General features: G+C 36.4%; 3 protein-coding genes and 1 pseudogene across 4 annotated transcripts in view; 1 reads left to right on the forward strand and 3 right to left on the reverse strand.

Annotated features, from left to right (window-relative positions):
• Positions 1-18,590: 18,590 nt before the first annotated feature.
• On the forward strand, positions 18,591-34,606 carry LOC133816283 (uncharacterized; annotated as a pseudogene).
• An 804-nt stretch (positions 34,607-35,410) lies between these two features.
• Positions 35,411-38,169, reverse strand: LOC133814689 (triacylglycerol lipase 2-like). Its single transcript, XM_062247619.1, has 9 exons — positions 37,954-38,169; positions 37,637-37,744; positions 37,174-37,314; positions 36,791-36,901; positions 36,531-36,677; positions 36,394-36,434; positions 36,141-36,220; positions 35,906-36,001; positions 35,411-35,832 (listed from the first exon to the last, which is right to left on the reverse strand). The coding sequence occupies exons 1-9, from the start codon at positions 38,167-38,169 to the stop codon at positions 35,513-35,515; spliced, it is 1,260 nt and encodes a 419-aa protein (XP_062103603.1). The 3' UTR covers positions 35,411-35,512.
• Positions 38,170-39,231: 1,062 nt separating this feature from the next.
• Positions 39,232-44,421, reverse strand: LOC133814690 (triacylglycerol lipase 2-like). Its single transcript, XM_062247620.1, has 10 exons — positions 43,929-44,421; positions 41,413-41,549; positions 41,177-41,284; positions 40,920-41,060; positions 40,695-40,805; positions 40,336-40,482; positions 40,162-40,202; positions 39,887-39,966; positions 39,683-39,778; positions 39,232-39,584 (listed from the first exon to the last, which is right to left on the reverse strand). Exons 1-10 carry the CDS (start codon positions 44,419-44,421, stop codon positions 39,265-39,267), a joined length of 1,674 nt encoding a protein of 557 aa, XP_062103604.1. The 3' UTR covers positions 39,232-39,264.
• Positions 44,422-71,246: 26,825 nt separating this feature from the next.
• LOC133818448 (triacylglycerol lipase 2-like) overlaps positions 71,247-72,089 on the reverse strand; it is a 5,419-nt gene continuing 4,576 nt past the window's right edge. For both annotated transcript variants that reach the window (XM_062251334.1, XM_062251333.1), the window contains 2 exons: positions 71,914-72,009; positions 71,247-71,696 (listed from right to left, as the gene is read on the reverse strand). In XM_062251334.1, the coding sequence (XP_062107318.1) occupies positions 71,380-71,696; positions 71,914-72,009 (413 nt within the window). In that variant the 3' untranslated portion in view covers positions 71,247-71,379. The remainder of the gene's footprint in view (positions 71,697-71,913; positions 72,010-72,089) is intronic.

Consider the following 72,089-nt stretch of genomic DNA (forward strand, 5'->3'; position numbering starts at 1 on the left):
TGGGGTGGTGATTGTACTGATCGCAAATCTACCACTGGTTTTTGTATATTTTTGGGAGATTCTCTTATTTCTTGGAAGAGTAAAAAATAGACTGTTGTCTCTCGATCGTCTACAGAAGCAGAATATCGTGCCATGGCCTCCACTACCGCTGAAATTTTTTGGTTGCGTTGGTTACTTGCTGATATGGGTGTTATTCTCTCAGATCCCACTCTGATGCATTGTGACAATGTTAGTGCTATTCAGATTACTCGCAACTCCGTTTTTCATGAGCGCACGAAACATATTGAGATAGATTGTCATCTTACTCGTCACCACTATCAGAATGGGACCATCACTTTACCATTTGTCACTTCCGCTATGCAGATTGCCGACTTGTTTACGAAGGCTCATACTATTTCTCGTTTTTGTTTCTTAGTTAGCAAACTCTCGATGCTTCCCGCAAATGCATCGTGAGTTTGAGGGGGGATGTTAATAATATAAGTTTTATTATTATGTAAGGGTAGTTTAGTCTTTTAGCCTCTCATTATTTTCGCTATATATTTTGTTGCTCTTGTACTCTTATCATCATCTCTTTTGATATAATGAAAACCTAGCATCCTTTTTTATTCTCTCTAAAATCTCCTTTGTCTATTTTGCAAAATTGTCATAAATATCATATTATAAAATAATATAACATTCCCCCACTAGATTAAATAGTTCACTATTGTAACACTTATTTAATCAATCAACATTTTATTTAAAATATAAAATTTTCCCCACTTGATTAAATAACTCTCTCATATAGAAGTCATTGCATTGGTGCATAAAGTAAAGTGTTATTCAACTTGAACTTTACTGTAGTGTAATTATCACAAAGTTTGTTGAAAATTTAGTTGCACTAAGCATTGAACCAACTTTCCATAATAACAAACTGGTGATAACACACACACCTTTGCTATGTTCAATTGAGACCTCTTTGTCTCGCTTTGCACTGCTAATCACCATGTGCACTTTCCATTCGTGGACGTTCTTGAGAATACTCACAATTCTCATGAGAGGCGGCACCACCCTAGGTCCATATTGATAGTGTTATGATTGGTTAAATACAAATGATTAGTGTTAAAATACAAGCAAGGTATAAACACTTAGTAGAATTCACATAATGAAGATGTGAATTTGAGTTTCAATTGTAGGCCCTTATAAAATGAAAATTTGGGTCCAAAGTGATACATGAGAATATCTAAGGGTTCCCAAAAAGTTTGGTGGCATTTGGAGCATTTTTGGGACCTTTGGAAGTGTCCAAAGTCAGAGAGGGTGGCGATACGTCACCACCCAAGAGGCGAGACATCACCTGAAAGCTAGGGTTTCCAGAAACCCTAGTAGGTGACGCATTGCCTATTGTATTACGTGAAATATCGTAAATGATCTAAATGATGTGTTTTTTCAAGTCTAATTCTATTGGTTAGATATAATGACGACGCCTACTCTATATAAAGGTCAAAAACAGTGATTTGAGAGACTTGATCACTCTCTTCAATCTCTCTCTACCCTCTCTTTCTCTATCTCCAAGAATCTCTAGTTTTCTCCAAGAACTCTCCAAGAAAGTACCTGACTTTGAGAGTTGAAGGCTTGTTCAATCTCAATTCTCATTTCCTCAAGAGAATGCTTCAAGCATCAATGGTGGCTGAGAAATAGAGTATTAGGAAAACATTTTGTAACGTGTATAAGCCTTGATTTGTGTTGGCTGGCTCAAAGGATTGCTTAAAGGTTTTGCTCAAAGTGGTGATCTTGCCTAGGGTTTGAAGCTTCATAAAAGTTGAAGAACACCATTGTTCTACTTAGGTTTGCGTGTTCTTTCTCAATCTTTTTTAAGTCTCTGTCAATCCAAATTTTGTGTAGATTCTATTTCTTGTGGTGGTGTTGTCTCACTCTCCCCCAACATTCTAATGAAAAATAATTTGAGATAGCATATCATGGAAGAATCTAACTCTCTTTCGGCATTGAGATTCATAACTCAAGACTTTGTTAGATTAGATAGATTTGATGGGACTAACTTTGTTTGTTGGCAAGACAAGATCATGTTCTTGCTCACTACTATGAAAGTTTTCTATGCCTTGGATAAATACCTAAAGGCCTTGGAAGAGCTCAAGGAATATGATACACAAGAAGTTGTCAAAGAAAGGAAAAAACGCGAAGAAGATGAGTTGATTTGTAGGGGTCACATCCTCATTACCCTCTCGGATAGGCTATACGATTTCTACACCAACACCAAGACCGCCAAAGAAATTTGGGAGGCCTTGGAAAATAATTACAAAGCAGAAAGAGGAAGGTATTAAGAAATTCCTTATTACTCAATATATGGAATTTAAATTTTATGATGATAAACCCCTTCTCCCTCAAATTCATGAGCTGCAAATTATTGTGAATAAATTGTCTACTCTTAAAATTGTATTGCTGGAACAATTTCTTGTGGGTGCCATTATAGCCAAGTTACCTCCTTCATGGAGAGGCTATTGGAAAAATATTCTCCATAGAAATGAAGAGATTTCTTTGGAGGAAATTATCAAACACTTGAGAATTAGGGAGGAATATCATTCTAGAGATATGAATGAAGAGAAGTCCAATTGAGAGACTTCTAAAGCCAATGTTGTGGCAAGTCCTCCTAACAAGGGCAAAGGAAATGGAAAAAAATAAGGGCAAGGGTTAAAAACCCTTGGGGCCCAAGAAGAATGATGGAAAATTCAAAATTTCCAAGGGACCTTGCTTTGTGTGTGGAAAGAATGGCTACTTTGCTAGGGATTGTAGGTTCAAGAGGAGCCATAACAATGAGGCAAAAGTCAACTCAGCCCAAGAGGAGCTAGTGGCAACACTAAGTGAGGTTAATGCCATTCGTGGAAATGTGAGTGGGTGGTGGTATGATACTTGTGCCACCATTCATGTAACCTATGATAGAGCTCTATTCAAGACCTTTGAATCTTCAAAGGAAGGGCATGAAATCCAAATGGGCAATGAGAAAAAGTTCAAGGTTGAAGGAAAGGGAACCATTGACTTGTTCTTCACATCCAGCAAGAAGGTTCTACTCACTAATGTTTTGTATGTACCGGAAATGACTAGAAACCTTGTGAGTGACAATTTACTTGGCAATCCGGGAATCAAGGTTGTGATAGATTTCGGCAAGCTCATTTTATCTAAAGACAATGTTTTTGTGGGAAAGGGATATGCTTATGATGGCATGTTCAAGCTTGTGATGGCATGTTCTATTGACAATGTGAATAATAAAGTTTCTTCTTCTTGTTATATGATTGACTCAAACTCTATTATTTTGTGGCATGTTAGACTTGCACATATAGGATTTAGCACAATTAAAAGGGCTTTCAAATGTTGATTAATTGATTGTGATAATGTTGAGCATGAAAAATGTGAATTATGTGTTAAATCTAAAATGGTAAAGAAACATTTTCCTAGTGTTGAAAGAAACTCTAAGTTGTTAGATTTGATACATAGTGATTTATGTGAACTTAATGGAATGTTGACTAGAGGAGGAAGTAGATATTTTATTACTTTCATTGATGATTGCTCTAGGTTCACATATGTATATTTGCTTAAAAATAAAGATGAAGCATTTTATGTGTTTAAAGTGTATAAAGCGGAAATTGAAAATCAACTTGAAAGGAAAATTAAAGTACTTTGAAGTGATAGTGGTGGTGAATATTTTTCAAATTAATTTAACTTGTTTTGTGAAGAACATGGAATAAATCATGATTGTACAACCCCATATACTCCACAACAAAATGGTATAGCGAAAAAAAATAGAACACTTATTGAGATGATTAATGCTGTGCTATTACACTCTAAAATGAATTTTAGTTTGCGGGGCGAAGCCTTGCTATCCGCTTGTCATATTTTGAATCGTATTCCCATGAAGAAAAATAATATATCTCCATATGAGTTATGGAAATGAAAGAAACCAAGCATTGGTTCTCTTAAAGTGTGGGGGTGTCTTGCTTATTGCAAGTGCACCGATCCAAAAAGGAGCAAGTTAGGTCCAAGAGCTATAAGATGCGCATTTGTGGGTTATGCTCAAAATAGCAAAACTTATAGATTATTAGACTTTGAGTTTAATGTAATAATTGAATATAGAGAGGTTTAGTTCTTTGAGAACATGTCATGCGATGATAACAAGTTAGAACCAACTCAAACTAGAAAGCATCAAGAGGAGACTCCTAGAATAATTGGTGAGCAACTTCAATTTCCTAGAAGGAGCCAAAGGCTCAAAGATTTGGGATCAAGTGAAAAGTGTTCTCCAATAGAGACACTATACCTTGTTGAAGGTGATAGTGAGGAAGTTACTTGGAAACATCTAATAGTACTTCAAATAGAAGATGTTCCTAAAACCTTCAAGAAAGCAATGTCCTCAAGGGACTCCACTTTTTGGAATGAGGCAATTAATGATGAAATAGATTCAATTATGTCAAACCACACTTGGGAATTGGTTGACCTTCCAAAGGGGTCCAAATCAATTGGGAGCATATGTGTATTTAGAAAGAAATATCATATCAATGGCACCATACAAACCTTCAAGGCTAGGCTAGTAGCCAAAGGATTCAAAGAAAGAGAGGGAATAGATTACTTTGACACATATGCACCAGTAGCAAGAGCTACTTCTATAAGGTTATTGTTTGTCCTATTATCTATTTACAGCCTTTATGTTCACGAAATGGATGTCAAAACAACATTCCTAAATGGGGATCTCGATGAGGAGGTCTATATGGAACAACCATAAGGTTTTGTTCTTCAAGAAAATGAACATAAAGTGTGTGACTTGTCAAATCATTATATGGTTTGAAACAAGCTCCAAAATAATGGAATGAGAAGTTTGATAAAGTCATTATTTCTAATGGATTTAGACACACCAATGCGGACAAGTCCTTATGCTCTAAGACTTGTGGTGACTATGTCATACTTGTGTGTCTATATGTAGATGATATGCTGATTTTGAGTAATGACATGAAATGAATAATGGAAACAAAGAGGTTTCTATATTCTAACTTTGAAATGAAAGACCTTGGAGAGGTGGATACCATTCTAGGTATCAAAGTTAGAAGGAATAGTGGGGGTTTTGTGTTGAGTCAAACCCACTATTTTGAGAAAGTGCTCGACAAATTCAATCATCTCAAAATCAAAGAGGCACATATACCATTTGATTCAAACATGAAGTTTGAAAAGAATGAAGGAAGAGTGATGGCTCAATTGGAGTATGCAAGTGCAATAGGTAGCCTAATGTACGCCGCTCATTGCACAAGAGCGGATATTGCATATGCGGTTAGTAAACTTAGTAGGTTTACTAGCAATCCAAGTAATAAGCATTGGAAAGTTATTGAGAGAATAATTGGTTATCTTAAGGGTACCAAAGAATATAGTCTTCACTATACAAACTTTCCAAAGATACTTGAAGGATATTCCGATGCTAATTGGATATCGGGAATTAGAGATAATCTCTCCACCACCGGTTGGGTGTTTACTCTTGGAGGAGGTGCAATCTCATGGGGCTCCAAGAAGCAAACATGTATATCATACTCAACTATGGAAGCAAAGTTCATAGGTTTAGCGGCAACCAACAAAGAGGCCAAGTGGCTTAGGAATCTCATGATCAATATTCCTTTAACCACGGATATGGTTACACATAACAAGCCAAAAATATACACTGAGATATCTAATAAACTGATGAGAAGGCAAAACACCATAAAGATGAGGCTTGAAAAGGCTCAAAAGAGGTTTCAAAAATAAGAAAGAGACAAACACATATTGTAACGCCCTAACTCCAGGGACCGTTACGGTGTGCCTTGTAAACAGTGCTAAACTCGCTAATCGAGTCATTTGGGCAAAATCGTGTAACTAAGTATGATTAGCGGTTTAGGGGTTAAAATTTTTGGTTAAGATATAACGTTTCATTAGAACGTTTATTATATACATTGGGATCCCAAAAATATAATTTAAAGGTCTATTACAAGAAAATATTTACAACCAGCCGATCTAAGCAGCAAAATAGGGTTTAACCCTAGTTCCTCTTCAAACCTCGGCCGTGGCGGTCGAGCAGCCGCATATGTACACATCGTCACCTAAGCTCTCCAAATCAAGGATGGTCCAGCTTTCTTTTACCTTTACCTGCACCACATAGCACCCGTGAGCGGAAGCCCAGCAAGAAAACTCAATATGCTCATGAACAGTAATAACATGTCATCAAATCATAGGGCACATGCCTAGCAGAAACAGCCCTAGACAAGCAGGCAAACAAATCCACATAATGATGGGTATCCAGGATAAGGAATCCTTCCCTCTTGATTGGATGACTATCAAGTCAATCACAATCAGATAAGTGGTTTATCACTGGTGGTTCCGGTAACCATATCGGGTTGATAGCCCTGAATAAAAGAGTGACAGTGGTACAAGTCACTAAAGTGGGTTCTGTTCCCTTTATAAATAAGTGATCCTTTCACTAGCTTAAACAGGATAGGTGCATGATGATTAGTCACCAACATAACCTTCCTCATGACCCTAGAGTCATAACTATGGAACACTGTTCCCTAGCCATGTGACAAGCAGTTACCTAGGCCTTAGGCCTGACTCTGAGTAACTAGTCCTAGACTAGCCAAGCGCTTATAATTTTCATCGACCTTTGGGTCGGTCCAGCATTAATGCTCCTAGAGCCATTCAATGCTGATATTGATTAGATCTAATCTTCATTCGGCCCTGCGTCCTCGATGCTTATGCCGTTTCTGACTCTCAGGTCAGTAATACGCGACCAATGCCAATCCTGAACAGTTGGTGCCACACACAAGCAAGCAATGCTACCAAACATATATCATATGTCAAATATCCGAATATAGGGCATTCAACATGCTTACTTAACAACTGCTAGCATAATTAGGATCATGCATAAACACAGAGGCTCAAGCTCTGAACAATCTCATATTCAATACTCATAGCATGCCCTAATCACATGTTTCTCGTGCAGCACATGCATCACATTTAATCACTTGACATGCCTCAATCATAACCATGCATGTCACATTTAATCAACCAACATGCATCAAGAATAACCATGCATGTCATATATACACAGGGTGCAGTTTTCTTACCTTTGGTCCAAGCACAGGTTACCAATAAATGCCACAAGCACGATCCCGATTCCAAGCCCCTAGTGATAACCTAGTCACAACCACAAAGGGTGATCCAATGAGTTCAAGTTCTAAAACCAATCTTGGAACCAAAACCAAGCCTCCAAGATATCAAACCCCACCAATCCGGGTAGTAGGAATGATCCCGAGGCCTAAAACCAAGTTCCCGAGGTCAAAATACCCAAACGGGCTCGAAAACCTGCCTGAGCCGCGACCCTAGCACCTTGGGCCGCGACCCCCAGCCATCCCAGGAGCAAGGGCTGCAGCGCCCCACACACAGGGCTGCGGCGCCTAGTAAGGCCAAAAGCCCCCACCAGCTTCTTCGAACTAGGGTTGCGGCGCCCAAGAATAGGGCCGCGGCCCCCAACCCAGAACCAGCCATAACCCTGATTTCAACCTCTTAAAACCTCCCAAAAACATACCTAAACACCTCCAAATCCAAAAATCAAAGTTCCCAAACATCCCCATGATCCAAAACCCATAAAACCCAAGCTTCAAATCTAACAAAAACTCATCAAAACACAGAGTCAAATTCAAGCTTAAAAACTTAAAACTTGAATTACCTCCGATTGAGTTGTTTCCAACTAAATCCTCTAGCTAATAAGCTTCTAATCTTTCCTAGGATCGCTATGCCTCAATCCTCGCTTGATTCTGAGTCCTAGAATTCAAATTACCTTCGAAAATACGATCGGGAGACGAAAAGGGAACTTACAGGGAGAGAGAACGTACATAACGTTCTTTTATTCTTTTAAAAGGTTACTTCAAGCTTAAGTAGCCTCAACCAAATCCTAACGCTTGGGGTCCCGAAAACACTCCCGGGGACAAAATAGTCAAAACCTCCAGAATTTCCCCCTGATCTTACTAACTCCCAATTTATCACCAAATATTTACTCCCATTACCCAATAACACGGTAATGCTCTAAATACCCCTTGACTCACTCCGAGTCAAGAATAAATCCCGTTGTGACTTTCCCACTAACTTATCTCCTAGGATCGTCTTGTGCTGGGTAACCCTAACATAACCAAATAATAATAAAGCACCACACACATATCACATATATGCCAAATATGCCCGAAATGACCAAAATATGAAAATCACCCAATTACTCAGAAATGGGTTCACATGCATATTTAATACACCCAAACATGCATATTATCATTTAATAACATAATAATTCAATTATGACCCTCCCGACCTCCTAATCAAGGTCCTAAAGCTTATTAGGAAATTCGGGGCATTACACATATTAAGTAACGAACTGAACCAAAAAAAAAAGTTCATGAAATAAGCAAGTCTCTCTTGAAAATCTTTCACATAATCCTTGTGATGATATATCTATAATATATATATACTCTATTGAAAATTAAGATGAATTTGGGAGAGAACTTGAAGACTTTGTTGAAAACTAAGGTTAATATGAGAGATAATATAATGATGGAAGAGGCTTTTTTTTATAGAACTCAACTTGTGTTTTTGGCTTGATACAAAATGGTGGGACTACATCTCTATTTATAGGACTCTATGGATCTTCCTAGAAATACAATTGAATTATTAACTAGTAGATTATTCTAGATAATTCTCATCTACTAACTAAAAAAGAAGAGTTCTAGAATACTAAAGACTCAACAACCTCTAGTAAATACATGAACATTCTAGAAACTCTAGTAAATACATGAAGACACTAAAAACTCTAAATTCAAGAAAATTCTAGAAACTAACCATAATAAATCAAGTTTAATATTTCAACACCCTCCCTTAAACTTGATTTGTGACTCCAAGAATGCTTCGTAACATGGCGAACGTTTCTCCCTTGAGTGGCTTGGTGAAGATGTCTGCCGCTTGATCTTGAGACTTCACATACTCCAACCTCACTTCTTTTCTTCCAATGCATTCTTGTATGTAATGATAACGTGTGTCGATGTGCTTGCTTCTTTCGTGAAAGATATAATTCTTTGCTAGTGCAAGTGTTGATTTGCTGTCAACACAAATCTCGATAGGCTCCTCTTGTGGCACATTCAAATCTTTCAGCAAGTTTTTTAGCCAAATAGCATGGCAAACACATGAAGTTGCATCAACATATTCAACTTCACAAGTAGATAGTGTGACAATTGGTTGCTTCTTTGACATCCAAGTAAAAGTAGTGTTTCCCATGAAAAACACAAATCTGTTGGTGCTCTTTCTATCATCCAAGTCTCCACTCCAATCACTATCACTATATCCAGCTATCTCATAAATGTTAGAAGATGAATAGAACAAGCCATAGTTTGTTGTACCTTTAATGTACCGAAGTATTCTCTTTCCAATCTTGAAATGAGTTGTTGTTGGAGCTTCCATATAGCGACTAATGATTCCAACAACATAGAGAATATTCGGCCTCGTACAAGTTAGGTAGCACAAACGTCCAACAAGGCTTTTGTAGAGAGTTGGATCCACATTTTCTCCTTCGTCATGCTTTGAAAACTTGATTCTACATTCCATCGGTGTGCCAATTGGATTAGAGTCATCCATCTTGAACTTCTTAAGCACTTCTCTAGCATAGCCTTCTTGAGTGATGAAAATGCCTTTGTCTTCTTGCTTCACTTCAATGTCGGGGTAATAAGATATTAGCCCAATGTCTGTCATCTTAAACTCTTTTGCCATGTCTTTCTTGAACTCCTCAAACATACTCGGGTTGCTACCTGTAAAGATCAAGTCATCTACATACAAGCATACAATCAAAATATCTTAATTTGTAACTTTGATATAGAGTGCATGCTCTTATGGACACTTTGTAAAATTCTTGTCTTGAAAGTACTTGTCAATTCGTGTATTCGAGGCTCTCGGTGCTTACTTTAGGCCATACAAAGCCTTCTTTAACTTCAATACTTTATCTTCATGTCCTTTTACTTCATAGACCAATGGTGTAGACTTCTTCTTCGAGGAAACCATTCAAGAAAGAAGACTTTACATCCATTTGGTAGATCTTCCATCTATTTTCGGTTGCCAAGGAAATTATTAATCTAACAGTTTCAAGATGAACAACAGGAGCAAATACCTCGTCATAGTCAATGCCTTCTCTTTGACTATAGCCTTTTGCAACCAATCTTGCTTTGTATCTTTCCACATCTCCATTGGCGTTCCTTTTTGCCTTGCACACCCATTTTACTCCAACCGCGTTGTGTCCTTGTGGAAGGGTAGCTAGCTCCCATGTGTTGTTCTTCATGATTAAATTGATTTCTTCATCCATGGCATCTCTCCATTTCTTGCTTTCTGCCGCTTCTTGGTAGCTTAGTGGTTCACAATCACCAAATAGACACATAAGAGAGATGTCGTTTTGGTTTTTAGTTACCTCGTAAAGCTCTTGTAGGCTTCTGAAGTGTGGCATCTTCTCATTCGAACTTTCTCCGGATGAATCTTCATGTGAGCTTCTGGTTGGTGAGATCAGTGGAGTAGTAGGTTCTTGAGGTTCTTCTTCCATCCTTGGTTGTTCCACTTCTTCTTCTTCCTCAAAGTAAGGAAGAAAATCATACTTGTCTTCTTGTGTGTTCCAATCCCACGAATTTTCTTCATCGAAATCTACATCACGACTAATGAGAATCTTTCCGGTAATTGGGTTGTACAACTTGTAGCCTTTGGATCTTGAGTCATAGCCGATGAATACATACTTCTCACTTTTTTCATCAAGCTTGGTTCTTTTCTCATCGAGCACATGAACATAATAAATACTTCCAAAGACTTTGAGGTGAGAAATTCTGGGCTTTCTTCCACTCAATGCTTCTTGAGGTGTCTTCTCATACACACTTCTTGTTGGAGAGCGATTTTCCAAGTAGACTGCATAAGCCACTGCTTCAGCCCAAAACTCGTTGGGCATTCTTTTTCTTTTGAGCTTGCTATGAGCCATGTTGAGTATGGTTCAATTATTCCTCTCTACCACTTTGTTTTGTTGGGGGGGTCTCGACACCGTTAAGGGGAGATGAATTCTATGCTCTTCACAATACTTTTGGAACTCGTTTGATGTGAATTCTCCTCCTCAGTCAGATCTCATGGCCTTAATAGCAAGACCTTTTTCTTTCTCAACAAGAGCTTTGAACTTTCTGAAATTCTCGAATACTTCCAACTTCTCCTTTAAGAAATAAGCCCATATTTTCCTTGAAAAGACATCAATGAAAAGGAGAAAGTATTTACTCTTACTAAAAGAGTTTGGTTTTATTGGTTCACAGACATCAGTATGTACGAGCTCGAGCGGCTTGGTGGCTCTTGAAGATGATTCCTTCAGGAAGCTTTTCTGAGATTGCTTTCCAAGCAAACATCCTTCACAAAGTTGATCTGGTTGGTTGATGCACGGAAGGCCTCTCGCCATCTCCTTCTTGTCCAAGAGTTTGAGCTTGCCAAAATTAAGGTGTCCAAAGCTTAGATGCCAAAGCCATGATGAGTCGTTATAGCAGGCCTTTAGGCATTTTGGAACATCATATTGAATATTCAAGAGGAACATTCTATTCTTTGACATGGGCACTATAACGTCCAAAAATTACCTAATAAAGCTTAGGGCCTTGATTAGGGGGCCAAGATGACAATATATGGAGTTATATGTTTATTTGATATATTTGATTGTGATTATATGAGTTATATGATAATAAAAGTAGTGGTGCATGTTTAGGGGTATTAAATATGCATGTGTGCCCGTTTCTTATTAGAAGGGCAACTTTCGTAATTTGGCTCGTTATGGACATAATTGTATATATATATATGTGCATATATGTGATATATGTGTGAGACCACATTATTATGTGGGTTTATTTGAGTTACTCAGCACGAGACGATCCTAGGGAGCAAGTTAGCGGGAAAGTCACAACGGGATCCAATACCCGACTCAGGGTGAGTCAAGGGGTATTTTGGGTATTTTGCATTTAATTGGGTTATCAGGTAATGGGATTGAATAATTGGGGATATATTTGGAGTTAGTGAGTTTAGAAGGGAATACCGGGGAATTTGACAATTTTGCCCTCGGGGACATTTTTGGTACTTTGAGCCTCGGGATTAGCTTAAGTCACGTAAGCCTTAAGGAAAAAAAAAATAGAACACACAAATACTTCTAGCAGCTCACCAACCGACTCTTTCTCTCTTCCTTTCTCTCTGATTTTTCTCTAAACTCTTCTAAGGGAATTCTTTATGAATTAAAGGGAAATTTGTTGGCTGAAGCTTGAGAGATTGAAGGCTTAATCTTGGGAGTAGATTAGCTACAACTGGGGAGACTTAAACCATAGTTGAGGTAAGCTTTGGACCTTTATTTCCATTGATTTTTAGGCTTAGTTTGGTTGTTCTTGAGCTTTATAGCTCAAAAGTTGATTTGGTATTTTGATGAGTTTTACAACTAGGTTTTTGTTGGGTTTTGCTGCTGGGAAGATGTTAGAACTGTTGTGGTGATTGAATTATGGTTTTGGGGGTGAAATTGGGTTAGTTTGGGTTGAATTTGGCTGTTGGAAAATGAGGAAAATCTGGGTTCTCATGGCTAAGTCACGGTTCTGTTCTTGAGAGGCCGCGACTCAGCTGAACCCAGGGCCCTGGGAGGCCTCTGTCTGGGAGGTGCGCCGCGACCCTCTTGGGCAGGTCGCGGCTCGGCTAGGCAGTTTTGACCTTGGGGAGTTTTAATGACGGGAACCTTTTCCTTAGGGCTCGGGATCGATTCCACTACCCATTTTAGTGGAATTCGAGGCTCGAAGGCTAGGACTCGGTTTGGTAGCCATTATTTGCTCGTTATTGATGGAATCCTATATTATGGTTGTGACTAGGTTATCGCTAGGGGCTCTGAACTAGGATCATGCTCGAGGGTCGTCCTTATTTTACGCTATACTTGGACCTGAGGTAAGAAAACTGCACCCAATACGTGTTATATGTGATTAGGGCTCTGCCCGACTGTTATCAATAATTATGATTAGGGCTTGGGCCCCTGAGAACGTTTATGTTTAAGCTATTGTTTCACATGTTGATTGATCTGACTTGAATATTCTATACCTGCTTAAGTGTTTCATATTTGTTGCATGGATTCTGTGGTTAGGGACTGATGCCCCGTTAAATAGGTATGATTAATATTATGAGTACGGTTACTCGATGGTGTTATGTGATTAACATGCATGCGTACTTGTTTTGTTGGGATATGCCTATTCATATCTGTTTCTATTTTGAAGTTTGAATACCTGGATTAGCACTTGACTTATTAGTCAAGGACGACAAATGCGCGTTGCGCGCTGGTCGAAAGGCTTAGGCCTAAATAAGCAACGTTGTAATGCCCCAAATTTCCTAATAAGGTTTAGGATCTTGATTAGGAGGCCGGGAGGGCCATAATTGATTTATTATGCTATTTAATGATAATATGCATGTTTAGTTGTATTAAATATGCATGTGAACCCATTTGTGATTAATTGGGTGATTTTCATATTTTGGCCATTTCAGGCATTTTTGGCATATATGTGAAATGGGCGTGGTGCTTTGTTACTTTATTTGGTTATGCCAGTGTTACCCAGCACAAGACGATCCTAGGAGGTAAGCTAGTGGGAAAGGCACAATGGGATTTAAGCTTGACTTGGAGTAAGTCAAGGGGTATTTAGAGCATTACCAGGTTATTGGGTGTTGACTGTGTTTTTAGCCAACGACGTGCGAACGTCAAATACGACAAACCTTCAAGAGAATTTAAATCACACAGACGGTTTAAACAGGAAAAGTAAATAACACAAGATATTTTATAGTGGCTCAGCCCCGATTGTCGGTAATAGCCTAATCCACTTAGAGTTGTGATTTATGGATCTGTACTCAAGATCAGATGGACTGAGCCAACTGAGTTTCTTCAGTACCGATTGCAAAAATACAAGAATCCTTTCAAATATCAGCACTTTCCCTCTCTAGAATACTTAGACCCAAATTTTCTCTCTCTAGAATACTCAGACCCAAAAGTCTAGAAAGAAGAAGAAGAAGCAGAAGAAGCCCTTTCTAATCCCATAAGCCCTCTATTTATAGGCTTAGGGTCATACATCTGATATCCCCTAGAATCGGGATATTTTATTATATTTATTACATTTAAATTACAAAAAACATTCAAAATGTAACCAAACCCCCCATTTGTGGGAAGAATGAGAGATTCCCGCGTATCTTGTTGAAGCTGTTTCTGGGAATCTTGACTTAGTCCTCCTCTAGCTAGTTGATCCACCTCCTACTGACCACTCATGCAAGTGCTGGTCGAACATATACTTGTTGGTAGGACAAACATTTGTTGGTCGGACGTGCATGGTGGACATGCACTTATCTCCTCTAACATCCTTGGGGTCTCCTAGGACCACTCTCTTGGGGTCTCCTAGGACCACTTTCTTGATTTCTCCTCGGACCAAAGTCCCTTGGGCTCTCCTCGGAACACATCCTTGGGGTCTCCTAGGACCACTCTCTTGGGGTCTCCTAGGACCACTTTCTTGAGTTCTCCTCGGACCAAAGTCCCTTGGGCTCTCCTCGGACCACATCCTTGGGGTCTCCTAGGATGCACTCTCCTTAGCCTCCTAGGATGCACTCTCCTTAGCTCTCCTAGGATGCATTCTCCTTAGCCTCCTAGGATGCATTCTCCTTAGCTTTCCTCGGACCAAGGTGCACTTGGCTTGGTTATGACATCTTTCAAGCAGTCCAAATTCTTCGTCAGTCTACCGGGTCCCTTTATCACAACTCTGAGGAGTCAATGTATTTATTGACTATTAATGTGTCTTTTACTGACCATGCACTGCCACTTGTCACCATTATTGCCACGTCATTGATCTCCAATTTTTGGTTATAACATTGGGTAATGTGAATTAATATTTGGTGATAAATTGGAGTTTGTAAGATCAGGGGGAAATTCTGGAAGTTTTGACTATAATGTCCCCGGGGGTGTTTTCGGGACCCCGAGCACTAGGTTTTATTGGAAGCTACTTAGCCTTGAAGTAACCTTTTAAGAAAATAAAAAGAACGTTCTGTACGTTCTCTCTCCCTAAAAGTTCCCTTTTCGTTTCCCGATCGCGTTTTCAAAGGTATCTTGAGTTCTAGGACTCGGAATCAAGCGAGGATCGAGGCATAGAAATCCTAAGGAGAATTAGAAGCTTATTAGCTGGAGGATTTAGTTGGAAACAACTCAATCGGAGGTAATTCAAGTTTAAGTTTTAAGTTTTTAAAAGTTTTTAAGCTTGAATTGGATTTTGTGAATCGTTGAGTGTTTAGTTCGTTTGAGCCTCAAGTTTTGGTGGTTTTGGACCATTGGGGAGTTTGGGAACTTTGATTTGATGATTTGGGAATGTTTAGACATATTTTTGGGAGGTTTTAAAAGGTTAAAAACGAAGGAAAATGGCTGCCCCGAAGTTGGGCCACGACCCTGTTCTTGGGCGCCGCGGCCCTGGTTCGATGAAGCTGGTGCAGGAATTTGTTCCTGCTGGGCGCCGCGGCCCTATGCATTGGGCGTCGCGACCCTTGCTTCAGAGTTGGCTGGGGGCCGCGGCTCAGGCAGGCTTTTGAGCCCGTTTGCGTGTTTTAACCCCGGGAACATGGTTTTAGGTCTCGGGATCATTCCTACTACCCGGATTAGTGAGGATTGATGTCTTGGAGGCTAAGTTTTAGTTCAAGGATTGGTTTTAGAACTTGAACTCATTGGATCACCATTTGTGGTTGTGACTAGGGTTTCACTTGAGGCTTGGAATCAGGATCGTGCTTGTGGCTCATTTGTTGGTAACCTGTGCTTGGACCAAAGGTAAGAAAACTACACCCCATGTGTGACATGCATGGCTATTATTGATGCATGTTGGATGTTTAAATGTAAACATTGATAGCATAATGAATGCTTAGCAATCTTGCACATTTGCATATGATTATTATTGAGGCATGCTGGATGGTTAAGTGTGATACATGTGATGCACGAGAAACATGTGTTTAGGGCATGCCATGAATGATGAATATGGGATTGGTCAGAGCTTGAGCCTCTGTGTTTGTGCACGATCATTATTATGCTCGCAAATGTTGGGTAAGCATGCTGAATGTTCTACTCTTGGATAAATGACATGTGATACATATTGATAGCATTTCTTACTTGTGCATGGCTCTGACTAACTAGTCAGAATTGGCAAAGGTGTCAGTATCAACTGTGAAGCTGTGACTCACTAGTCAGGTTCGGCAGTGGTACTGGGCACTGGTCACATTGTGCTGACTCACTAGTCAGGACGGCCTTAGCGTGTTCCATGCAAGCCAACAAAGATTAGATCTAATCGACTTTCTGCATTGGATGACTCAAAGAGCATTAATGCCGGACCGACCTCAAGTTCGATGAATAGTAAAAGCACTTGTCTAGCTAACGGCTAGCCATTTAGAGCCAGGGCCAGTGAGCCCCGTGACTGTTATGTCACATGGCTATGGGCACCGGCCCCACAGTGACGTGCTTGTCAGTCACTCATTTGATAAGAGCCATTGCAGGAAAGCCCAGGTAACAGTGTCGTTACACGACTATGGGCACTAAGGCCATAGTGACTTGTTTGTCATTCACTCAGTATGGTTTACCAGAACCTCAAGTGATATTCACTCATTTGATCAGAGCTATGAGCTCTGTATGATCATTTTGATCATCATATGCATGGCTATGGGCACCGGCCCCGTAGTGACTTGCTTGTTAGTCACTCAGCATGGTTTACCAGAACCTCAAGTGTTGAAACACTCATCTGATTAGGATTGAATTGATAGTCATCCAATCAGAAGGACAGGATTTCTTATCCTGGATACCCCAGCATTGTTTGAATTCATTTGCATGCTTGAATAAAGCTGTGTTTGCTAGGCATGCCAGATATGATTTGATATCATGATATGTCTGTTCATGAGCATATGAGTTTTCTTGCTGGGCTTCGGCTCACGGGTGCTTTGTGGTACAGGTAAAGGCAAAAGGAAGCTGGACCATCCTTGAGTTGGAGAGCTTAGGTAATGACGTGTACATATGCAGCTGCTCGACCAATACTTGGGCGAGGTTTGAAAAAGGAACTAGGGATAAACCCTGTTTTGCCGCTTAGAACGGCCTGTTGTAAATATTTTCTTGTAATAGACTCTGAAATTGTATTTTTGGGATCCCAATGTATACAGTAAATGTTCTAATGAAACGTTATATCTTAACCAAAAATTTTAATCCCTAAACCGCTAATCATACTTAGTTACACGTTTATGGCCAAATGACTCGATTAGCGAGTTTAGCACTGTTTGCAATGTGCACTGTAACGGTCCCTGGAGTTGGGGCGTTACAAACGTCCTATTACATTGGCCGAACCTATGGTCATTGGAAAACCAAAGGTGTTGGGCTAGCTCTATGGATAGTTACTCAGAGCTAAGGGCGAGGGCCCCAGGTGACTCTATGGTCACATAGCTAGGGCATAGGCCCCGAGGTTGGCTCTATGGTCAATTGTTTAGGGCAATGGCCCCAAATTGGTCCAATGACCATTTGTTTGTAACTGAATCACTGTATGTGTAGGTTATTATTTCTAGACATGCTGGATATGTATATGGAAATCTGTATTATCTGTTTATGCACATATAGAGTTTTCTTGCTGAGCCTTGGCTCACGGGTGCTTTGTAGTGCAGGTAAGGGGAAGGGAAATCTTGACCAGCCATGAGTTGGAGAGCTTCGGTGGCGACATGTACATATGCGGCTGCTCGACCACCACGACCGATGATATCTCATAGGAACTAGGGTTGTAGCCTTGTTTTTGTCGCTTAGGTCGGCTGAATGTAATTTTTGATATACCTACACTTCTTTAAGAATTCGGTTGTAATCTTTTGGGATCCCACGAATGTATAAAACTTTTAAAATAAAAGTCAACGGTTCCTTTGACCAAATTTTTAAACCCTAAACGTTGACATTAACCATAGTTACATGTTTTAAGCCAAATGACTTGATTAGCAAGTCTGACACAATTTAAAGTACACAGTGTAATGGTCCTGGATTAGAAGGACATTATAGACACCTTGACAATCAAATTACTTTTATCATCTCTTAAGAAAATGCTTTTTTTCTTTCTTTTAAGTGAATATCATAACCTTTCTCTAGCAATCATCCTAAACTCAAAATATTGTTCTTCATGTTGAGCACAAAGTAAACGTTTGAGATGAATTGATGGTCTCCATTTTTGAAGGGTATGAGAATTTTACCTTGGCCTTCCACGGGTATTTTTGACTCATCTCCAAAATAGACATTTCCTCTTACCACTTCATTGAGCTCCACAAACATTCTTCTTTGTCCACACATGTGATTGCTAGCGCTGGTATCAAGATACCATCTATTTTCTCGGCCTTCATGTAACGACCCAAAATCACTAATAAGGCTTAAGGGCCTTGATTAGCGTGCCTGGAGGGCATAATTGGTTTTATGTGTGATTTAATGATTAAATGCATGATTTTATGGATATGTGAAATGCATGTTTATGAGTATTAGATATGCATGTGGGCCTTGTTTAGCTTATAAGGGCATATTTGTAATTTTGGCTCGTTGAGGGCATAAATGTGAATATATATGTGATATTAGTGCGGGACCACATTATTATGTGGATGTATTTGGATTATTTGGCACGAGGCGATCCTAGTGAGCAATTAGCAAAAATGTCACAATGGGAACGAATACCCGGCTCGGGGGAGCCTAGGGGTATTTTCGGGAATTTAGAAAATATATTGGGGATTTTTAGACATTGGGGAAAAATAATGGGTGATTAATTAGATGATGGGATTTAAGTGGTAAATATTAGGAACACTCGAAGAATTAGCGGGAATTGGGAGCAAATGACTAATATACCCTTAGATTGATTAAAAGGCTTAGTTTTAATTGGGAGGGTAAAATGGTCTTTTGGTTATTAGAGGATATGACCTGATTTATCTTAGAATATAGGAGAAAGCTGTAGAAGTTTTAAAGGAAAAGAAAAGAATCAGAAAGTGCTCATCTCACCCATCTCTCTCTCTCTCACGATTTTCCCTCTCTCACTCTTCCTTGTGGACTTTGAAGCTAAGAATTCAAGAGGAGTCTAGGCTAGGCTTTGGGGCTGTGATCTTTGGAGTAATTGAAGGAGTTCAGCTGGAAATTTAGCTCCCAAGATGAGGTAAGGTCTAAGGTTTTTGAGTTTGCTGAGTTTTTGTTGAGGTTGATATCTGAGTTTGAATTTTGGATGGAAGTTTAAGGACTTAAGCTTGGGAATTGGAGGAATTAAAGCTTGGAAGGGCACTGAAGGCAACCTAGGGTCGGATTCATCCAATTGAGGTAACAATTTCTGGCCTTAATTGTCTTGGGTTTCCTGGTTTTAGTTAGTGTTCTTGAGCTTCCAAGCTCAATTATGATTTCTGTGTTTGATGAGGTTGTTAGCCAAGTTTTGGTGTTATTTGGGTATTCTAGGTGAGCTATAGTGAGTTATGGGTTCAATTTTGAGTTTGGTTGAGGTTTGGGGAGGATTTTTGGAGCTTTGGCTCGAGAGATGCGAAGGGAGAAACCCAGAAAATTTGCATGTTCTGGTTGCAGCGCTGTAACGCTAGGTTGGGAGCGCTACAATGCTAGGTTGCGTTCTTGGGGGGCTGGAGTCTTTGACTCTAGCGCTGTAGCGCCCATCAGGATGCTACTCAGCTTCCAGAACTTGGTTTTTGGGAAATTTTTTTAGGGTTTTTTTATTGGGGGCTCGGGAGACGGTTTCACCACTTCGTTTGGTGGAATTAGAGGTCCCAAGAGCGTGAATTTGGCCCCGGAATTGTCCTTTGGAATTTAAACTCATCGAAGTACCATTTATATTCTGACTAGGTGTACGCTAGGGCTCAGAATAAGATCATGCTCGAGGGTCGTTCGTAGTAACTAAAGCACTCAAAATTAAAGGTAAGAAAACTACACCCTCATGTGATTGTGTGGGACTGAGATTCCCTGTATTTGAATGCATATGTTGTGTGATTGTGATATGCTATGTGAGCATGAAATAAACGGCCTAAGAGTGCTGAAACTGATATTTGCGCACAGGACGCAGCTCGACCATTGGTAGCTGAGGACATCTAAATAATCACTGAGTTTGGCTTAAGCGGGCCGGAGTCAGTGGGTTAAACATGGGCTCGGCCTAAGTGAGCCGAAGACAGTGGGTTAAATAGAGGGTGCGGCCTAAGGGCGTTGACCCTGAATATTGTATGATGAATATTGATATGTTATCATTGTTGTCTATTGTTCATAGTTTGTTTAATATTGAGATGAATGGCTTATGAATAATTGATTGACCTCCCTGATTAGATGACTGTTATGGCATGCTAAATACCTGGTTAACAACTTTATGGATTATTTGATTGTCTGTATTGTTTATGCTCTGCATTATGGTTTTCTTGCTGGGCCTTGGCTCATGGGTGCTACGTGGTGCAGGTAAAGGCAAGGGCAAGGTGGACCAATCTTGAGTTGGAGAGCTCTGGGGCAGAATGCACATAGTCAGCTGCTCGTCCGCCACGACCAAGGGATAATGCAGGGACATGAAAACCTGAAATGCGTATTTTTCCATTAGAGTGGCTTATGGTTGTATATAACTTTGAAATTTTGTAAACTGTCATTTAAAACCCTGTTTTAGGATCCCATGTACTAAACGTTTATTTAAATGAGAAATTTCTGGTTTATGACCAAAATCTTTTAACCCTAACCTGATTATGACTTTAGAATCACGTTTTCAACTATATGACTTGATTAACAAGTCTTGCACATTTATAATCACACTATGTAACGACCTTGGTTATCCAGGGTGTTACACTTCATCTCTGTCTTTGTAAGCTAGTAGCAATGTTCCTTCTTCTCCACCTTTTTCTTCGACGAAATTGACTTCAACCTTGCTTGATCTACACTCAGAGGCATAGTGGCCGAACTTATTGCAATTGTAGCATTTGATGTAGGATTTATCATTCCTTGACGATGAGTTCCCTCTTCCACGTCCTCTTGTTGCTTGTGGATTTTGACTTCTTTCTCCATTATTGAAGTTGTTGAAGCCACCCCTTCCTTCTCTTCCTTGTCCACGGCCACGTCCACGTTCGCTTCCTTGGTCACGTCCTCTTCCTCTTTGATCTCTATTATTGCTGAAATTTTCTTCCTTCAAGTTGAGTTGTAGTAATTGCTCCACAGTCTCCTTTTGCTTCTTTTTCCTCTTTTGTTTCTCCTCATAGGCTTGTAAATAACCCATGAGTTGCTCAACAATCATTGTTTCTAAATCTTTATTTTCTTCAATGCTTGTAGTAATGTATTCAAACTTTGGAGTTTCAGTGTGAAGATTTTTCTCTATAACCTTCACTTCACTAACATCTTCACCATTTCTTCTTAATTGATTGACGATTGCCAATACTCTAGCAAAATAATCAGAAATTGATTCAGATTCTTCCATGAACGAAAGTTCAAACTCACCTCTAAGCGTTTGAAGAAAGATCTTTTTAACTTGCTCCACTCCTTTGTTGCAAGTTTGAAGCTTCTCCCACGCTTCTTTGGCAGTAGTTGCATTTGAGATCTTCTCGAATGCATCTTCATCCATTGCTTGATAGATGAGGTAGAGAGCTTTCTTGTCTCTCTTTCTTGAATACCTCAAGGCTTCCCGTTGAGCTTGAGAAAGAGTAACATATTCTAGCTCCTTATGGCATTTCTCAACAATCTCCTAGACATCTTGAGCTCCTAATAACACCTTCATCTTGATACTCCAATTGTCATAGTTGCTCTTGGTGAGCATTGGAACTTGGAAGGGGACCATTCCTCCACTTGCCATTTTTCTTCAAGAACCTTGCTTAGTGCCACTTTGTTGAAAATTAAGATGAATTTGGGAGAGAACTTGAAGACTTTGTTGAAAACTAAGGTTAATATGGGAGATAATATTATGATGGAAGAGGCTTTTTTATAGAACTCAACTTGTGTTTTTGGCTTGATACAAAATTGTGGGACTACATCTCTATTTATAGGACTCTATGGATGTTTCTAGAAACACAATTAAATTATTAACTAGTAGATTATTCTAGACAATTCTCATCTATTAACTAAGAAAGAGGAGTTCTAGAATACTAAAGACTCAACAACCTCTAGTAAATACATGAACATTCTAGAAACTCTAGTAAATACATGAAGACACTAGAAACTCTAAATTAATGAAATTATAGAAACTAACAATAATAAATCAAGTTTAATATTTCAACATACTCCTCATCAAGTTTTTCTTATATAAAATCTACACATACATGGCTAAAAAACATGGCGGAGAAGAATAGAAGATTGATGAAGCTCATCATACATGTGAGAAAGTTGAAGAGAATTTTCAGAAAATATGAAGGAAAAAATTGCAAAGACGAGGCGGAAAACATAGTTTTATCATCATCACCTCCTCTTCTTGTTTGTTGTGATGAGCTTTTCCTTGAATCAGATAAGAAGAATGGTAAATATACAAAGAGTAATTCTGATGATCCTTTTATGGCTGCTTATATTGTATCCCAGAGACATTTTTCTCTTAGGCCTAATACCTACATTTAAGAGATTAAAAAAGAATAGGGTAAGTTCTTTAATTATGCAATGTTTCTTCTATCTTGAACATGTTCTATTGTAAATGCAAAAGAAGAAGAGAAAAAAGAGGATTTAATGGTATTTGCATTAACTAGCTAAATCATTAATAATTCTATAAATTCACTATATATAAGCTTTGTTTTTGTTGTGAGGAAAAGGAAATTGTAGGTACCCCACATCTTTGAAATTTTGGCCTCATCTTTATAATTTTTTTAGCTTTCTTTTGTTTTTCTGGTCTGTTGTTAGTGTTATATTTCCCAAATTGAACTATGATTTTCGTATCCAATTCCCACCAAAAAAAATAATAATAATGTACTCTATTGGAAAGAACATTAATTCTGTTTTTGTTTTACTAATATAGGGCCCGTTCGGTAACCCTTAAAAAATGATTTTTTATTTTTTAATTAAAAATATGAAAATATGGTTAGGAAACACGTTTGGTAATACAATTTTGTTTTTATTTTTTTTAATTTAAAATCATAATTAATTAAATTTTAAAAACATAATTTTGAAGCTTTTAAAAAAAATTAAAACGTATTTCGACTCTCTCGTCTTCCGCACCTTCGTCAAGTAATGGCTTCTTCTTCACTTTCCTCAATCAACTGAGCCTAGTAATGGCTTCTTCTTCACCTTTCTCAATCAACAGAGCCCAATAATGGCGATTTCTATTAAGGTATGATTTTCTGTCATTTTCAATTTTAGGTCTGTGCCATTGAAAAGTAATGTGTTCGTCGAACCAGAATCGGAGCATGGAGGCTCACGTCCTCCTCAAGAGGCAAGGCTTCGATGTCTGCTCTTACGGCACTGGTGCCCATGTCAAGCTTCCCGGTCCTTCTCTCCGAGAACCCAATGTCTACGATTTTTGAACTCCCTACAAGCAGATGTACGACGATCTTCGTCGCAAAGATCCCGAACTGTAAAGTCTCTTTCTTTGTCTTAATTTCTTTAAATTTTAGGGCTTTTTTTTGTTTATGATTTCTTTTTTCTTGAAATTCTATTCAGCTATAAGCGTAATGGGATTTTGCCTATGCTTAAGAGAAACTTAGTTGTCAAAATGGCATCGCAGCGGTGGCAGAATAACGCTGCTGATGGCTGCTTTGATGTCATTTTCTCGTTTGAGGAAAATGTTTTTGATATGGTCATTGAAGGTGAGTGGGTTTATAGCATATGATGTTTGTTTGAGAATTTTAATACTTTTATTACTTGGGATATTGTTGATTTTCAATTGCCATTGTTATGATTCCAAGTTTCTATGTTGAGTTAGTTTGAGGATAATGTAGAGCTTTAGTTTAGAGTTTAGGCAGTCTAAAATAACTTAGGGGTTCTATGGGGTTAGCCCTTTTCAATCAAGAAGATTATTAACTTTGATTCATAACCTCTTGGTGTGGTTTATAACTTAAAAATCTATGGTGTTGGAGTTTCAACAAGCATAGCAAGTATGCAAAATTTTCTATGCTGAAATTAAGTTCTGTGAACAGACTTGTAACTTACTATTCTCCCCAAGAAAGAAGAAGAGTGGTATGGTATGAAAGTAAAGCCTTTTATAAGCATATGAACTTTCAGAAAGGATAAAGGCTTTTGTAAATTGAGATTACAGCTGGGAACTTAACATATTTGGATTGGAAAAAAGAGAGAATATCAATGAGGAGCTGAATGGATATCAGTATAATACTTTGTAGGATCCCTATGATGGGTGCCATCAAGGGCTGCAAATGAGAACGGGAAAGTGCAAAGTGCAAATGGGTATCCTTGTATTTGTAGTTGTTGACCACGATTTTGGCCAACGACAAATAGACGTTAAAACTACAGTAAACCTTCAAGAGAAAACACGACACTGATAATTTTATAGTGGTTCAGCCCCAATATGTTGGTAATAGCCTAATCCACTTATAGTTGTGATATATAGATCTACACTTAAGATCAGATGAACCTGTGTCAACTGAGTTTCTTAAGTGTAAATGAAGAAAATACAAGATTTCTCCCAGAATACAAATGCTCTCCCAGGAAAATCAGAATTTCGAATCCCCTCAATGATGCCATGAGCTCTTTATTTATAGGCTCGGGATCGTACAAATCAAAATCCCTCATAATTAGGATAATTTAGTTGCTCTATCCAATATTTAATTAATAATCAAATTTAAAATACAACAATATGCGATCTCTTTGGGATAATCTGAGAGATTCCCGTCGTGGGTACGAATAATTCTAGTTGAAGTCGTTACTGAAATTTTGTTGCAGAATCATGATCTGTCTGGTCGGCCAATTCCACTCCCTGAAGTGAGACTGGTCGGCAAAACACCCTTCTGATTAGGCAAAACATTTGATTGACCGGATACACTTGACTCCAAGATGACTGGTTGGCCAAAGCGCTTTACTGGTCAGTCAAAAATTGTAATGCCCCAAAATCCCTAATGTAGTTTAGTGGCTGGATTAGTAGGTCGGGAGGGCCATAATGATTTAATTATGACATTAAATGATTATATGCATGTTTATGTGAATTATATTATAATATGATGTTAAATGCATGCATGTGGGTCCACATTTGATTCTTAGGGTGTTTTGGTAATTTGGCCCGTTGGGGGCATATTTGTGTATTTTGGTGCATAATGTGAGTTATGGATGAGAACCCAGTATTATGGGGATATATTCAAGCTATTCGGCATGAGACGGTCTTATATTGTAAATTAGCTATTTTTTCATAACGGGGCAACACGAGGATCAAAGTCCATTCCCTCGCTTTGGGCAACACCCTATTTGGTGACTTCATCACCGGATGGGGCATGTTGCTTATTGAAACCAAGAATACTTTCTTGGTTGATAACTTCTACCACTTTCTACTGGTCGGCTACAACCATAATGCTTTGTTGGTTGACATCCATCTCCTCTACTTCTTCTCTATCTACACACACAATCATATTATTCTCCTTAGCCCCATTCCGTGCTTTAACTACCGAAGCATTGTAACACTCTCTAGCTTCTATTTGGTCTTCTCGGACACAACCTAGTCCTGCACTGGTTGAGAACTTCATGGAAAGGTGCCATATAGAGACTGCCGCATGCAAGGCCGTGAGTAGTGGTCGAACAATCACCACATTATAAGCTGACGAACAATCGACTATCAAAAACTCTGTCATAACTGTCTCGTGCCTAGGAGCATCTCTTGTTGTGACCGGTAACTTGATTGTTCCGGCCGGTGACAACCCTTCTCCAGTAAATCCATAAATAACTTGAGAGCATGGCTTCAAGTCATTAATGGATAATTTCATCCTTTCAAAAGACGACTTGTAAATAATATTCACAGAACTTCCCGTGTCAACCAGACATCTCTTCACCTTCATGTTCGCTATTTGGACTGTAATGACGAGTGGGTCATTATGAGGATATCTTACATGCCGAGCATCATCTTCAGTAAAAGTGAGAGACTAACTTTCATACTATGGATTCTTTGGAGGTCGCTCCTCTACAGCCATGACCTCAGATGTCGATGCTGCATCCAACTCATGTCGAAGTGTTCGAGCATATCTCTCTCTTGATTTGTTACTATCCCCAGCCAGGTGTGGACCTCCACATATAGTGTCTAAAGTGAAGTCCATAGGCTCGGGTTGTTACTTCCTTCTCCTTGGGTCTTTTCTGCTCGATACTTTTTTAACTTCCCCGACCGGAGGAGAAACTTTATCTCGTCTTTGAGATGGTTGCATTCATTTGTGTCGTGACCATAATCTCCATGGAAACGACAGAATTTATTCATGTCTCTCTTACTCATCTCCTTCCTGATGGGTAGGGGTTTCTGGTAGGGAACCTCTTGATGACTCGCAAGATATATTTTTGCTCGGCTGGCCAAAAGAGTGGTGGAATTGGTGAATCGAGATTCATACTTGGTTGGCTTGTCGGTTGGTCTCGACTTAGCCTTCTTTTCCTCATGGCGGTCAGACCCGTTATTTCCACGTTTCTTTCCACCATTTTGTCCATTCCCACCATTCTTAGGAGGATCAGTTGATCCGCCCGGATTGTTTAGGCCCTTCTCTCCTTTCTCAATCGCGTCATCCAATTTCATATATTTGTCTGCTCGGTCAAGAAATTGTTGGAGTGTTGAAATTGGATTGTGATGTATACTGTCCCACAAAGGACTCCGATAATTTATACCAGAAGATATTGCAACCATCTTCCCCTCATCTTCAACAGCAGTTGCTCGGTTGGCTTCTCTCATGAACCTCTGTATGTAATTCTTGAGAGATTCATCTTTCCCTTGTTTGATATCTGCCAAGTAATTGGCATAAACTGGAGGAGTCCGAGCAGCGCTGAACTTGTTAGAGAATATATGTTATTGCTCAATGGAAATATGGAAAAACCAAAATACAACTCTATGCAAACATACAATGAACACGATAATTGATTAAATAAATATTACAACTCAATTGCTCAAAATACAAGTAAATAGAAAGATGTAGAAGAAGAAGATTACAAACTCAATACTATAATAATACAAGTAAATAAGAAGAACAAAAGAATGAAAACATAAACAAACTCTCACACAACCAAAGTGTAGAGTAGTGGGGATCACCAACTTGAACAAGGTTCAAGACCTTTGTCCAAAAGCTTATTTCCCCCTATTCTCTAAGCACTAAGGGATCTCTCTAGAAATTAGCTCTCTGGAATTATCAAGCCTTTTGGTGTATTTTCCAGCCAAGTGCTTTGTGGATGGAAAATTGTGTCTTACAAGTGAGCATTAGACTCCTATTTATAGAGTTTGAGATATCCTTTGGATTTCAAATCCCACCAATCCCCATGGCTGTTACCAATGTTTAATTGGATTAATATGGAATTACAATTGAGATTTGGAAGTTATTTGGGTTTTTAGAACTGTTCAACACATTTGGAAAAAACTGAAAATTTGGCCTGAAATGCACCTGTGGCCGCGGCCAGGGACATCAGTGGCCGCGGCCACTGCTTTCTGTCCCCCAGGCCGCGGCCACCATCATTCAGTGGCCGTGGCCACAACCCATTTTCAGCACTTGAAAATGTGTTGTTTTTCCAAACGGTTCCAAACCCTCCCAAATGACTTTGTAACTTCCAAAACACATTATTGGGGTTAAAATCATATCTCCAACAGCCATATTTTATAATGGATTTATGAAATCCAATCTCAATTGTGTAACATATAATATACACATTATTGGGTAATATTTGGGAGTTACAAATTTGTAACTGATTTTGTAACTCCAAAATATGTCACATTTGGGCACACACTTGTGTCTAATTTTGTGACTCTCAATAATATGTTACAAGGTGTGACAAATCACATTTTGTCACATTATTTAATCTAACATTATATTATGTGAAATAATATAACATTCCCCCACTAGATTAAATAATCACTTTTGTAACACTTATTTAATCAATCAAACATTATATTAAAATATAATATTCCCCCACTTGATTAAATAATCACTCTCTATAGAAACCTTTGCATTGGTGCATAAAGTAAAATGTCTTTCGACTTGAATTTCACCTTAGTGTAATTATCACAAAGTTTGTTGAAATTTTGGTTGCCGAAGCATTAAGCCACTATCTCTTGATAACAAACTGGTGATAACACACACACCTTTGCTGTGCTCACTTGAGACCTCAATGTCTCGCTTTTGCACTGTTAATGACCATATGCACATTCCATTCATAGACTTTTCTTGAGAATGACTCCCAATTCTCATGAGGGGCGGCACCACCCCTGGGTCGATATAGGTAGAACTCTTACAATATTTTGTTACCCTAAAATACTTGTCTTTTCAAGACTGAGTTCTATTAAAAAACCTTTCGGTTTTAACCCTCATTTTGGTAACACACTAGTACTCATATCTCAGATGGGACAAAATTTGAGTACTACTACTATCCACTTGATTGAATTTTTATTACCTATTGAACCTAATACTAGTTTGGTGGCTAATATTAAGATAGGTTACCATCAACCGTGAATCTCTTTAGGGAGTCTAAGTCCCACCCCTTGAGATGTAGAAATGATTCCATTTGAATCATTTCTTTTCTCATGTATGCATACTTAGAAACTCTCATGATTTTATTCACACTTTTTTGCCAGCCATAGTTTGATTAAAATAGTTACTCCTTTAAAATAGTGATTTTGACTATAGTCAACACCCTCACTATTTTATAGTTTAATATTCAAGATAAACATTTTCCTTGAATATTAATACTAGAAACCTCTTTGTTTCTAAAATTATCCTTTATGTTTTAAATTGATTCCTTCTTGAATCAAAATATTAGAAACAATAACTTTAGACACCAAACATGTCTAGATTTGTTCATTCTATACACATATAGCTAATATGATTTAGAATGTGGAATTCCAAATCACCTATTTGATAGGATGACCAAATTAATCAATTGATTAACAACAAAATAAATTGATTAACTTTGGAGCAACACCCCCACATTTCTCACATAAAGTGAAAATATCACTTTTAAATAGAAATCTCTTCATTTCTATTAAGTCATTTATCCTCCAAGATAAATCTAGACCTATGATTCTCAAAGTTCATCATGAGTCCTCTATGACACATGATAAACTCTCAAGATAAAACATCAATGTTATCTTGATTTATTTACTTGCTAAAGCAAGAAACACTTATTTGAAAGTAACTTTCACTTGGTTGCTTTCTTTTATATATTTCACAAAATAAAATGTGAACACAAATGTAATGTGAAAATTTCTCAAACAAATAATCACAAATTTTCATTTTTAGTTGTCTAAATAATCTGAAAAATCACTTAAACAATTTTTGTGTATTTCTTAAGAGTCTCTTTGAGATTCTTTTGAAAATATCAATTTGACATCCATTGATTTTCTTATCAAAATCAAAATGAAAATGTCAAAGAAAATAAACCCTTATTGATTTATTTAAACACTTTGATTTCTTATGTTTTGTTTAAAATTATCTCATCATTGAGATTAATTTAAACATATCACCATCTTTAACCAAAATGAATAAAGTTCTCTTTTATTCACCATTGGTGTAAGGATTCAAAATTGCTTCTCCAATTTTGTAATGTCTCCTCATTGAGATATTCAATGTTTAAGAATTATTGTCACTAAATAATTCTCAAATATTTTATCTTTTGACCATTCTTTAGACTATAAGTCTATTGAGTCAATATGTCATCCCACAATTTTTGAATCCACTTTGATCCATTTTTCTTGCAATGGCAAGACACAACCATTAGAAGATGTAACCCCCTTAGTTTCATCTTTTCTTATCTCATAAAGTGATATGGTAAACACTTAAATGAGAAATTTCATTTCTCAAATAATTCCTTTTATTTACCAAATAAATGGTAACTTATCACATTGCAATAATATAGGATAAACATATTAACATCTCACAAATGTTTGCATGATTATATTTCAATATAATTTCATATTGTTGTCAACATATATGACTTATATCATACTAATATGGCTCTTTATTGATATGAAAACATGAATTAATAATATCATACACATATGATTTCACATTTCTATTGATTTACAAAATCAATATATTTATACATGTCATACAAAACTCATATAGTTGTCATTCTAATAATTTCCCATTAACACAAAATAAGACAATTCTATGACATGCTAGCATATTACCCAATAATCTACTAGATTATTTACACATTGATCACATATCATAAAACTCAAGACATTAAATTATTTTCTAATCTAACCACTAAAAAACAAAGGAGATTAGAAAACAATGAATCTCATTTATAAACTTTTCTTCTTCTCATTTCTATCACTATATGAAAACCATTAGATCTTCTAAGAAAACCAAAGAAGAACGTTACCTTATCTTACCATCTTTTCAAAGTTGGATCCTCACAAGATCTCTATAGTTTCTCCTTCCATTGAATAGGAAAATAAGCTTTTGATTGTTAGAGAATATATGTTATTGCTCAATGGAAATATGGAAAAACCAAAATACAACTCTATGCAAACATACAATGGACAAGATAATTGATTAAATAAATATTACAACTCAATTGCTCAAAATACAAGTAAATAGAAAGATGTAGAAGAAGAAGATTACAAACTCAATACTATAAAATACAAGTAAATAAGAAGAACAAAAGAATGAAAACATAAACAAACTCTCACACAACCAAAGTGTAGAGTAGTGGGGATCACCAACTTGAACAATGTTCAAGACCTTTGTCCAAAATCTTATTTCCCCCTATTCTCTAAGCACTAAGGGATCTCTCTAGAAATTAGCTCTCTAGAATTATCAAGCCTTTTGGTGTATTTTCTAGCCAAGTGCTTTGTGGATGGAAAATGATGTCTTACAAGTGAGCATTAGACTCTTATTTATAGAGTTTGAGAAACCCTTTGGATTTCAAATCCCACCAATCCCCATGGTTGTTACCAATATTTAATTGGATTAATATGGAATTAAAATTGAGATTTGGGAGTTATTTGGGATTTTAGAACCGTTCAACACATTTGGAAAAAACTGAAAATTTGGCCTGAAATGCACCTGTGGCCGCGGCCAGGGACATCAGTGGCCGCAACCACTGCTTTCTGTCCCCCAGGCCGCGGCCACCATCATTCAGTGGCCGCGGCCACAACCCATTTTCAGCACTTGAAAATGTGTTGTTTTTCCAAACGGTTCCAAATCCTCCCAAATGACTTTGTAACTTCCAAAACACATTATTGGGGTTAAAATCATATCTCCAACAGCCATATTTTATAATGGCTTTATGAAATCCAATCTCAAATGTGTAACATATAATATACACATTATTGGGTAATATTTGGGAGTTACAAATTTGTAACTGATTTTGTAACTCCAAAATATGTCACATTTGGGCACACACATGTGTCCAATTTTGTGACTCTCAATAATATGTTACAAGGTGTGACAAATCACATTTGTGTGACAAATCACATTTTGTCACATTATTTAATCTAACATTATATTATGTGAAATAATATAATAGAACTGTCTACAAAATTCTTTCCTGAAACTCTCCCAAGAGGTAATGGAGTTTGGCTTGAATTTACAATACCACTCTTGGGCAGTATCAGATAACGTAGTGAGGAAAACTCTACAGCAATAATCATCACTCACCCCGAGCAACTCCATTTGGTCTTCAAACTTCCCATCATGCCTTATGGGGTCTGCCTTTTCTGTATATACTGGTAGTACCGATGCTTTATACTTTGCTAGCGGTTGGGCTACTCTGATTCAAGCACAAAACGGACTGCCACTCCTGTGGTCTACCAGATCGATTGCGGAAGGTCGTTTCGACAAACCTTGAACTGTGACCGTCAGCGCATCAAGCTGGGCCTGGATGCCTGGGGCGGACGTTGGGGGCTCAAGGTCTTGACCGCCTGGTTGGGCATTCCTATCTGGCGCACTGTCATCAAGTATTTCTACTTGACTGGCAGGCCGGGTCAGATCTTGCCCTTTGACCAGGACGGTCCTTCTCTTGTCAGTGATGACATCTCTTAAATCCTTCTGAGAAGTGCGTCCTCCTAACCGATCAAACACTATGCTTCGAGTTTTTTCAGAAGGCTTACCGCGCGAGACGTGCTCTCTCCCACTGCACTGCTGGCAGGGATGCAGTGGTGGCCTTCCTATTTGTGCCGGGAAGTCCTTTCCTCCTTGTTGGTCATTGCCGTCTTTTTCCTTTGAGCGGTCGGTGTGATGACTATCAGCCTCATCACGACCATGTCCATCTTTGAACTGTGAAGTTCCTTTACCTCGAGGAGTTTTGGCTTGATCCTGCCTGGGTGGAGTCTTTTTACTGCCCGATCGGTGACTCCTTGATCTAGAAGTTTCTGATCGGTGGCTCCTAGAGGGGGTTCTAGAGTTCCCCCTTTGAGTCGAGGCAGTGCCAGATCAGACCCCATCATTTTCCCGACTAGAGGGGTTACTCCTGCTTCTATTCGGTCCCCGAGAATTAGTTTTTCGACCAGCAAATGTATTCCTTGCTCCCTGGGTAGTTGCTCCTCGTGCTGCAGTTTGGGCATTGGCCTAGGTCAACTGCGTAGCCGCTTCGAGAGCAAGTGCAGCCTTGCAGTGTCGTCTATCGGCCTCCTCCTGTCGTCGCTTGATCTCTTCGCTCCTAGCGTCCATCTCCCGTCTTTGCTGCTCAAATGCAGCCTTCTGTCTGGCCATCTCTTCAGCAAATGACTCCTGCCGAGCGTTGAATTGACCCATCTCCTCTTGGAAGGCCCCCATGACTTCCTAGAGTTGTTCAACCTCTGGAGTAGTCTCCTCGAGTAAGACCTTGGGTTCAGTCTCATGGTCTTGAGGGCCAGGACCTTCTGACCTAGCAGGCTCTTTAGATGTGCCTGCCTTCTTGGAGGCCGCATTGATATTCTTGGGCGCCTTAATGATACGATAATAGTGTGTTTCTTCTCTTCAGGCTCTCAATGAAAGCACCAAAATGTTGACCACAATTTTGGCCAACGACAAATATGCGTCAAAACTACAGTAAACCTTCAAGAGAAAAGACGACACTGATAATTTTATAGTGGTTCAGCCCCAATATGTTGGTAATAGCCTAATCCACTTAGCGTTGTGATATATAGATCTACACTTAAGATCAGATGAACCTGTGTCAACTGAGTTTCTTAAGTGTAAATGAAGAAAATACAAGATATCTCTCAGAATACAAATGCTCTCCCAGGAAAATCAGAATTTCGAATCCCCTCAATGATGCCATGAGCTCTTTATTTATAGGCTCATGATCGTACAAATCAAAATCCCTCATAATCGGGATAATTCAGTTGCTCTAACCAATATTTAATTAATAATCAAATTTAAAATACAACAATATGTGATTTCTTTGGGATATTTGAGAGATTCCCGCCGTAGGTACGAATAATTCTAGCGGAAGTCGTTACTGAAATTTTGTTGCAGAATCATGATCTGTCTGGTCGGCCAACTCCACTCCCTGAAGTGAGTCTGGTCGGCCGAAACACCCTTCTGATTAGGCAAAACATTTGATTGACCGGATACACTTGACTCCAAGATGACTGGTCGGCCAAAGCGCTTTACTGGTCAGTCAAAAATCCTGTCCGGTCGGTCAAGCGCTTTACTGGTCAGTCAAAAATCTTGTCCGGTCGGTCAAGCACTTTACTGGTCAGTCAAAAATCCTGTCCGGTCGGTCATAAATTTCACTTGGTCGGTCAAATCACTTCCAAACCAGATAAATAATTTTTATGACCAGTAATATCGCAACTCTGAATATTAATCTCAAACATTTTGCCTGTCTTGATAACACATTTATTGACTACCATGTATTGCCACTTGTCACTTTTGATCGCCACGTCATCGTATTCAAATTTTGGGGATAACAGTAGTCTTTTTGCTGACTGCCCTTTTGATTTGAATGGTTAAACACTTCTGTCTATAAGATACTTGTGTGGGGATTTTCAAATTCAAAAAAAGTTTATTGTTGGAAGGTAGTTGTCTGGTGGTGCATATATGTTTACTCCAAATGTTTCTATAGAATCTGTCATTGTCGTTCCTTATGATTGTTGTCACTTATTTTTACTTGGAATGTTATCTTTGCTCACAATTTGATCACTGTGCAGATCTTCACACCCGAGAACATGTTCTGATGAAAAGTGTGTTGGTAATCAACTTGGAGGTCAAAGACAACCATGAGGAGGCAGCCATAAGAGCTAGGCTTGCTATGGAGCTATGTCAATAGGTATTTATACTGCTATGCTATGTTTTATAGCATGGTTATTATAAAGTGTTCATCTACATTAGTGATTAATACCCCTTGATTGAATTTTATACATAGATTGAAGCACATGAAATGTGGGAAGATTCCATTGATGGTGTGGTGCTTGCTTTTGAGAAACAACGTCGGTGGAAATTGTTATATACCATCTCCTTCTATTGAAGATTGTAAAATGAGTAAATATTAGTGACTCAAAATTTACACACATTATGATAACATCATTTTCAACCATATAATGTGAAATGTTGTGCTCCCATTTTGAAATAAGAGTAGTGAAAGTTGAGATCTCTAGAAGGTGTGTAATTTTAAAGCAACTTTTGAGTGTTTCTATCATTGCATGTTTTCAGTGGACTTACCACAATATATATCTCTTCTTTAGTATAGACTTTTAGATTAAGTTATCTTTCATTTCTTAATTTGCTTCATCTTTGATTTTCATTATAATGTGACCTTTTGATGGGATCAAAACTCCATTTATCATGATAAACTCTTTTTTCTTCTGAAATGTTAATATCCCTCTTTTTGATTCTTAGTTTTTAATGTGTTATTCAATTGCCATATATATATATATTTATATAATCTTTGAAGTTGGTCCCAGTTGATGCTTAACAGTTCCCTGGTTTTATATTATTAAAAAAGAGAGTAGCAAAACACAAGTTGTGAACAGGGCCCACTCAACAATTTAAAATGTCTTAGGCATATAAAAGCATTTTGAGAACTTAAAAATAATTTTTAAGAGAGAATTATTTTTGAGACCTTATGTCCATACTCATAAAATAAAACAAAATTTTTGCAGCCTTAGATTTGTCCTAATTTGCCAAATGGATGAGATTGGCCTGAATCGAGCACAAGTGATTTTGGAGATAGTATACATATGACTTGGAAATTAAAGAGGTAGCAAATCAGGACTATTAATTAAATATCTAAGTACAAGCTCTCCTAACTTTATTATTGTTTGATGAGATATATGTATATACAATAATATGTCAGTGACTTGAGATGTATGGTTACTATGTATGACTTTGCATAGAATTACTTAATTCATGGGGTTGTAACTACAAAGGTAGCTTAATGGAGAGCAATGAAGGCCGTTACACGATCGAACACAACATGTTTGGTATTGTTAGCCATAACAAAATCCATATGAGCATAATTATCCACAAACTGTACCACCAACTTGTCCTTGTCATGATCTTTAATCTTGTCAAGTAAAACTTTCACATCATTTACATCTGAAAGATAATCATTCTTTCCATAACTCATGAAAAGAGGAAGATCCTTTGGAATTTTACTCAAGTCGTATGCAGGAGGAGTTGGCTGATTATACTGCTTCATGTTTTCGTTAATAATAACATTATCGTACTTTCTTATTGTCCCAGTTCTGATCACTGCATAAAAATAAATAAATACATAATTTTCTTGACATTATTGATTAACTAGTGATGATTTTGAACTACTTACTCTGAGAAAGATGAACCAAAGTCTTCATAGAAGTTGACTGAAGTTGATGACCAATATAACGTTCTACCGTGCGTTTATCGATACAGCAATTTGGGCCTATTTTACAGTGAAATTGGGAAAACAAAAATGATTAATTTATGTAATAAGTAGGGGCGATAGAGAATTTTTTTTTTATTAAAAAGGCCTAATGAAATGAAACAAACTTGAAATTAACATTTGAAAATTAATAATTAACCTGTTAAAGCAGTCTCTAAGGAGGCGCAGTCAATGCCTGGTGTATTACAGACAAATCCCAAAATGGTGGAAACTTCTTTGCTATCAAAGGGTTTTGAAACAAATTATTATTAATTCTAGACATTAATTTATTCATAATTTGGATATTGAGTCGTAGTTTGTACTTTTTTTTTATTCATATAAAAAAACCAAGTAATAATTAAATATAGTTTGTTATTATTAAGTACTTGATTATTGATCTCTCTCCTACTTACCTTGCGGGAACAAACTCATGGAGGCCCAACAAATTCCCTGCCTGTTTTATATTAATAAGAGTTCAAATATACAATTATTATTCTTATAATTATATAAGAAATAATAAATAAGGATAAGTAGGAGAGTTTGGTATTACCTCAGCTAAAAAAAATTCAGTAATAGTTTTTAATAATATGCTGGGGATTTGATTCATATAAGCAATTGGGCTAAGTAAAGTGGCCGATCTCAGCATGTTAATCGGCTTGAAATCTTGGGAAAATGCAGTAAGAGCCATCAAAGTTCCCTGTACCAACATCAATCATATTGTCATTAAAAAATTGATTAAAAATAAATTCATTACCAGAAATAATTAATTGCATACATATATATATATATTTAGAGATTAATAATTAATACCAAGGAATGACCAACATAGTGTAGATTCTGGCCGGTTTGATTGTGCACACCTTCGACAAACGCAGGAAGGTCATAAGCAGCCAATTCAACCCATGTCCAATCCCAGAATTTCTACACAATATACATGTATACTAATTATATGTATTAGCTAGCATCTAAATTAATCTCGCAAAAAGAAAAAAGTCTATATATAGAAAAGAATGTTGTTTAAGGTGTCCAACAGCATGAAATTACACTATTTAATTGATTAATAATATTAAATTAAAACGTGTAACACCAATATTAATATTAATGGATTGCACGGTATATGACATTGTGATACTTGACACCTCTTTCTGCCCCTTAACAATACTCTATGCAAAATGTATAATTAAGTATCGAACCGCATCATTTGGAGAAAGTGATTTGTGGGCCCGACTAGAAGATGTACCACGAGCGTTGGAAAGCCAAACATCATAACCATTATCAGCCATGATGAAGGGCAAACATTGATCTGGGGAACTCACTAACCATAAGGCAGCATCCTGTACATGTAAAAATTTAAAAACATGAATGATTAAACACACATATCTACTATATATAGGAAAATAAATTATAATTTAATTTTTATATACCACAATATACATTGTAATTATAGCAGATATATTACTAATTTTTTATAAATTTTTTTTTGAAAAATGTCCTAATTAAAGTGCATGTTATAATTATTATGTAGGCTGTGATAAAATAATTTTTCAAGATATCGAAAATACAAAATGCTCCACCATTATAATGAAAAGTAATGCCTATATATATACATATTTCATAATACAAAATTGAAAAGCACTAATTAACTAATATTATTACCGAGACAATCCCATGTTGTATTAAAACAGGTGGTTTGTTTGCTTTCTTGCCTGAGCGTCCAGCTGGAATCCTTTGCATCCCAAGAATATAACCATCCTCTGTTGTTACCTACAAATACAATACACACACAATATATAACAATAACTACTTATGTTATTGCTTATTATTATGGCTTTACTAGCTGAGACATGCATATTAATTTGCCAACTTACATTTTTTTTTAATTATTAAATATCTACTCTCCCAATTATAATTTGTAAAATGAATTAGTATATCTTATAATTAATTAATGTAATAAAATGAAATCGGTAGTGAACCTGATAATCTTGGCAAATGTAGCCATGTGGCTCCACCAGAGTTTTGCAGACATCATTATCTTTGGTGGAAGCATGAGGAGGAGATAGCGATGGTGGTGTTGAAAGTAATGTCTTAGCAATTGGATTTTGATGGAATATATCTCTTGTTGCTGCCGTTTCTGATGGAATATTGGATATAAGAGCCACAACAACCACAACAATAACACCACCCACCATTCTTCTCATATTTATTATCTGCAATCTATACAAATAATAATCTCAATATCATTGCCTTGTTCCCATTCATTTAATAATAACCAAAATTATATAACTCTAACATTATTGTATTGTTTGAAGTTGTTACTAGCAAATAACAGCCTTAATTGCTTGCAAGACTTACTCGTTTTTACTTCTTGTCTTGCCTAATTAGAAGAAAAAAAAAAAGAGAAGAATTAGAAATCAATAGCTTTTCTTTTTCATATTCGTAAGAGAGAAATTAATTTATAGCTAATGCCCATTCGATGGCAGATTCTAAAAAAAGAAAAAAGAAAAATCGATCTGTTGAATTTGTTCGTGGTAATAGGATATAAAAAAATGTTACACAACATAATTAACTGACATATAAATAATTTAAAATTAGGATTTTTTTTTCTTTTTCCAAACAACAACTGGAAAAATGTTTATAATAATCCAAGATCCACAATTGAACAGATAATGACTTCCTGAATATAGAATATATCAGTTAAAAGTTTATAAAATTGTTTTAAGGTGTTTGTATATATAATATATAAAAATATATATGTATATAAATTTATACATGCAGTTGGTCCTAGCTACTACAATAATAGTGATTGCATTTTTTTTCTAACTCTTGAATTAAAATCTATAGTTATTTTGCTTATATTTGGATGTAACTACAGATTAATACCATATATACCAAGATTTCAAAAATCATATTACAATAATTAATTATAAATTATTAATTCACCCTCTCTCCTAAAGTATAACTTTTCTTCTTTTTCAGTCTTTCTCTTTCTTTTTCTTTTTCTTTTTACAAATGGAATTTGATCCCCTCCCCCTCCCAAACACTCAACCACTTGATGCTAGGACTTCAGTCTTTCTCTCTTTCAGAAGTCAAATATTTTAAAAATTGAAAAGAAAAAAAATAGTTATTATTTTATTAATTATAATTGGAGTCCATATATAGAATCAATGTACAAGATTTGTGATGCATGTGGTTGAACTCTATCAATTGAAATATATATATATATATATATAATGAATCCACCATGTCTCAAAATGAAGAGCCAATAATCAAGGTATAGCTTATTATTAATGGAGGCCAAAGAAGTCCATTAAAGGGTCATAGACAACTTTGTTAGCATTGACACCCATAACAAAATCTAAATGAGCATAATCTTCTACCAATTGCACCACCAACTTGTCTTGATCATGATCCTTAAGCTTCTCTAGTAAAACGTTCACATCATTTACATCAGAGAGTTGATCTTTTCCTCCATAGCTCAAGAGAAGAGGAATATCATTTGGAATGCTACTCATGTTGTATGATGGAGGAGATGGCTTTCCATATTTCTTCATGTTTTCTACCACATTACCATAGTCATACATTGCTATTGTCCCTTTTCTAATCACTGCATGCCCAAATCAAATATAAAATAAATCTTACACTAAAATCTTCATATATATTTTATTGTTATTATTAAATTAATATTAGAAATGATTTACTTACTTTGAGCAAGATGGATCAAGTTTCTAGTGGCAGTTGGCTGAGGTTCATGTTCAAGAAAAACGTTTATCGTGGAGGTATTGATACAACAATTTGAGCCTGTACTTAATCAAGTTGAAAATACAAGTCAAACAATTAATGTATATATATATATATATGTAAGACATGAATTTGAATGATTAGATGTTCAAAGATTGGAAAATTAACCTGTGAAAGCTGTCAATAGATCTGAGCAGTTAATGCCTGGTTTATTACAGATGTTCTCCACAAGTTTGGAAATTTCTTGGCTGTACGTAGTGTAGTTAGAGATTCAAAACATATTGATTGTCATTCTTCGTCATTTAGATATAATATAAAGAAAAATTATATATCGAATAGTTATACTAGTCAATGTAAATTAAAGGCTAATCTCTGGCAATAATTAGTTAATTATCAAGTACAGATTCGTCATTACTAAGATTTCAAAAATAGAAAACGCATACCCTTTTGGGATAAACTCATGGAGACCCAACCAATAAAGTTGCTGTACTCAAAAAAAGAAAAAGAAAAAGAAAAGAAAGGTGACGAGTGTGGTTCAATTTTAGATGGAGCCAATTTAAATAAAAAGTAAAAAGAGAAAAGAAGGTAGTACTAAAGTATATGAGAGTTTGTATTACTTCGCCTAAAAAGAGATCAGCAGCAGCTTTGGTGAGGATTGAAGGGATTTGATTAAGATAAGCAATTGGACTAAGTAGAGCGGCTGATCTCAGCATGTTGGACACCTTGTAGTCTTGAGAAAAGGCAGCAAAAGCCATCAAAGTTCCCTAATAATAATAATAATAATTACATATTCAATAAAAAAGCCATTATTTCTGTTTCCATCTCGATATATATATATATATATATAAGAATCTTACATAATTATTATTGTTTCAGTAATTTTTACGTTCAAACATAAACAATAATAAATAATAATAGTTAAACATTAGAGTTGTATTTTTATATATGTGAACAAAATAACAGCTAGTTAGATTACCAAAGAATGTCCAACGTAGTGTATGTTCTGGCCTGTGTGATCGTGCACGTATTGGAAAAAAGCAGGAAGGTCATAAGCAGCCAATTGATCCCATGACCAGTTCCAGTAATCCTAATTAATAAATAAAAAAATGATGATGGTGATGATGAGTCTATAATGTGTTTGACATGCCAACAGAAAACGAAAAAAGAGAAAATTAAATAATAATGAACAAGTGATGACCACCGGATCATTAGGAGTAAGTGATTGATGTCCACGGCTAGAAACTGTGCCTCTTGTATTACCCAACCACACATCATATCCATTCTCAGCCAACACGAACGCCAATGACTCCTCTGGGGAATTCAATACCCATGTCACACCATCCTATTAATATATATATATATATAAAAAAACATACCAAAAAAAAAATCAATTCTTTAATACTTTCATATATCTATATATATATATATATATAAGGCCATATTATATAAATATTTTACGCTGAAAATTCCATGTTGCAACAAAACAGGTGGTTTGTCGGCTTTCTTGCCAGATCGCCCAACTGGTATCCTTTGCAATCCAAGAATGTAACCATCCTCTGTGATTACCTACGTACAAACCATCCAAACTAAATTATTAACGTCACTAAAATTACTCACATATATGTATATGTATATATTCATGACTAAAAAACATTTATATATATATATATATATATAAAGTTTAGCGACTTAACTTGATGTTGTTCGCAAGAGTAGCCTTGTGACTCCACCATTGATTTGCAGATATCATCTTGGGAAGGTGATGATGGTGAAATAGCAGTAGGGTTTTCATGGGCTACTGTTGTATACAATTTAGTTCTTGCCTCGATTTCTGATGGAATCAAATAAATAATAAACACAATAATGTGAAGAATGCCTATTACTGAATATGTGGCAGCCATTTGATCTTGATATATATTAATTGGAATGAAATTTGTGTATTGATCCTATAATTATATATATTTATATACATAGTAAGACCGAATACATATACAAACGAATTAGCGTATTAATGAGTTCCAATTGACTCAATTACTACATTCGTGGCTTATACGCTCGTCAGATGTGGAATTAAGTAATTATTATTTTTTATTTGTGGCTTAATCTGTCTCATTTGATTGAATAATATTAAGTAACTATTTACATCTTTTCAAATCAAATTATAAGAAAATTTTGAATTTCTATTGTTATCGAATGAAGGAGTGTATTTGATTGTACGGAATTTGATTATATATGAACTAATGTAAATGGGTAATTTCAGGCAGGCATTTTACAGCTAGCAATTAATTCATATAATATATAATCAGAACAAAGAAATAGAATATAGTATAGATTTGGTGAAACAACCAAGGCCATATTTCCATAACGGGAAAATATATAAGAGAAAGTTTTCTTTTTTCTTCTTTAAGATTTATCTGTTAATTAATATATAAATTTGGAAATTATTTTGTGTGTATCTTAATCGCATGTAATTAATTATATTTTCAAAATATTTCATGCTGAGTTAGTAATAGAATGAGCTTCTCTCTTGACGATTGAATTAACTCGTGCTGCTTGGAAGTATCGCGAGCAAGGATTATTATAAAATTTTGTGTGTCATATCTACTTGTTTTACCTTTCAACGATCTTATATATATATATATATATATATGTTTAAATATATAATACATGTTTTTTTAAACATAGTATTTGTCATTTATGAAATATTGCGAACATAAGATGCCACACAAAAGTGATTATACAATTCTCTTTCGCTAGAATGCTCCGTCATTTCATTACGGAAAAAAGCAATTAATATAATGGAAATTAAAATACACCATAATCTCTTCTCTCCAAAAATAATATTGTACACCGATTTGTGTCCACACTCAAGTTTTTTGATCACCTTCTTTTTAAAGAAGTTATAAAATTGTGTAAGATACAAAAACGCAAATTGACTATGTGTTAAAACTTATTGATTGAACAAAGACTAATATAAGAATTTTGGAGAAATAATTTAAATTTGGATATTTCTGGCAAAATCATCTGTTATTTTGTCAAAGTTACACGTATGCTTCCAATAAAAAAATTTAACGGCAAAACACCCTTATGCCAATGTTTTATTGCAGTCATGCACTTTTGGCAACATTCACATGTTGACTAATTAATTATTTATTTGAAATATATTTTAAAAATAAATTTAATTAAAATTATACATTAATTTTTTTTATAAAAAAAAACATGATTTATTAAAAAATTTAAACATAAACAGAATTAATAAAAAAAACCTAACTTGAGTTCATCTTCCTCAGCCACAAAAAAAAAAAAAATTACAGTTCAAGAAAAAAACTCAAACTCAAAAAATAAAAACCCCATAAATCAATCACTCATTTCCAAATTATCATATTTAAACTGAAAAATCAAATAAAAATCAACTAAATATATCTAAGCCAAACAAAATGTCAAAATTTCAAATTTTAACGCAAAAACTCAAAACCCATGTTGGAAATGAGGATAAATTTCTCAGTTCAAGAACCTCGGATGAATCTCGGTAAACCAGAGATGAATCTAAGAACACAAATCAGTAAGACTAATTATCAAACAATTAGAAAACAAAAAATATGAAAGCATAAATCAACACAAGTATATATACTGGTTTAGCAAGATCAATGTGATCTTGAACCTAATCTAGTTTTAGGAATCACTATCTCTTCTTTATTCAATCAACGAAATGAGTACAAAACTTCAATGGAGCTTCTTGGAACAATCTTGGATCAAACTCTTTAAACACTCAATCACACAGGTGTTTTCCTCTCAATCCTTGAGTAAGCACTTTATCAGCAGTTGTGCTTCTCAATATAGTTCCCCAAACCCAGCTCTCACAACCTTTCTCAATACTCAATCTTGATTTCCACACTTGAGCTCTCTCGTCTAATCTGACTTTTCTGTTGTTTCATCTGTGTAGTACTCTTCACTGTGTTATTCTCTCTTTGTTTTTCTTCTTCTCTATTTTAGTGTCTTCCAACAAGTGAATCCCACATGTCCTTTTATAGACCAAGGACAGAAAGTTAATGAGGTTGTTATGATAGTTGAGAACCAAACAACCTATTAACAGAATTAGTTGGGATTTGGAAAAACTACTCCCACAAATTCCACCTAGATTCTTCAAATCACAACCGAAATAGAATTCCACTTGTAGAGATAGTGATCCTAGAGTTCCAGCATTAGTTACCAAGGTTGAGCAAGTTTAAGCAATGCTTAAACTTGTTCACAGGTAGAACCTTAGTTCTTATATCAGCTGGATTATCCTCAGTACCAATCTTGTCCAAAGATATCACATCTTCCTCTATCTTTTCTCTTATCCAAAACAAGCGAATGTCTATGTGTTTGCTCTTTTCGTGGTATACTGAATTTTTACAGAGGTGAATTGAAGATTGACTATCTGAGTATATATTAGCTTTACCTTTCATCATCTTCAGCTCTTGTAGCATTCCTTGTAACCATATTGCCTCTTTGAATGCTTCGGTGGTGGCCATGAACTCAGCTTCAGTTGTTGATAGTGACACCACTGACTGTAGTTGGGACTTCCAACATATGCAATCTCCATTTGTTGTGAATACATATGAAGTAGTTGAACTCCTTGTATCCTTACTTGCTGCATAGTCTGCATCTGCAAAACCTTCAAGTGTAACTTTCTGATCCATCTGCTTGTATCTCAGTCCCATCTCTGTAGTTCCCTTTAGATATCTAAGTAGCCACTTAAGAGCATTCCAATGCTCTAATCCGGGGTTGGACATAAACCTTCTAAGAATGCTTAGAGCATGTGCTATGTCTGGTCTAGTGCTAACCATGATGTACATTAAACACCCCTAGTGCCATAACATAAGGGACTTTTGCCATTTCCTTTGTCTCCTCGATAGTCTTTGGACTTTGATCTTTTGAAAGTGCAAATTGTCCTCCTAGAGGTACTGAAACACTCTTTGAATCCTGCATGTTGAATCTCTGAAGTACCCTCTGAATATAACTTGCTTGTTTAAGATTCAGAATCCCATCTTTTTTGTTCCTTGTCACTTCTATCCCAAGTATCTTTTGGACTTGACAGAGCTCCTTCATTTCAAATTCATCTTTCAACTTGTCTTTGATGCCTTTTATCACTGTTTTGTCCTTACCCATAATGAGCATATCATCTACATATGGTAAGAGAAAAACTGATGTAGATTGCTCAAGATTTTTGTAGTATAGGCAATGATCAAACTTTGATCTAACAAACCTAATGTCTTGAACATAGGTGTCAAATATCTTATTCCATTGTTGTGGTGACTATTTAATCCCATACAGTGACCTTCTAAGCTTGCACACCATCTCTTTGTTGCTTGATTCCACCTGAAAACCAGGTGGTTGATGCATATAAATGTCCTCCTGTATAAAACCATTTAAGAAGGCAGTCTTGACATCAAGTTGTTCTACTTCTAAATTTTCTTCTGCTGCAAGAGAAAGCATCAATCTTATAGTCTTATACTTTATGTTATATTATTTTATAATATAATGTAATATTATATTATATTATAATATAATGTTTTAGATTAAATAAATGTGACAAAATGTGTCACATATTGTAACATATAATAATGAGTTACAATATTTAGATATATGAGATATATCCAAATAATGTAACATATTTGGTGTTACAAATTTGTAACTTCCAAATATTACCCTTTATTGTGTAAAATTGTTGTTACACAATATTGAGATGAATTTCATAAAGTCATTTGTGATATGGCTGTTAGAGATATGATTTTAACCCCAATAATGTGTTTTGGGAGTTACAAAATCATTTGGGAGGGTTTGGAACCGTTTGGAAAAACAGCACATTTTTTAGTGCTGAAAATGGTCGGTGGCTGCGACCACTGAATGTTGGTGGCCACGGCCTGTGGGACAGAGGCTAGTGGTCGCGGCCACTAATGTCTCTGGCCGCGGTCACAGGCCAAAAACTGACCATTTTTTTAGTTTTTTCAATCTTTGTTGAACGGCTCAAAAAACCCAAATAACTCCCAAATCTCATTTTTAATTTCATATTAATCCAATTAAACTTTAGTAACAGCCATGGGGGTTGGTGGAATTTGAAATTCAAAGGGTGTCTCTAAACTCTATAAATAGGAGCCTATAGCTCACTTGTAAGACACAACATTTCTATCAATTAGAGCACTTGGCTAGAAACACCTTAATGCTTGATAATTCCATAAAGCTTTTCCAATATCTGAGAGAGATCCCTTAGTGCTTGAGTTAGGGGGAAATAAGCTTTTGGACAAATATTTTAAACCTTGTTCAAGTTGGTGATCCCCAGCCCTCTTCACTTATGTTGTGTAAGTGAGAGTTTTCTTGTATTTCTGTTCTCCATTCTATTGTATTGTTTTCTTCTTATTCTCTTGTTCTTTTTACTTGTATTTCTTGTTCAAGAGTTGTAATCTTTTCTTTTCTTTTATTTCAAACACTTTACTTTATTTGTAACATTTTGCTTAGAGTTGTATTTTTCTATTCTCATCATCTTCTTCATTTTCTTTGTTCATTTGTAATTTTCAATTATAGAGTTGTAACTCCTTTTAATCAATCATTATTATTTGTAATATATTGCATAGAGTTGTAATTTCTTACTATTTCCATTGAGGCAAAAACAATTTTTCCTAACATTCAAAAGCTTATTTCTTTTTTGTTTCAATGGAAGGGGAGACAATTAAGATCATGAACCAAGACCTAATGAGATTGGATAGGTTTGATGGATCTAATTTTACTAGGTGGCAAGACAAGGTGAGGTTTCTTTTAACCACTCTCAAAATCGCCTACATCCTTGAGTCTTCCTTGGCACCTCTAGCCGAGCCATCCGACAAAGACACTCCCGAGAGGTGGAGAAAAGAAGGAAGAGGGAGGAGGACAATCTCCTTTGTAGGGGTCATATCCTCAACGCCCTATCCGATAGGCTCTATGACCTCTGCACCGAGACCAAATCGGCCTAGGAGATATGGGATGCACTTGAGAAAAAGTTTAAGGCGGAAGAGGAAGGTACCAAAAAGTTTTTGATATCTCAATACTTCGATTTCAAATTTTTTGGTGATAAACCTATTCTTCCTCAAATTCATGAATTGCAAATAATTATTAACAAATTGAAAGTGCTAAAGATTGAGCTTCCCAAGGCCTTTCAAGTTGGTGCTATGGTGGCTAAATTACCACCAACTTGGAAGAGCTATAGGAAAAGAATCCTTCATAAAAATGAGGATTATTCTTTGGAGGAAATCCAAAAACATATTCGAATCGAAGAAGAATCGATATGTAGAGATAAACTTGTGGAGGGGTCTAATGGAGAGACTTCCAAAGCAAATACGGTGTCACAACCAAAACATCCCAAAAACAAAGAGAAAAAGGGTAAAGAGAAACCTTTGGGTCCAAAAACCAACCCAAACAAGTTTAAGGGCGAGAAAGGTCCTTGCTTTGTGTGTGGGAAAAAAGGTCACTATGCTAGAGAGTGTAGGCATAGAAAAGACCAACAAGGACCTAAGGTGAACGCAACTCAAGAGGAAAACATAGTTGCTACCCTTAGTGAGGTGAATGCAGTCCAAGGCAAGGTGAAAGAGTGGTGTTATGATACATGTGCCACTGTCCATGTCACCTATGACAAATCATTGTTCAAGACCTTTGAAGAGTCAAAGGGAAACCATGAGATACAAATGGGAAATGAGGGAAAATCCAAGGTACTTGGCAAAGGTACTATTGATGTCTACTTCACCTCCGACAAGAAAGTTACATTAGTGAATGTACTTTATGTTCCCAAAATGAGTAGAAACTTGGTAAGTGGTGATTTGCTTGGCAAGCCCGGCATTAAAGCTGTTTTTAAGTCCGGTAAACTTATACTTACCAAATCAAATGTATTTTTGGGAAATGGGTACTCTTGTGAGGGTATGGTTAAATTGTGCACCAATGATGTAACTTTCAATGTTATCAATAAAAATGCTAATTCCGCCTATATTGTTGAGTATGATTCTTTATTTTTGTGGCATCTTAGACTATCACATATAGGTTTTTCAACCATGAAAAGAGTAGTAAAATGTGGTATGATTGCATGCAATATTAAAAACTATGGTAAATGTGAAACATGTGTTAAGGCAAAGATGATTAAGAAACCATTTCCTAGTGTAGAAAGATCATCTAATTTACTAGATTTAATCCATAGTGATCTTTGTGAATTAAATGGTGTTTTAACTAGAGGTGGTAAAAGGTATTTTCTTACTTTTATAGATGATTTTAGTCGATATACCTATGTGTTTCTTTTAAAGCATAAAGATGAAACTTTTGATGCATTTAAATTGTATAAATTAGAAGTTGAAAATCAACTAAATAAAAAGATTAAGGTGCTAAGAAGTGATAGAGGAGGAGAGTACTTCTCTAATTCAATACATTTTTTGAAGAAAATTGTATAATTCATGAGTGCACTGCACCTTATACACCACAACACAATGGTGTTGCCGAAAGGAAAAATAGGACTTATCTAGAGATGATAAATTATATGTTGGTGTTTTCTAAGTTGAACTTCAACTTATGGGGTGAAGCGCTTTTAACCGCTTGTCATATTCTTAATCGAATACAGATGAAGAAAAATGAGATATCTCCATATGAGTTATGGAAAGGAAGAAAACCCAACAAGTGTGGGGGTGTCTTGCATATTGCAAGAAAAACGAACCTAATAGAACACAGTTAGGTTCAAGAGCCATAAAATGTGCTTTTGTTGGTTATGCCAACAATAGCAAAGCTTATAGGCTATTAGACTTAGAGTCTAATATTGTGATTGAATCTAGAGAAGTTGAATTCTTTAAGAACATGTTATGTGACAACAATTCTCAAGCTTCAACATCTCTAAAGGAGAATTTGTTATATGAGAACAATTCTCAAGCTTCTACATCCAAAGTTGATTCTCAAGAGGAGAATTCTCAAAATGATGTAAAGCAACTCTTTGAACCTAGAAGAAGTCAAAGGCTTAAAAATCATAAAAGTCTAGTAGTGGATGAGATAGATTCTCAACGAATTTCATTCTACATGGTAAAAGGAAATAGAGAGGAAGTCATTAGGAAAATTCATATTGTACTTCTCGTTGAGGATGATCCTAAGACTTATAGAGAAGCTATGCAATCGAGAGATAATGCATTTTGGAAAGAAGCCATCAATGATGAGATGGATTCTGTTCTTTCCAATAACACTTGGGAATTGGTAGACCTCCCATCGGGGTCTAAGAAAATTGGGTGTAAGTGGGTATTTAGGAGAAAATACAACACTGACGGCACTATCCAAACCTTTAAAGCTAGATTAGTAGCTAAAGGGTTTAGGCAAAAATAGGGTATTGATTATTTCGATACCTATGTGCATGTTGCAAGAACAACTTCTATAAGAATTTTGTTCGCTTTAGCTTCTATACACAACTTGTATGTTCATCAAATGGATGTCAAAACGACATTCCTTAATGGTGACCTCAATGAGGAGGTCTATATGGAACAACCCGAAGGGTTTGTCCTACCAAAATATGAACATAAAGTTTGTAGACTTGTAAAATCCTTATATGGATTGAAACAAGCTCCTAAGCAATGGCATGAGAATTTTGATCAAGCCATCATGTCTAATGGGTTTAGACATAACAATGGAGACAAGTGTTTGTATTCCAAAACTTGTAAGGGATATGTGATCATTATTTGCTTATATGTGGATGACATGCTTATTCTAAGTAATAGCATGAAAGGGATAGAAGAAACGAAAAGGTTTCTATCATCAACCTTCAAGATGAAAGATCTTGGAGAAGTTGATACCATACTCGGTATCAAAGTAAAGAAACATAGTGGGGGTTTTGCATTAGGGCAAGCCCACTATGTTGAGAAAGTATTGGAAAAATTTAACCATCTCAAGGTTAAAGATGCCAATACTCCATTCGATCATAGTGTAAAACTAGAGAAGAATGAAGGAAGAGCGGTGGCTCAATTGGAGTACGCTAGTGCTATAGGGAGTCTAATGTACGTTGCCCAGTGTACTAGACCTGATATAGCATTTGGGTAAGTAAACTTAGTAGATTTACAAGTAATCCAAGTGTGGATCACTGGAAGGCAATTGGAAGAGTCCTAGGTTATCTCAAGAAAACCAAGGGACTAAGCCTTCACTACTCCAAATTTCCTTCGATATTAGAAGGATATACAGATGCAAGTTGGATATCCAATCTTGGGGACAACTTGTCCACAACTGGTTGGGTATTTACACTTGGTGGAGGTGCAATTTCTTGGGGCTCCAAGAAACAAACCTGTATATCTCATTTCACTATGGAAGCAGAGTTCATAGCTCTAGCTGCTACCGGCAAAGAGGCTGAATGGTTAAGGGATCTGTTGATAGAGATTCCCCTAATTAAAGAAAATGTATCTACTATATCGATACATTGTGATAGCCAAGCGACATTGGCTAGAGCATACAGGGAAGTGTATAATGGGAAGTCTAGACACATTAGTCTAAGACATGGATATGTAAGATAATTGATTCAAAGAGGAGTCATCTCAATATCCTATGTGAGAACAAGTGAAAATCTGGCGGATCCTTTCACTAAGCCAATAACGAGGGATTTAGTGGCTGCATCTTCTCGAGGGATGGGACTTAAACTCCCTAAAGAGATTCACGATTGATGGTAACCTATCTCTAGTTATTAAACTAGTGTTAGGTTCAATAGGTAACAACAAGTCAATCAAGTGAATATTAGTTGTACTCAAAACAAGTCTCATCTGAGATATTGAGTACTTGTGTGTTACCAAGTTGAGGGTTAAAACCGAAAGGTTTTTTAATAGAATTCAGTCTTGTAAAGAGAAGTATTTTTGGTAACAAAATACTGTAAGAATTCTACCTATATGGACCTACGGGTGGTGCCGCCTCTCATGAGAATTGGGAGTATTCTCAAGAACGTCCATGAATGGAAAGTGCACATGGCCATTAATGGTGCAAAGCAAGACATAGAGGTCTCAAGTGAACATCGCAAAGGTGTGTGTGTTATCACCGATTTGTTATCATGAAAAGATGGTTCAATGCCTAGTGCAACCTAAATTTCGACAAATTTTGTGATAATTACACTATAGTAAAGTTCAAGTTGAAAAACACTTTGCTTTATGCACTAATGCAATGACTCCTATAAGAGAGAGTTCTTATTTAATCAAGTGGGGGATATGTTATATTTCAAAATATAATGATTGATTAAATAAGTGTTACAATAGATAACTATTTAATCTAGTGGGGGAATGTTATATTATTTTATAATATAATGTAATATTATATTATATTATAATATAACTACACGTTACCCAGTAAATCCCGAACACGCACTAACTTCCCAAAATACCCCTAGGCTCACCTCGAGTTGGGTATTTAACCCCGTTGTGACTATTATGCTAATCCGCTCACTAGGATCGCCTTGGACCACACATCTCAAATGTATCCCCATAACACTGGGGTCTCACTCATAACATATACATGTTGACACATTTTTTCGCCAACAATACATTAAGAAATCAAACAAGAAAGATATTAGTGCTTATTTGCAGACCGTAATGAGCTATTTCTCACACACACAAATTTATGTGGTTCAGTGGTTAAAATCTAACTAGTCCACGAGACAATATTATTACTCTCTCACAATTTCTCCAGAGTTTCTATATTAAAAAAATCGGTCCCTTTTCCTGTCCATTATCCCTTGTATTTATAATGGAATTTCCTATGCATGTTTGGATAACCGTGTGCATAAATAAGGCAAACAATCAATCAAGATAATTCCCATTTACATAGGGATACGATTACCTATGTAAATTATTCTCGCTATCTCAGACAATAAATGTATAATACATCATGGACATTAATGAGCATATAACGAGTCTCCAAGTCTTTTGGAATCCTTCACTATGCATCATGACCAAGTTTCCACGAGTTGAACATCTTCATCGAGCTGGTGATCGAAGAGTATCTTAACCTTATTTCAGATTAAGTTCAGAGCACCCTAAAAGGGATCTGGCCGCTACATGTCTCGAACTAGATCATCATCTTATGAGGCAATCTGATAATTATCTGCATGTCGTACTGCCAACTCCTAACTTGAGCTGCCCACATCATCAATAGCTAGATGTTCTACTCGCCTAATATTTCTACGTATTTATCTGCCAGATGTACCCCTAGCTGAGTGGTTGAATCCATCCTAATTTTTAGGGTACAACATTTGTCCCCCAAGCTCCTGCTCGTGCTTGACGTCATCACTTTCTGACACGCATAGTAGGGGCTTTTAGGCTTCTGTTATGTGAAATCGTGTCTGCCCACTACTCAAGTGTTGAATACATGGTCTTCTGTAATAGGCGTATGTTCGGGTTTCGAGGACTCTGACAACTGTCTTATCAAATTTTTGTCACAACACGGGTCATTTAATATTGACCTTTGGATCTCGAGCTGACCCGATCGGATGGCCTAGCTTAATTCCCAAGGCTTACATATAAATAGGGATATCAGACCTGAACCTTACCACCTTTGCATTCAAAAAATTTCCTTTTAGAAACAAAAATTCCCTTTTTCTCTCAAGCTTTTTCCAAAAACCTTCATCCCCCTTCAGTTTCTCAGAAGCTCTCAAGTTCCAGACTGTAGAAGCATCAGTATTCCCATCGAGCAAATGTATAAACTGTAAGTACTTCCTCAACTGGTTTGAACCTTTCACTTCTTTATTTTTCAATGAGTTCTCTTTGCTTCGAATTTTTTTTTCAGTACTGTTTTGTATTCTAGCCATGTCTAAGTTCAAATAGGGATCGGTTTAGGCTAAAAGAACTATATTATACTTGTTTAGAAATAAGGTATTTGAAAACTTGGCAAATTTTATGGGTTTTGTAAGGAAAATGTTGTTGATGAATCGATTAGAATATTGTTTGGATATAAAAGTTGAAAGGTTTTTAGGTTTGGCTCTGGGTAGCTTAAGGGTCATGATTCCTTAAGTTGTTTTACATTAAACCGCTTTCAAAAGAAAAGTAGTGGGTCTGACACGTGAATCCCGAAATATTAGGGAATTTCCCGAGTCTATAATGCGTGGCCTAGGACTGCGCGTGGAAACAAGCATTGGTGCTAGGACATACCTTAGCTCGTGTAATTTTTGAATCACCAAAAATAAACCACTCAAACCCTTGGGTCATTGTACCTCTATTGCTAGTACCTTAGCTAGTCATTGTTTTAGGCCGCTACTAATAGGTTACTTTGTCGTCAGGCGAGCTAGATCATGGCCCCACCAAAGGAAAACATCGCGAGATCGTCTACTCAGAACAAGAATAAGGGAAAGCAGATCGTGTCCGAATATCCAATTCCTCACTTTGGTCCAATGGTGAAAAAGGAGATTGTTGTCGACCTTAACGCCTTTTTTGAGGCCGAGCACATCGTGTCCCAAATAACGACACATGGGAAAGTGAACAAGATACTGCTGAGCCATGGGATTGAGATGGGAATTGATGGCCTTATTGCCTGACCTTAGTTGGAAGGAGAGCGAAGTTGTGCCCCTCTTCAAGATGACTTTGGGGCTTGGAGTGATGAGCACCTGAAGGCAGGTGCTTTCCTCCCCTTAGACTAGTACTTCGTAGATTTCTTGAACTACGTAGAACTGGTCCCGTTACAGCTCCCTCCAAACTCGTATTGACTTTTGGTGATGTTAAAATATCTATTTTTGAGGCACGAGTGGGAGGTCCCCACTCCAGCTGATATTATGCACTTCTTCTACCTCAAGGCCAGTCTTGATCAAAAAGGATGAGGTGACAACTTTTACTACCTCACTCGCTTCCCCAACTCGGCCTCCATTATTGAATGCTTCAAATCTGAACTTGAGAGCTGTATGGAATCGATGCCCTTCAGGTAAGATTAAAATTATCTTAGCTCCTGATCCATTTTTGTTAGAGGAACCATCAACGAAGATTTTCCACAACTCCTACTCCAGTTCTCTCATCGGCTCGTCCTGAAAATCCATGCACTCGGCCATGAAGTCACCGAGGGCTTGACTCTTGATTGATGTGCGTGGCATATATAATATCTCAAAATGGCTGAGTTCGATGGTCCACTTTAGTAAACATCCTGACGTTTCAGGCTTTTGCAAAACTTGCCTTAAAGGTTGGTCAGTTAAGACGTGGATGGTGTGGGACTGAAAGTATGGTCTGAGCTTCCTTGAAGCCAAAATAAGACAGAACACGAGCTTTTATATTAATGGATATCGGGGTTAAAATATCTATTTTTGAGACACGAGTAGGAGGTCTCCACTCTGGCTGATATTATGTACTTCTTCTGCCTCAAGGCCAGTCCTGATCAGAAGGGACGAGGTGATGGCTTTTACTACCTCATTTGCTTCCCCAACTCGGCCTCCGTTATTGACCTCCCCAACCACCCACATGAATATAAAGACTAGTTGTTTATGTAGAATGGGTTCAAGAACTGCAATTACTGATACTTCAACTGCCCTCGTAAGTCTCCTAACTTTCTAAATTTTGTACAAAAAAATTGATAAGGGAGTTCGTGTACAGAATTTAGAAAGTTAGGAGACTTACGAGTGCGGTTGAAGTATCGGTGATTGCAGTTCTTGAACCCATTCAACATAAAGAACTGGTCTTTATAGTCATTTGAGTGGTTGGGGAGGTCAATAACGGAGGCCGAGTTGGGGAAGCGAGTGATGTAGTAAAAGCCTTCACCTCGCCCCTTCTGATTAGGACTAGCCTTAAGGCAGAAGAAGTACATAATATCAGCTGGAGTGGGGACCTCCCACTCGTGCCTCAAAAATAGATATTTTAACCCCTGATATCCATTAATAGAAAAGCTTGCATTCTATCTTATTTTGGCTTCAAGGAAGCTTAGACCATACTTTCAGTCCCACACCATCCACGTCTTAACTGACCAACCTTTAAGGCAGGTTTTGCAAAAGCTTGAAATGTCGGGACATTTACTAAAGTGGGCCATTGAACTCAGCCACTTTGAGATATTATATATTCCACACACATCAATCAAGAGTCAAGCCCTGGCTGACTTTGTGGCCGAGTGCACGGGTTTTCAGGACAAGCCGATGAGAGAACCGGTGCAGGAGTTGTGGAAAATCTTCGTTGATGGATCCTCTAATGAAAACGGATCACGAGTTGGGATAATTTTAATCTCACCTGAAGGGAATCAATTCTATACAACTCTTAGGTTTGGATTTGAAGCATTCAATAACGGAGGCTGAGTTGGGGAAGCGAGTGAGGTAGTAAAAGTCGTCACCTCGCCCCTTTTGATCAAGACTGACCTTGAGGCAGAAGAAGTACATAATATCAACCGGAGTGGGGACCTCCCATTCATGCCTCGAAAATAGATATTTGAACCCGGACGAAAGTCGATATGAGTTTGGGGGGAGCTGGAACGGAGCTAGTTCGACGTAGTTCAAGAAATCTACGAAGTACTGGTCTAAGGGGAAGAAAGCACCTACCTTTAGGTGCTCATCACTCCAAGCCCCAAAGTCATTTTGAAGAGGGGTGCAGCTCCGCCCTCCTTCCAATGAAGGTCGGGCAATAAGGCCATCAATTCCCATCTCGATCCCATGGCTCAACAGTATCTTGTTCACTTTCCCATGTGTCATTATTCAGGACACGATGTGCTCAACCTCAAAAAAGGTGTTAGGGTCGATAACAATCTCCCTTTTCACCATTGGACCAAAGTGAGGAATTGGAGATTCGTACATGATCTGCTTTCCCATATTCTTGTTCTGAGTAGAGGAGCTCGCGACGTTTTCCTTTGGTGGGGCCATGATCTAGCTCGCCTAACGACAAAGCAACCTATTAGTGGTGGCCTAAAACAATGAATAGCTACGACGATAGAGGTACTATGACCCAAGGGTTTGAGTAGTTTATTTTTGGTGATTCAAAAATTACACGAGCTAAGGTATGTCCTAGCACCAACGCTTATTTCCATGCGCAGTCCTAGGCCACGCGCTATAAACTCGGGAAATTCCCTGATATTTCAAGATTCGCGTGTCAGACCCACTGCTTTTCTTTTGAAAGAGGTTTAATGCAAAACCACTTAAGGAAACGCGGCCCTTAAGTTACCCAAAGTCAAACCTAAGAACCTTTCAACTTCTATATCCAAACATGTATTCTAATCGTTTCATCAACAACATTTTCCTTACAGAACCCAGAAAATTTGCCAAGTTTTCAAATACCATATTTCTAAACAAGTCTAATATTGTTCTTTTAGCCTAAACCGATCCCTATTTGAACTTAGACATGGCTAGAATACGAAACAGTACTAAAAAGAAAATATTTTTCGAAGCAAAAAGAACTCATTGGAAAATAAAGAGTACTTACAGTTTATACGTTTGCTTGATGAGAATATTGATGCTTCTACAGGTAGGAACTTGAGAGCTTCTGAGAAACTGAAGGGCGATGAAGGTTTCTGGAAAAAGTTTGAGAGAAAAAGGGAATTTTTGTTTCTGAAAGGAAATTTTTTGAATGCAAAGGTGGTAAGGTTCAGGTCTGATATCCCTATTTATACGTAAGCTTTGGGAGGGGTCTCACTCATAACACATACATAATACATATATACCTTTAATGGGTCAAAAATTACAAATGTGCCCTAATTTACAAAAACGGGCCCATGTGCATATTTAATACACATAACATAACTATTCACATCACCACATAAATCATGTATACCGCATAATCACACATATAAATCCAATTGTGCCCTCCTGACACACTTACCAAAGCACTAAGCCTTATTAGCAAATTCAGGACATTACAGCACCCGTGAGCTAACGCCTGGCAAGAAGATTTATGTAGGTCACAACCCCAAAGCCCATTCATAAAACATATACCAGCTCAACCATTACATCTTAAGTAATAACATATCATAAAAGAGTCATAATATAACATATTATAGCATATCATAGTGTAACATAATAAAATCGTAATGCATGTTACTAGTGTCATTATAGTCATTTATCAATATCATTCTGGTCATTATAAACACAAACATACCTCCCTTGCAACGACTCACTGCCCTTGTGACAACACACCGCCCTTGCGATAATCCCATGGTTCTTACCACATACCAAGTTAAAAAAAAATATGTATTCCCTTGCTCTTTCCATATATGTTATATTCATCATAGCATACTCAACGCATGATATAATAAAATCTTATAAAGTCAGTGTGAACATGCATCAATACATATGAGAATGCAATAATCATAACCCTCATAGCATATATGACAAAGCATAGTCATAAACATAACATGAACAATCATAATCATTAGATCACACATACAGAACACTTGTGCACTCAAATGTACACCCTGTGTTATAGTGACCACTCTTCTTGCCTCAGATCCAGCAGCGACGCAATCACCTCCCTTTAAGTACCTTGTCGAGTCCTAAATCCAAAACATACAGCATATATCATTTAGAGACTCATAACTTAACCAAATATCATGAACCAATCTTACACTTTCTAAGACCCAATCACCCTTAAAGTGTCCTTAAGGAAGTCATAAAATCCATAATCAAAATACCCTTAAACTATACCATCAAATACCCAACCAAAACCATCAAAATGAGGAAAAAAAAACATGAATTTTGGGCATGTAGCGCAGTCACTTTACCCTTTGGGTGCGGTCGCGTCTGACGGAGAACCTAGATCGTGACTTTTCTTCAAACAGTCATAACTCTCTCAATTTAAATCTAATTTGAATGATTCTTTTTGTGTTTTTCTCTTCTTGAATCCCTCTATATGGTCATGAAATTATTAGAGAATAATATTGTTATACCCAAAAGTTGGAGAATGCATCCTAGGAGGCTAAGGAGAATGCATCCTAGGAGAGTGCCTCCTAGGAGAGCTAGGGAGGGTGCAACGAGGAGAACTCAAGAAAGTGGTCCTAGGAGACCTCAAGGAGAAAGTGGTCCTAGGAGACCCCAAGGAGGATGTGGTCCTAGGAGACCCCAAAGGTGTGTCCGAGGTAAGCCTCCCAAGGTTTCCTAAGTGTTGGCTCGAATGTGTCCAAGGTAAGTAGCTAAGGAGGAGGAGTCCCATGCAAGTCAAGAATGGAGACTTAGATTTTGACAAGGAGAGCCTACACCATGTCCGATCGGACATGGTTGGAGGAGCCTAAGAAGTGCCTCGGACTTGTTCGAGGAGAGATGCCAATGAAGGATGCCTCGGACCACCTTGGTCCGAGGAGAAGGCAAGATAAGGTGCCTCGGATCACCTTGGTCCGAGGAGAAGGCCATCATGTCCGATCGGACATGTCATGGAGGAGGTTCCTTCAAAGTTGTCCGAGGTGAGAAACAAGAGAATTGCCTCGGACCTACCCGAGGTGAGGTGCCAAGGGAGTTGGCTCGGACCACCTTGGTCCGAGGAGAGCCAAGCTTGCATGACCTTTGGTCCAAGGAGAGCCATGCATATACCACCTTTGGTCCAAGGAAAGCTTGAAGGAGTAATCAACATGCATGTGAGACTACGTCAAAGTCCCCAGAACGACTCTAGCAAGAATTGGTCTAGGCACCCGGGAATCTCTCATTTCTCACTCAAATTGAGGAATTAGTTGTATTTTAAACATTTATTGTAATATAAATATAAGATGAATAATAAAATATCCCTATCATAAGGGGATATCAGTTGAGGATCCTAAGCCTATAAATAGAGAGCTTATGGGATGAGAGAGGGGTTCTTCTGCTGCTTCTTTCTAGAGAGAGAAAATTGGGACTGGCATTTGAGAGAACTCTTGTATTTTTGCAATCTGTACTGAAGAAACTCAGTTGGCTCAGTCCATATGATCTTGAGTACAGATCTATAAATCACAACTCTAAGTGGATTAGGCTATTACCAACAATCGGGGCTGAACCACTATAAAATCTCTTGTGTGTTCTTTATTTTCTTTATTAAACTGTCTGTTGTCGTTTACATTCTCTTGAAGGTTTGTCGTTATTGACGTTCTCACGTCGTTGGCTAAAAACACAGTCAACAAATATAATACCAAAAATTCATGAGCATCCCTTAACTCCATCACATTCTCTTGCAACAAAACTTCTTCTTCCCCAAGCTATCTTTCCAATCTTCAAGACTATCAATCATAACTTAATAAATTCAACCCTCGCATGTTTTTAACAATTATAGATTAAAAACCTAGTCTCTAGCATGCATATAAAACCAATCATCCCAACCTATCATGCTTTCTAATCAAATCCATCATTAACATAACTCAAAGCTTCAAGAACTATCAAAGAAACTTTAAAAGTGTGAGAAGTTCTTACCAAGATCGTGTGCAGCAACCTAAGCCTTGAAAATCTTCTCCCAAAGCATCCTAAATGAGTCCCCACATGAGTTCCTAGTGATCCATTCCTATATGAAGAGATCATCAATCATTCTTCTTCCTTAGATCTTGAACCCTAGACTAGAGAGAGTGTGAGAGAGAGAGAGTTCTCTCCTTTGATCACGTGTAGAGGAGCCACGTGAGTCTAACCCTAACCCTAGTCTCTCACTTTCTATTTATAATGACTCACTATCGCCAAATTACCATCATACCCTTGATCTAAGTCATTCTAATAATTTCATTAAACCTTTTTTTAGTAATTCCTCGCTAAACTATTAGTTTTCATAATCCATAATTAACTTATTCCCCACAAGTTATATTTATTCCATTATGACCCCTCTTTCAACAATTCTTGACAATAAAGCCCCTAACACATGAAGAAAAACGTGATTCGCCAGTTTAACACATAACTCGAGCACCATTGGTAGATTTCAAAATAAAATATCTTACATGGATATTTATATCACATAAATATATTCATATAATCACATAATATGTAATTTCACAAAATTACAAAAATAACCTTCAATATTATTAAATTACCAAATTTCCCTCACAAGCTAAAATTACCAAAATACCATTGAAATGAAAAGACGGATATTACATAAAGGTTAGATGTTAGAAATTATCATCCAATCTAATTTCAGTGACATCAAGTCCCACATATTTTTTTTAGTAGGGTAATTCTATATACATGTAACTTTTATCTCTTCCATTCCATTTCTAAATGAAATCCTTCATAATATTTTTTACACCTAAAATTGTTTTTGAACACATTTTCCCATAATAATTTTTTTTTTTAAATTCATTGGCAGGAACTCCTAATTAAAATAGATAAATTCTTTTAAGAATGAAAAATATTATTTTATCTAATTAGAATCAAAATTAACAAAAAAAGAAAGCCCACAAGCTTGGTTCCATCTGAACTCCACGAAGAAGTGAAATTTCCACCTGAAAAAATAATTAAGATTTATAAGTTACCATGATAACTTTATATATATATATATATTGGGTGAGTTACTAACTATTCTAGCTGAAGGACGTTGATTCATCTAGATGTTAGAAACATCAGTTAAAAGAGCAAGATTTATATTTAAAATTGTGTTAACTCTTGTTGTTTATTCTCCACCATAAAGCCAATTTGTTTTAACGAAAAAGATTATTTCATTCATTAAAACAATACAATAGTTCTTAATAAATTGGGTGTATATTTTTAAAAGAGCATTGCTACGAGGCATCATTGGTATCTAACACCATCTTATGTTAATTGGTGCAATAAGTTACATCGAGTCTCACATATTCTAATTCAAATTAAAATAAATGAGTCTCAATATTAAATTGTACTAATAACAATATGTCATGTAATAAGGTAGTGTTGGGCACCATTAGTGCCCCTTGGCAATACTTTTTTTTTTAAATATGTGCACAATTCATCTCATATAAGAAAGGGTGGGTGTATAGCAAGTAATTCTCAATTCTCCTCTCCCATTTTAATTAACAATTATTATTAAATATATTATTTTTGTAAATGAACATAAATATCATTATTAAACATTAAGATATGAAGAAAAAAAAACATACTTGTAAAATATCTAGCATATCATTTATATATTAATTAATTAACTTTTTTAAAAATAATTTATTACATGCATTAATTTTTACAGTTAATTTTGATTCTAGTTAGATAAAATAATATTTTTCATTCTTAAAAAAAATTATTTGTTTTCATTGAGAGTGCCTGCCAAATATATTATATTTTTTTAAATTAAACAATAAATAGAAGAGGTTTTTTAAAAAGAAAAGATTATATATTTGTTTGGGTCAAAATCTTCCCCAAATCTTTTATCTAATTTTGTTCAATCATATAATCAATGCATTTTGTTTTGTTGATGAAGATGGCCTGAATCATACACATTCTGTTGGCATGGCCAACGACATGAATGTGTTTTTCATTAAAATGAGTGGAGAGAACAAAAGGGGACACTCTGATGCTAAAGTCAGCACAATACTCTCACACTCAATCATCAATCTATTCAAACTTTTACTGAACTAAAGTTTAAGGACCCAAATTTGGTCCCTCTACTACTATTTATAGAAAAATAACAAAGAATAGAGTTAGAGAAGCTTACCGTGATTGGTCCATGTGTCCGGCTTCACTAGCATTCTTCTTGCCTTTTTCCATTCTTCGTATTATGAGCTCAAATGCCCATCGATCCTTTCACTCAGCCTCAACTTTAAGATCTTAGCGCGATCCATCTACTTTGAGCTCAAGGCTCATTAATCTATTCAATCACTTTGAGCTCAGAACTCATCAATCTATTCAATCTCTATGAGCTCAGTGCTCATTAATCTATTCAATCACTACGAGTTCAATGCTCATCAATCTGTTAAATTACTTTGAGCTCATAGCTCATCAATCTATTCAATCACTTTGAGCTCAGAGTTCATCAGTCTGTTCAATCACTTTGAGCTTGTAACGCCCTGGTTACCCCAGAACAGTTATGGTGAACGGTGAACCAGAAATTTTACTCGCTACCCGAGTCCTTTGGTTAAAAACGTGCATCTAAGTGTTATTAATAGGCTAAGGTGGAAAATCAATAAAAAGGAAATTGTATATTTTATTAAATACATAAAACTATTCATGGGCCCACAAAATCTTTTACAAGTTATTTACAACTCAAAGAGGTCATTACTGTTTCAAAATTACAAACCCGCTGACCTAAGCGGCAAAAATAGGGTAAACCCCCTAGTTCCTCTGAGAACTCCTTGGTCGTGGTGGTCAAGCGGTCGCATATGTACACATCACCACCTAAGCTCTCTACTCAAGGTTGGGTGAGCTTTTCTTTCCCTTTACCTGCACCACATAGCACCCATGAGCCAAGGCCCAGCAAGAAAACACAATATAGCATGATATAATATCAATAATGATCATAATAATCATTCAGGACTATCAGTCCAAAACAGATAGGTGACAGTTGCAAAAGTCACTAAGTTGGGTATAACTCCCTTTAGTCTTGTGACGATAGGGTCACCGGGGTTTAACAGATAAGTGAACCTTTCACTAGCTTAAACAGGACAGGTGCATGGTGACTAGTCACCAACATAACCTTCCTCATGACCATAGAGTCATAACCCTGGAACATCGTTCCCTAGCCATGTGACAAACGGTCACTTGGGCCTTAGGCCCTGGCTCTAAGTATCTAGTCTTAGACTAGCCAAGCGCTTATAAGTTTCATCGACCTTAGGGCCGGTCCAGCATTAATGCCTTAGAGCCATTCAACGCTGATATCGATTAGATCTAATCTTCATTCGGCCCTGCGTTCATGATGCTTATGCTGTTTCTGACTCTTAGGTCAATGTCCCTGACTAGTCAGTGTCATATACAAGTAAACAAAATTTACTAGCATTTAATATGAAATCCATGTCCACATTTATCAATCAACATGCCTCAACAACAATCATGCATGTCACATACACAGGGTGCAATTTTCTTACCTCAGATTCGAGCTAGAATGAATAAAAGAACGACCCTTGAGAACGATATGACTTTTAGTCCTTTAGCGGTCACCTAGTCATAACCAAATATGGGACACCATCAATAAAATGAATAATAAAATATTCCCGGACCAAAACCTAGCCTCCGGGACATCGAATCCCATTAAACCGGGTAGTAGGATCGATCTCGAGGCCTAAGGTTTGAATCCCTAAGTCAAAAACACACTTTTGTCCAAGATGTCCCTCAAGCGTCGCAGCCCTTCCCAAAAACAGAGGCAACTCGCCTCAAGCAAGCGCCGCAGCCCTTAGGCCTCTTTAGCACCACCTTCTTCTTCGAGCTAGGGCCACGGCGCACAAGAACAGGGCCGCGGCCCCCAACCCAGAACCATCCTCAAACACGTTTTTCAACATCCCAAACCTCCCAAAAACATTCCTAAACACTTCCAAATCATCAAATCAAAGTTTCCAAGCTTCCCAATGATCCAAAACCATCAAATCCTAAGGCTCGAACAAACCAAAAGCTCAACAATTCACAAAATCCAATTCTAAGTTTAGAAACTCTAAAAACTCAAAACTTAAACTTAGATTACCTTTGATTGGGTTGTTTCTCGTCAAATCCTTCGGTCAAGAAGCTTCTGATCTTTCCTAGGACCACTATGCCTCGATCCTCGCTTGATTCTGACTCCTAGAACTCGAGATTTCTTCGAAAATACTTCGAATGGTAAAACGAACTATTTGGGAGAAAACGAGAGGTTTTCTAATGTACATTCTATCTGACAAGCTACTTCAAGCTTAAGTAACCTCAAATAAAACCTAGTGCTTGGGGTCCCGAAAACACCCCCGGGGATATTATAGCTAAAACTTCCAGAATTTCCTCCTGATCCCAATAACTCCCAATTAATCATCAAATAACATTGTCATAACTCAATATCCCAATAATATACCCCTGTTATGAAAAAACCGCTAATCCATAATATAAGATCGTCTCATGCTGAATAGCTCGAATATATCTCCATAATAATGAGATCTCATTCACAAATTGCAATATGCGCCCAAATACACAAATATACCATTAACGGGCCAAATTACCAGAATATCATAATATTCAAATGCGGACCCACATGCATGCATATAACATCATATTATAATATAATTCACATAAACATGCACATATTCATTTAATGGCATAATTAAACAGTTATGACCCTCCCAGCCTGATTAGTGGTGAAAAATGCACATTTGTTGATTTTAATTGTCAAAATAAATTAAGTTTTAATTAATATTTTCATAGAATTAATATGATTTATTTTATAAATGAAAATATTTGATTAGAATTTAATTTATTGTTGTTTTGTAGGAATTAAAGTGCATTTTGGCATAGAGAAAAAGAAAGAAGAAATAAATAAATAAAACTGAAGAAATGATGAAAAGTTGGTATTTTTGTAACTTGAGGCCCAAACGAAAGCCCAGGCCCGCTGGCCTTTTTCTCCAACTTCAGCGCCATGTGGCGCCTTGTCCTCACGCCACGTGTCCCAGCATCACTCCTGCCAGCCAGTCCACATGCGCCACGTAGCAATGCCCATCGATTCAACTTCTTTCAGCAAGACCAGGCCAACGTGACCATCAACCCTGCATTGACCCACATATATGCATATTATGTACAACGTGACCATCCATCCCAGCGGCCCAAACAAAGCCCAGCACCATGCATCAATTCTCCAACAGCCTCTCACGCCCAAACCCCAAAATGAAGGCCCAATTCACCCCAGCCAGCCACCTACGTGTCGCACTCCCATTGGCTGGAAATTGGTCAATGGACCAGCTGCCACCAGTCACTTTCAACCCATATTTTGTGGGTATTGGGCCTTGCAAAATTACTATTTTGAGCTTTAAAGCTCATCTTTTTTGGTGTTTTTGAAAAAGGGCATTTGACCATACACCAAAATAGCTAGGGTAATATTAATAATAAGATTTGATTTTTTTAAAATCATATTTTATTATTAATATTTCAGATTTATTTTGTAAACCCCATTTTGTTGTTTAATTTCTTTTTTAGTCATTTTCTCCATCTATAAATAGGGACACTTTCTTCACATTTTCTATGTAATATTTAGGTAGCAAAACTCTACCAAATTTTAGTTTCATCTCTCATATTTTCTCTCTAGAATTTTATGAGAATGTCTAGCATGATAAGCTAACCTTCTTGGGAAGGTTAGGATGATCCTATATGCACTATGACTTTGTTTGGTATTTTTGATTCACCATGTACTTAAAGTTTATATATTTGAGTGATTTATTTTCTTTCATCTCTATTTCTCCATCTTGTTATCTATATTTATGTTTACTAATAGTATATAGATTTTGTCAAGCACTTTCTATGTATTATCAAATTAGTGAAAATAATATAGATAATATCTTTATCGTTTTCTCCATTTCATCCATATATATTTACTTTTGCTAAAATCTATATAGAATTAGTCATGCTTTTTCTATGTATTTTATAAATGGTAAAAGTAGTATTTGTGTTAGGTTTTATGTCAAATCTTTTATTGCATTATTGCCAATGGTATAATGTCATTTTTAGATTTCTCATAAGATTTATCTCATCTTTCCATGGTAAAGAATAATAATCACTTGAGTACATTTTTGTAAAATATATTTGTGCATCAATGTTAAATCTTCCAAATGAATAGTTGGGATGTGAACTATCCATTTGTGTAATTTTTGTGAATCAAATATCCAAATAAATAAGTATGCATATTGGTGATTCTTGATCCTTCCTACTTGTTACCTATTGTTACATCACACTTTAATCTATCTTTATTTCTAATCTTTAAATCTAAAAAAAAAAACAACAAAAATATCACTTGTTCCATTTTCTTCATATTATTTATCTCTAATATTTATTTATTGATTAACTTGTTTCTTTACCTCCTTGTGGAATCGACCGCCCATCTATGCTACGACTACCGCTAAGTGGAAGTCATGTTTGGGCGTTAAACATGGCCTACTAATCCAGCCATTAAACTGCATTAGGAATTTCGGGGCATTACAGAGCTCATAATTCATCAGTCTGTTCAATCACTTTGAGCTTAGAGCTCATCAATCTGTTCAATCACCTTGAGCTTAGAGCCCATCAATCTGTTCAATCACTTTGAGCTCAGAGCTCATTAATCTGTTCAATCACTTTGAGCTCAGAGTTCATCAATCTTATTCAATCATTCTAAGCTCAAAGCTCATCAATTTAAACAAGTTATGTCGAACTCTGCTCTACAAATAAGCTCCTGCTAGCTCTTCTCTTTGATGAGTTTATTATGGGCTCTACTCTTCCATGAGCTCATTCTGAGCTCTACTCTTTGATGCGCTCATTTAGAGCTTTGCTCTTCGATGCACTCATTTGGAGCTCTGCTCTGCAATGAGCTCATTTGGAGCTCTTCTTTTTTCAATCCAACTCTTCTCAAGCTATTAAATAAAACAATGCATTTTACTTAATTTATATCACGTAATTTATTGAGAAAACCATTCCCCTACTATTGCCCTTTGCCTTTATCCATTTGCATTATTCAACAATGGATAAAGGCAATTTTTATTCTGCTTGATTTGTTATGCTCAATACTTTGCCCCAAGCCGAACACATGCTTAGGTTCCTGCCAAGCATTTATTACCGGTCCCATTTTTTAAATTCCAAGTCAGTCACGCGGGAAAAAGTTTATCTCTCTTATAACTGCCTTGACTTTTAATCTTCTACTCCTTTTCTGAAAAATCATTCCCCTACAATATATATTCTAGGCAAATGTGTTCTAAAACAATTTTAGATGTTAAAATAATTATGAAGGATTTCATTTAGAAATGGATTGGAAGAGATAAAAGATACATGTATATAGAATCACCCTATTAAAAAAGATAAAGTGTGTAATTATAAGTAAATTCATTTAGAAATGGATTGGAAGAGATAAAAGATACATGTATATAGAATCACCATATTAAAAAAGATAAAATGTGTAATTATAAATAAATTAATTTTTTAAATATAAGATGTGATCAATTTAATTTGAGTTGTGTATATAATTTTATAATGTGTTAATATAGCTCTCTTATATTATATTTGTTAGGAAAAATAGTTTTGCCTCAATGGAAATAGGTAAGAAGATTACAACTCTAGGCAATATATTATAAATAAATATAGATTGATTAAATAATGTTATAACTCTATAACTGAAAGTACAAATAAACAAAAAGAAGAAGAAGAAGAATAGAATAGTGAAAAATACAACTCTAAGCAAAAGATTACAAGTAAATGTGTTTGAAACAAAAGAGAAGATTACAACTCTAAACAAAAGTTACAAGTAAATAAAACAAGAGAATAAGAAGAAAAGCAATAGAATAAAATGTAAGAACAGAAACACAAGTAAACTCTCACTTACACAACTTAAGTGAAGAGGGATAGGGATCACCAACTTGAACAAAGTTTAAAATCTTTGTCCAAAAGTTTATTTCCCCCTAACTCAAGCACTAAGAGATATCTCTCAGATTAAAGGAAATGCTTTATGGAATTATCAAACCTCAATGTGTTTCTAGCCAAGTGTTCTAATTGATAGAAATGTTGTGTCTTTCAAGTGAGCTATATGCTCCTATTTATGGAGTTTAGAGATACCATTTGAATTTCAAATTCTACCAACCTCCATGACTGTTACCAATGTTTAATTGGATTAATATGGAATTAAAAATGAGATTTGAGAGTTATTTGAGTTTTTTGAGCCGTTCAACAAAGATTGAAAAAACTAAAAAAATTGTCAGTTTTGGCCTGTGGCCGTGGGCAGAGACATTAGTGGCCGCAGCCACTACTCTCTATCCCACAGGCTGCGGCTACTGACCATTTTTGGCACAAAATTTTGTGTTATTTTTCCAAACGGTTCCAAACTCTCCCAAATGATTTTGTAACCCTCAAAACATATTATTGGAGTTAAAATCATTTCTCTAACCGCCATTTCTCAAATGACTTTATGAAATTCATCTCAATATTGTATAACACCAAATTTACACAATAAATGGTAATATTTGGAAGTTACAAATTTGTAACACCAAATATGTTACATTATTTGGATATATCTCATATAACTAAATATTGTAACTCTCTATTATATGTTACAATATGTGACACTTTGTGACATTTATTTAATCTAAAACATTATATTATAATATAATATAATTACATTATATTATAAAATAATATAACAATATTAAATGAAAAAGCTTTTCGTGGAAATTGTATTCAGGTTACAGTAAGCTAAGAATGTTTAAATAGATTTATTATTGTTAAGTTAATGACTTCTATGGTGAATAATAGCAATTGAAGAGCTATATCTTGGATATAAGATGTTTTTCTTTTCTTTCTTATTTGACACAAAATTAAACGAAGTCCGAGTTTTATGGACTTTTCAATAACAAATTTTTAAGAATAAATAAATAAACAATTTTAATACATGCACTCTTAATTTGTATATTTAAATTACACACATGGTATATATTATGTAGTCGTCACTTAAAATTATCTAAAATTACTTATCTATGTGTGTAATTGTAATTTGAGAGTAAAAATTGATAGTGCATCTAAAAAGTTCTACAAACACACCATAAAACTGAAGCCAGACAAAAAAAAAACAAGAAAAAACAAAGGAAGGAAACAAACAACAATCGGCCAAAACAGAGAAATCATCTGTAAACCAGTTCAACATCGTCCTTAAAGACCTCTTTATCAACATGTCCAAGATCAATGGTTCCTGAGATTCTCTTCCGCATACTCCACTTAGCCAGATTATGAGCTCCAAAGTTCCATTTGCGGTCAGTTTTTTCCAAGACTCAATTGTGGAGAAGACGAGCCTATGCAAGAAACATCTCTTTGAGATTGGCCAAGGAAGCATTGACATCAGTAGGATTGTCCCCTGTATAAGCCTTTACTACCTCCAAGCAGTCTGACTGGAAAATGACCATTCCCAATATTTTTGGATAGCCAAATCAGCTTCTTTGTTGATCACCAAGGCTTCTCCCACTGCAGGATTGGTCCTGGGGAATCCATTCTGTGAAGGCACACACAACTTTGACTTCATGATTCCTTGCAACTATCGCTATCATTGATCCATTAGTTCTAGTTGCCACGTCTGAATTGATAATGATCCAACCATTAAGAGGAGGGTACCATTCTTGTGTGCCTAACGTCCAACCTACCTCCCGAAAGGAACTCACATGCTCATCATAACGCTTCCTAATCAAGGAGCCTAACGGATGGACGTCAGTTGGAGTTCTGTCAAAGAGAATCGCATTCCTTTCCTTCCATATGGTGTCTATAATGACAGAGGCTCCAATCAAGAATTCCTGGAATGGAAGGGTGTCTGGTCTGGTGTTCTTCCTTAAAGAAAGTTAGCCAATCTTCCCATCCATTGAATCATAGAGATTGAGATCGAATACCCCATAAAGTAGAGAACCAAATTGTTGCCGCCCAAGGACATTTCCAACAAAGGTGCATTGAATCTTCCACTGCCCCATCACAAAGAAGACAATTTTGGCTCTCTTCCGATTGGAGGAAAGGAAGCCGAGCTTTAGTCTTCAAATTGTTTGATATGATATTCCACCAGAAGTATTTGAACCTGTTGTGAAGCCTAGATCCCCAAATAAGTTTCCAAGCCTTGTCATTGTGTTGGATAACATCATGAAGGCCCTGAGCTACTCGGCATGCCGATTTCACAGAAAATAAACCTGTTTTTTCCAAGTTCCATATCCATGAATCAGGTTAAGGAGATTGAGGCAGCACAATGTTGACAATCCGATTCACATCTTCTCCCGAAAACCACTCCCTTAGCTTGGGAATATTCCAGTTAGAGTTAGTTATAAAATAACCAAACTAACTCCATCCATCGCATTCCGCTCGGGGATAGGTTTAGGGCAACTACCTAGAACCCAGTTGTCAAACCAAATCGAAGTTGACCTCCCATTCTCAATTTTCCTACACATCCCTTTCACCACATTCTCTCCAGCCTTCAAGATACTCATCCAAATCAGAGAGTCTTGTTTGTTAATCTGCAGATCCACAAAACTCCTGCCTTTGACATACTTGGCCTCTACCAAAGTGTTCCAGAGGCCACACTGATCAATAACCACAGACCAAGCTCTCTTAGCTGTAAAAGCTCTATTTAAGACAACGGTACTTCTAAATCCAAGCCCCCATGCAAGCTTTGGTTTACAAAGAGAGCGCCAGTTAGTGAGATGCATTTTCTTTTGACCTCGAGTACTTCCTCACCAAAAATCTCTGAGAGCACCGTCAATTTTAGCAGCCACAGAAGAAGGGATGACGTCCCCAGCTGCTGCAACGGAAGCTAAAGACGAGCAAACCGATTGGACTACTTGCTACTTCACCCAAAAGTGTCATCTTGCACTCGTAGAAAATAGCCTATAAATATTCTAATCACATTCTCAACTATACAAACTGAACCACTTACAATTTACTCATATCTTTATATATATTATAATATATAAATATAAATGTATCTTGATGGAAAATTGTTGTTTCTTTTATTATTTTCTAACTTTTGTTTTAAAGTAATTTAAATAAAGTAAATAAATTTTAAAAAATAATAATAAAATCATCTGAATAAGGTAAAAAAATTAAAAACTAATAAATAAATCATAAGAATTTCTCATCAAATATTTTAAAGTTTCATATTAAAGTATGCAAATTATTCTATCAGTATGTTTTCAAAATTATAATCGAAAAAATATTTATGTTTTTAAATTTATTTTATTATCTCTTTTATTAATTCTTTATTTTATTATTTAACATATTTTGTTAGACATAAATATATATGTGATAATGAGATAAGACATAAATATATATATATATATATATTCTTATTTTGTCATTTAGTTTTTTTATAACAAATTACTTATTTTAATTGCTCTAGCCATAATTAATTAAATAATATATATTTACATATAATTTTGTGTTTGCTTTAAAAAAATTTAAATTAAATAAGTAAAATATTGATCAAATAAACTTTTTAAATTCATAGTTTTAATTTATAATTTTTTCAATATTTTATTATATTGAAATTCATAAGTATTTTTTCTAAAAAAAATTAGAATGAAAAAGTATTTAATTTTAAAACTATAATTATATCTTTATATATATAAAAATTGTGTATCTAACACATTGGTTTAACGATTTTTGTATTTTTTTTTAAATAAAAATTATCATATTTTTTATTATTTTTAATAATAAACAATATTTTAGTTAAAAAAAAATTTAAAATATGTTTGTTTCATTCTTTTATAATAGATGAGATAATTTATTTATTTAAAATTTATATAACAACTACAAAGCATAATAAAAATAAATTAATAAATTTTCTAAATAAAATTAATCAAACGGTGGCACCTTATTTTTACTAAAAACTATAAAGTCTGTGATTAAGGCAGAGGTTCACAACACAAGTTACAAGACTAGATATTCATAAAATATTTAAGTTTCAATTTTAAGAAACTTGGTTCTCAAATTGATAACCATGTCAAAAGGAGCAAATTTGAATACAATTAACAAATGATGATATCAATTTGTAAATCGTGAAAAACATCATTTCAATGCAAGAGTAAAAAAAGTAAGCAACCCCTTAAATTTGTATCAAGACTAGATTTGATAATTAGATTGGATTATGTTGACAATAACACTGAGTTATGGTAGTGATGAGACTAAACTAAGAGAAAATTTGGTCAAGAGAAATAACGTTCTTTTTATACAAGTACTACCCTCATTGAAGCCTAAAGAAGGCTATCAGATGATCATAAACAACTTTCTTAGCATTTTGGCCCATTACATAATCAGCATGAGCATAATCTTCTCTGTACTGAACCACAAGCTTATCGCGTTCATGATCTCTGAGACTGTCCAACAGAAGTCTTACATCTCTGGTATCAGAGAGAGCATCTCTCCCTCCATAGCTGACAAAGAGAGGAAGGTTATTTGGAATGCTGGTCCTGTAGACTGGTGGATTAGGCTGCCCATAGTGTTTCCAGTTCTCATCTTCGGTTCCATAGTTAAACATCGTGATCGTTCCATCTCTTATCACTATTTCAAGGTCCACACCAAACGAATTAGTTTCTTCATCAGTTCCTAAACAGCCTTTTTTGGCTTTCTAAGATTAACGCGAGTTGTTCCTAATACTTGTCTGATTGTTGCTTATTTTTTATGTTTAGACATGTTTACTATGGTTGGTCTTGGTTTAATCTAAATTTAAGATGGTCTAGCACTCATGGTTCAAAAATCATGAAGTGGAACTGCTTACTCTGAGCCAGATGGATCATGTTTTTGGTTGCTGTTGACTGAGGCTCGTGGTCTAGAAAAATATCTACTATGGAAGAATTCAGGCAGCAATTTACTCCTGTAGGGCAAAGACTCTAATGTCAGAGTTGGACAACAAATTTTCCTCTTCATAACTAACAAGAAGATTGGGACGAACTT

Source organism: Humulus lupulus, chromosome 2 (genome assembly GCF_963169125.1).
Source record: "Humulus lupulus chromosome 2, drHumLupu1.1, whole genome shotgun sequence".
In the NCBI taxonomy this organism is placed as follows: Eukaryota; Viridiplantae; Streptophyta; class Magnoliopsida; order Rosales; family Cannabaceae; genus Humulus; species Humulus lupulus.

What these genes read in the sequence shown, in the direction of transcription:
- LOC133814689 (XM_062247619.1), bottom strand. Translation starts at nt 38,169, where the DNA reads ATGGTGGGTGGTGTTATTGTTGTGGTTGTTGTGGCTCTTATATCCAAT. An exon ending in TACAACATGGGATTGTCTCG is followed by an intron (nt 37,315 to 37,636) that starts GTAATAATATTA and finishes TTACATGTACAG; the next exon opens with GATGCTGCCTTATGGTTAGT. An exon ending in TTTGGTTCATCTTTCTCAGA is followed by an intron (nt 35,833 to 35,905) that starts GTAAGTAGTTCA and finishes ATTTTTATGCAG; the next exon opens with TGATCAGAACTGGGACAATA.
- LOC133814690 (XM_062247620.1), bottom strand. Translation starts at nt 44,421, where the DNA reads ATGGGACTGAGATACAAGCAGATGGATCAGAAAGTTACACTTGAAGGT. An exon ending in CTGATCTCTTTTTAGGCGAA is followed by an intron (nt 40,203 to 40,335) that starts GTAATACAAACT and finishes TTTTGAGTACAG; the next exon opens with CAACTTTATTGGTTGGGTCT. An exon ending in CTTGATCCATCTTGCTCAAA is followed by an intron (nt 39,585 to 39,682) that starts GTAAGTAAATCA and finishes TTGGGCATGCAG; the next exon opens with TGATTAGAAAAGGGACAATA.